Genomic DNA, 72,089 nt, shown 5'->3' on the forward strand with positions numbered 1-72,089 from the left:
AACAACATAATGATTACAAATGATTTGGTTTTTGTGGACTACTGATGGCTAGATGGCCTCCTTCAATTCAAATAATATATATTGGAGTGAAGGGAGACCTATCTGACAATTCAAAGCCCTTGGTTTGGAAACCTGATTGGCAAAAAAAGAAAACCCAAGTTAGATTTAAAAAGTGAGTTCTTAGAGAACCATCAAAGGTTATCCTTTTAGTAATCAGTGACTTATCAGGATCTAAAATAGAAAGTGTTTATGAGATAGAATGTGTTTATGTATCTATTAGGCTTATTTTAGACATTATAATTTGTGCACTGAATTAATGGAAAATTGGTTTATAGATCCCACTTTTGATGTTAAAAGACATTTGATTATTCTATTTAAGAATTAAGAATTAGCTAAAATTTAAAACAGAATCTGGTTGTGTCTAAATAGTTGTAGATTGATAAACGTAGGCTGTGGTACTGTCAGTAACATGTGAAACAGACAATGTTTATTAGGTAGAACAGCTACTCAGCCACTGTGTACATGTTAGATGCTATAGTTTTTGCTGTAATGAAATAAGGGAAATTTGGGTTGTGAATATTATTTGGGATGTTAAAGGCTAAATTTGAATAATATAATTAAAATTAAAAGTAGGTAAACTTTAATAACAGGACATAGATATATTTCAATGAAATTGAATTGATAATTTTTTCAACTGACTATGCTATTTCTAGAAATTTACTAGTTTAAACTGGTTGTATGAAATGTTAAGGGAAATTAAGAAGGGTGTTTTGATAATGTAACCTGAATTATGTACTGAAAACTGTTACTGAATCTCTGATTACCCAGTCATCATGATACTTTCTAAATATGTAGATTTTAACTGAAAAACCAATAAAACTTGTGTTTTTTTTTTAAAAAAAATGACATGACCAGGTTTTTAAGGCCCTACAAAAGGCCAGCTGTATCAGGAATTAGTCTGATCTCCAGGGGAATGATGTTACCAAGGGTGGGTGCCATAAGGGAAAAGGCCATCCTCCATAGACCTGCCAGATGACACTTCCTATGATGGGATCTGGGCCATGGATTTATTTTATTTATTTATTTTATTAAATTTATATACCACCCTATTCCCATAGGACTCAGGGCAGTTTACAGGGGAGATTAAAACATAACATACAAAAATTAAAATCAGATTAAAACAATTAATTAAATCAAGTCCCTGAAATTTAAAACTAAAACCCAATAAAACATTAAAAACCCCTCAGCCTGGGCCAGGCAGCTCAAACAGCCAAGTTTTCAGGTCCCGGCGAAATGAGTGAAGGTCGGGGGCGGTCCTAAGTTCCATGGGGAGTTGGTTCCATAGGGCCAGCGTGCCCACAGAGGGGACTCCAACTGGATGTAATAGGTTTGGGAGATACAATCAGGGAGACACAGCTGTACAAGCAATCCAGCCACAAGCCATAAAGAACTTTAAAGGTAACTACTAACACTTTGTATGAAAACAAAACTAGATAGGGGAGAAATTGAGTTGTTTATGCTGTGGTGTTGGAGAAGGCTCCTGCACACTTCTTCGACAGCACAAGTGACTCACAAGCAAATATTGGAGTGTATAAAACCAGACATAGCACTAGAAAGCACAAATCACAAAATTCTGTCCTACACACAGTATCTCTTCTGATGAGTCTTCATTAAAGAAGGAGAAAAAGCAGATTAGAAAATACATTTGGGTTATTGTTTTTTTTTCCCTCCTGAAATGCTTGAGTTTAACATGGAGTTAAGGGTGGAGCTGGATCCCTCTCCGCTTTATATTTTTTTTTTACTCTGGGTATTCTAAAATAACCTTACAAGTTATAAATCCATGGTAGTGTTGTTGCTGTTCGATTGACAACCATAAAACCAAACTACATGGTGGTAGAGGTTTTTTGGGGGATTAATTTTGAAAATATCTGAGTTCCATTGTTTGTGCCAAGGTATTCCAAGCAACTGTTGCTACTAAATGCACATAGATTTTCTTTGGGAAGCTAAACAGCGTTAAACCTGCTAAATTTTGATGGAAGATCATCAGGAATGTCCAGGAAGTAAATTACATTGAAAAATATATACTGTACATACATACATAATTCTGGAATAAGACAATGGAAACCCCTTCAGGAACTGAACTGAACTTAACTTGAATAATCTTTATCAATGAACACTCAACAAGAAATAAGTAAAAGAAAGCCTCCTTTGCTAATTTATTGAAATTTCAACCTAGCTAACTCCCATAGTCATTGAACCTTGTCCTGGCTTCTTTCTATGATTTATCATCTGGACTTATGTTTGACTGGAATACTGTTGCCACAAGTTTTATTGGCTTTGCTTTTTTTTCTAAATGAGTTGTATATTTCAACTTTGATATGAAGTCCATTCTCAGTTGCTTGCATCTTCTTGACTAGGTTACACTTGCACTCTTACCTGAAAGATAATAAGTTCTCTTATGACAGTACCTGACTTACATTAGTTGGTCTGTGAAGTTAGGTAAAGTCAAAACTCAAGAGGAAAAATAAGGGATAGGATTATGGGGTTGACCAGGAATTCAAGAAACATCTCAGAAGAAAACAACAGCAAAACACTTACGTATAGTTGTCACAGAAACTCCATGAGCATATCCATGAAATTAGCATGACTTCACATACACTTAAAAAAGACTTGTCTGGCTTCTGTTGTAGTATCATCTTTTCTATTTTCAACCTTTATTTTTTATGCACAAATATCTCAGCTGCTTAGGGTAATCAAATTAGCCTGGGATAAACTTCCATGAGAAATCCATGAGCTTTTGCTTAACTGCAGGGCTTCAAAAACTAATTAAATTTGATGAAGTTTTAAAAAGTTACATAATCTCTTGGAATACATAGACTTCACTCAAAACAACAACAACTAACCCTCCTTATTAAAAAAAAAAAACTTTGACTAACTTTAACAAAACAGTTTCCAGTATTTTTCTTTCTCACTCAACTACATCTAAGACATTGATGGGCTTATAATTTCTTGGTTTAGCCAGAGAAAGAACTATTTTAAAAAAGTTAAATCAGAGCAACCGGACCAAAGTATTTTAATCTCAAATTTTTCACTCCCCATCCTGGAAGCTTAATCAGTCATAATAATAATAATAATAATAATAATAATAATAATAATAATAATAATAATAATAATAATAATAATAATAATAATAATAATAATAATAATAATAATAATAATAATAATAATGTTAGGCAGAGAGTCAGAGAATCAGTGGAATGAACCAACTCTTGCCATACCAATAGCAGGGTTTTTTCCCCAAAACGTATTGTAATATGCCAATGAATATTTTTGGTCTGGGTGATTGAGTGTTCATTGACATACAGAGAAAGATCTATCATTTTTTCTTGCCCTTTTTAGTTACCGACCATTTTCAGCACCTTTTGTCACAAGTTTTATCTTACATCTTTTAGCCCTCAGATGTTTTGCTCTAATATATATATATTTATTCTTCCAATACCTGGGAGGTGATAGGTGGGTGGACTCTAGAGGTGATTAATGCTTCTCTACAGGAGATGGTAGTGCCCCAGTACTTTAAGGAGGCTGTGGTCTGCCCTCTTCTCAAAAATCCACCACTGGTTTCCACCCTGTTGGATAATTTCCAACCTGTCTCCAATCTTCCCTTTCGGGGGAAGGTTGTTGAGAAGGTAATTGTGTAGCAGTTCCAGAGGTTTCTGGATGAAACGGATTATCTAGAACCCTACCAGTGAGGATTAAGGCCTGGATATGGGACAGAAACAACATTGGTTGTGCTTTTTGATGATGTCTGGTGGGAGTGGGATGGGGTAGTGCATCCATCCTTGCTCTACTTGACATCTTGGGGGCTTTTGATACCATTGACCATGGTATCCTTCTGAAGCAGCTTCGGGGGTTGGGAGTGGGGGGCTTTATGCTATCCTAGTTCACTTCCTTCCTCTGAGGCCTCTCTCAGTCAGTGTTGATAGGAGGTGAGAGATCCAGTCCTCACTCACTGCTTTGTGGGGTTCCACAGGGCCCTATTTAACATTTACATGCAGCCATTGGGTGAGATCATCCATCACCATGGACTGAAATATCATCAGTATGCTGATGATACTCAGCTGTAGGTCTCAGCCCATGGTGAGTTAAGTGATGCTGTGACCTTCCTTTCACACTGCCAAAAGGCTGTTAGGGCTGGATGGGGAGAAAAGGGTTGAAACTGAACTCTGGAAGGACCAAGTGTCTCAGGGTTTGGAGTTCTATGACCCATGGATAATTGCCATCTTTGGTTTTGGAAGGGGTGGCACTTCCCCAAACAGATCCTGTGCATAATCTGGGGGTACTACTGGACTTGCAGCTCCTGCTTGAAGAGCAAGTGGCAGCCATGGCCAGGAGGGCCTTTGCACAACTGAGATTGTGCACCAGTTATGCCCTTTCCTAGACCAACAATCCCTACTCACAGTCACTCATGCCTTAGTCACCTCCCGTCTTGACTATTGCAGCACGCTCTACATGGTCTGCCCCTGAAGAGCATCCAAAAGCTCCAGTTGGTACAAAATGCAGCAGCCTGCATGGTTTTGTGCAGACATTTTATTTATTTTATTTTTATTTTAATTCCATCAGGGTGCACATGTGACACCTCTCCTGCAGGAGCTGTATTGGCTGCCAATTTGCTTCCAGATGCAATTCAAGGTATTGGTTGTCACCTTTAAAGCCCTTCATGGCTTGGGACTAGGTTATCTGGGGGACCGTGTCTTGTCAGTCACATCTACCCAACTCACTAGACAGGGAGGCAAGGAATGTTGTGGATCTCATCCCCTAAGGAGATGCATTTGATGGGACCCCGAAGAAGGGCCTTCTCAGTGGTGGCTCCCTCTCTCTGGAACATCATTCCCTCAGAGATTAGACTGGCCCCCACTCTCACACTCTTCTGGAAGGCTCTGAAGACTTGGTTCTTCCAGCAGGCTTGTGGAACCCAGAGCAGGATAGAGCCCAGCAAATGGCTTGTTTAATGTGTGTTGTCACTGGGGGGGGGCATTATTATATTATTTTATTGTTCCTTTTGCTATTTTAGTTTTTTATAAGATTTTTTTTATTATTTATGTAAGCCACCTTGAGTTGCCATGTGTGAGCAGGTGGCAATAAAAATCTTTTAAATAAATAATTTCTGCCAAGTTACATTCTACCATTGCTGATGTTATGCATACATGAACAAGCGATTGTGCCTTTTTAACTTTTGTTCTCATGTCCCTGGTGTAACAAATTCATATTTCATGCTTTTAAAACAATTGTTCTGTCATTGCTTGAATAAATGAATAAGAAAAAAAATGGATAAATGAATGAATGTATGCATCAAACTATGCCCACAGGACCAGACACACTCTAAAACTATAAAGGAAAATTGAAATTTAAAACAATAATCACATACTTGTATTTCCTGACTGATACATATGATAGCATTGCAATTATGCTAAGCTTATGATAGCCTCTCATCTCAGGATATATGGGATTCAGTGCTGTAAAGAGGCTGATGCATTTTTAAACTTCATTAAATGCTCTTACCTATCTTAAGCTATCATATCAGGAATAAACATATATTATGGAATATTACAATATGTTCAGAATGTTCATTGCTTCTACTCTTTTCTAGCATGTGGGGGTTAATATAAATCAGAGTTTTCTGTTAAACTTTAAGCCCAATGGAGAATGAAAGAAGCTGATTCTCCACATGACAATTTGTTCAGCCAAAAACATAGGAATTTTTATCCTTCATTTTATATTCTTAATTGATCTCAGTGCTCAGATATTGATTTGAGAATACAAAAATGCAATCAAGATTGAGGAGGCATTGCTTAGTTTGTCTATGAGATGTATGTTATCTCCAGAGAGCAATGATCTCTGATAAGATCCAAAACTCATAAAAAGATGGCAAGCAAAGCTAATTCATGCTTTGAAAGATGTGTTTACCAGAATTAGAGTTTTCCTTTTTCCTTGGAACAGTATTGTATGGAAAAACCATTGTAAATTATTGGCCATGTCCATTGGATGTTGTGTTCAAGTTATGGTGCACAAATTAGGCTAGTTTTTCTGTTCTCAAGCCAGAGAAAATGCTTCATTTATGTTTCTACCTGATGGCGAGAGACCATAATAAGGAACTGCTCAGAGTTGCCTTCAGCCATGAGATGGGCAGCAAATAAATTTGATAATAAAATAAAGTAAGTATTTACTTGATATCTTTCTGTGTTATATGACAATAACATAACTTCCCATATCACCCTTTGCTGTGTGATTTCTGCACTAGTTAGCATTGTCTCTGGAAGAAATATTTTAAAGTGTGTTCTGCCAGTCCAGCAATTCCCCAATTGACCTCTCAATTTCACAGATCAGAATTCATATCCAAAAGTATTTCTGTAACTTAATATATTCAGAAAACTCATTTCTCTATGCAGCTATATTTGCTGTGTTTAGATTTTGTTTCAAAGCTGTGACAAATCCTAATGAAATGAAACTTGTTTTCTTGATTTTCTTCCTTAAAATACATTTTTTTCTCTTCATTTCCCCCTTTCTTTCTATCAGCTAAACTGTAAATTACCCAGAACAAAGATATGGAAAGTGGAAAAGGAGTACATGCTATGATGGGTAGGTACACTTGGAGAGCAGAAAGTTATTTAGTTTGCCCTAGGGACATACCATGTTTCCCTGAAAATAAGACTGGGTCTTTTATTATTTTTTGTTCCAAAAAACACATTAGGGCTTATTTTCCAGTTAGGGCTTATATTTGGAGAAATATGGTACTAAATGCATCCATCTGGCTGACAATTCTGATTGGGGCTTATTTTTAAGGTGGGGCTTATATTACAAGTGTCCTCAAAAGTCATGCTAGGGCTTATTTTCTGGTTGGGTCTTATTTTTGGGAAAACACGATAGCATTTAATGTACTAAATAGTGTTTAATATATTAAATATATTTACATTGCATTGCATTGCATTAAATACATAGTTTTTAATATACTGAAATAGAATACCAGCAAATAGCCTGAATCTGCAGGGATGGAGTCAGGAATGCTAAAGCTCAAAATGAACTAAGACTTGCAATGGATAGCAAAAAATAACAACCAAAAAAAGGTTCTTTGAATATATAAGGAACAAGAACAAAGTCAAACAAATGATTAGTTCGCTAATGAAACAAGATGGCAAGAAGATCAAAAGGCAGCAGGGACAAAGAATTGCTTAATTCCTTCTTTGCATCTGTTTTCACACAAAATTGAAAAAAAAAATAAGCACAACATATAAAAAGCAGCACCATGGGAAACAGTACAGTATAGCAGGTCAAAATAACTAAGTAATTGGTAAAAGAACACCTATCCACTTCAGATGAGTTCAAATTGCTAAGACCAGATAGTTTATATCCCAGGGAGCTAATAGATTGATCTTGGAACCATTGAACAATTTTTTTCAGAGCTCCTGGAGCATGGGGGAACTGCCAGAGGACTGGAAAAGAGCTGATGTGATTCCAGTCTTTAAGAACGGGAAAAAATGAGTTCAGTAAGACCTCCAAGATAGCATCCAATGCTATGATATTATGTGAAGCCCCAAAATGCTTCTTCCCATCTGTATTAATTTCACCAAAAGAATGAACTATCTATTAACAAATTCACTGGAAAGAATTTCCTTGTTTTTGTTTTTCTATGTTTGTCTCCATCCTCAATGACTAAACAGAGGTTGATAGAATATTGCTTCTTGTGTCATGTAACAGTGTCTGAAGCATGTTATTATGTTTCTATTTGAGATTTTCTTTTTGGCTTTGGGTTCTCTTCTCAGCAATTTTCACAGTTTGTTTTTTTTTCTCTTCTTTAATTTGCAGCATTTTCCCCCAAATTCACCTTTAATGACTTCTTTCACTCTATAATTTTTCTGATTCAGGACTTCAAAGCAGTTCTTGATGTTCACCTTGAAAATGGTGGGTATAAGTTAAGGATCACATCATGGAAACTGATTAGCTTTCTTGCTTAACTTGGAACTTGTACAGGAGCATTTCATGATCTGTTCTACAATCAGCACCTGGGCCATGTCTTTCATGCTATAATTGAACTCCTCTACTGCCTGTTTAAAAGGGACGCGGTGGCTCAGTGGGTTAGGACACTGAGCTTGTCGATCAGAAGGTCGGCAGTTTGGCAGGTCGAATCCCGAGTGCCACGTAGCAGAGTGAGCGCCTGTTACTCGTCCCAGCTTCTGCCAACCTAGCAGTTTGAAAGCACGTAAAAATGCAAGTAGAAAAATAGGGAACAGTACGGTGGGAAGGTAACAGCGCTCCGTGCACCTTTGGCGTCTAGTCATGCCGGCCACATGACCACGTAGACGTCCTCGGACAAGCTCTGGCTCTTCGGCTTTGAAACAGAGATGAGCACCGGCCCCTAGAGTTAGAAACGACTAGCACACATGTGCGGGGGAAGCTTTACCTTTACCTTACTGCCTGTTTAGCAATATTATAGTTAATTCAATTTCTATGGATTCCATCTGTTGATATCTACATATACAGGAGTAATTTTGGTATGTTGAAGACAGTGCTAGCCAATAAGTCATTGGAGTGGCAAAAATTAATAAGTCAGTCTGCTTTATTTTGGTTTTCCTAAGCCATACAATTCAACTATTTTCTGCTTTCATGTTTTCAACTTTGGTGTTTCAGTCACCAAGCACAACCTGCGCATCTTGCTTGCATGTTGATTTCAAATTGAACTTGGTAATAAAACTTTTCAACTGTCTCTTCTTTTTCATAATAGTTAGAGAATATTTTATTTTTGTTTTATTTTATTTAATTTAATTTCTATACCGCCCTTCTCCCGAAGGACTCAGGGCGGTGTACAGGGCAATACAATAAAATACAATATATAAAAATTTTTAAAAAATATTAAATACAACAGCCCAATTCAATAAATTAATACAAAGCGTTAAAATACTCCTAAACCCATCAGACCAGGCCGGCTTGTTCAAATAAGTATGTTTTTAGGTCACGTCGGAAGGAGCGAAGGTTGGGAGCCATCCGGAGCTCAACCAGTAAACGGTTCCAAAGATCTGGCACACCCACAGAGAATGCCCTCCCCCTGGGGGCCACCAGTCGACACTCTTTGACCGACAGCACCCTAAGGAGGCCCTCTCTGTGGGAGCGCACTGGACGACAGGAAGTTGATGCTGGCAGCAGGTGCTCCCGTAAGTAACCCGGACCCATGCCATTTAGGGCTTTATAGGTCATTACCAGCACCTTGAATCTTACCCGGAGGGCAACCAGAAGCCAATGCAGCTCGCAGAGTAGAGGTGTTACATGGGAGTATCGGGAAACCCCCACCACCACTCGCACGGCTGCATACTGCACCAGCTGAAGCCTCCGAGTGGTCCTCAAGGGCAGCCCCATGTACAGAGCATTGCAGTAGTCCAAACAGGAGGTCACGAGCGCATGAGTGACTGTGCGCAAGGCATCTCGGTGCAGATAGGGCCGCAACTGGCGCACCAGATGAACCTGGGCGAAGGCCCCCCTAGTCACAGCTCCTATATGATCTTCCAAAGAGAGCTGTGAGTCTAGGAGGACGCCCAAGTTGCGAGCCCTATCTATGGGGGGTAATATCTCACCCCCCATGGTTAACGATGGAATGATCTGAATTTCCAGAGACGCCGGCACACACAGCCACTCAGTCTTGTCAGGGTTGAGCCAAAGCCTGTTCCTCCCCATCCAGACCCGAACCGCCTCCAGGCAACGGGACATCACGTCGAGGGTATCACTGGGGTGGTTTGGGGTAGAAATAAAAAGTTGGGTATCATCAGCATATTGATGATACCCAACCCCAAAACCACGAATGATCTCACCCAGCGGCTTCATATAGATGTTGAACAGGAGAGGCGAGAGGACCGACCCCTGAGGAACTCCACAAATGAGAATAAATAATCTGCATATTAAAAGTTGTCCATGAACTCTGAACTTTGGTCACTGATTGCATTGTAGCCAGGTACCATTCTTACTATACCCTTCCTAACTATAAAAACATTGTTTTACATGTTCTGAATAAAAATAGTGCACTCCTCTAACTGAGAATGTCCAATCCCAGTCAGTCTCAATTTGCTGATTCCTAAGATTTCAATTCATACCTGTCTCATTTCATTGGGTGGTGGGGTTTCTGTTTTGTTTTGTTTTGTTTTGTTTTTGGCTGCATCTATGTGCATGCTTCTTACATTCCATGTTCCAACAGTCATTCTGTCTTTGCAGATTCAGATTTTCTTTGCCTGTAGGGCAACTTCAGCAACCAGGCAGCAATTTAACCATGTCATGAACTATTAAAAGTTCAAAATATCTGCAGTATTTTCTCAATAGCATATTTCATCTGATTTCTAAAATCATCCAGCATTGTGTCATTGATTGTTTATATTTTCTACATGGGTGGTTTTCTTGGGAGAAACAGGAGTGCTTTACCATTTCCTTTTTCCTGTACAAGACAAATCAATGTATTTTTCATTGGCACTAAATTGATATTCTGCCTTCAGTATCTTCTTATATAACTGTTGCCCAATATCAGTGCCTAAGCAGCTGGGAAGTTGCTTTGACTGAGGTAGGTAAAACTCTTTGCATATATTTCTGATATTTTTTGCTTTCCCAGGAACACTCCCCACCATGATGAGGAAGCACAGAAGGATATGGGGAGGGGTGGGGATTCAGCAATTGAACATTTTGAAGTTGCTGTCTGAGTTAATGCCACCAGCTCTATATTCTCTTCTAGTACCTACTTCTTCTCAAGAGGGCTAGTCTAGGGGAGGTTTGACACCCATACAGCATTCTTTCATTCCTCCTACATAAAAACACAAATTTATTCAATGGAACATGTTGCCATGCTCAGACTGTGAAAGGCACATGAAGGGAAAAATGCCAGCATCTCTCCATTACATGAGTTCTACAAAAAAGGGTATAGAAAGCCATTGAGACATGACACCATGGCAACTGAAAAGCTTCAAAAGCTTTGTTTTCATTCATACAGATTTTTTTCCTACCAGCCACATTTTAAAGGACATTATAATATAAATTTGCAAACAAACATAAAACATGGAATTCATTATATTCACCTTAAACTATTAAAACTATTAAAATATTTTAAAATATTTACTTTTCAAAGATTTTTGCTAATTCTCAATGGTAGAAGCTTGGAGAATTAGGTATTTTGCAGTTGACCAGTTTGGAATCAGTGAGCATAAAAAGGAGAGGAGTTGTTGGCTGTGAATGCTAGACCCCAAAATATATAGTAGATAAGCCTGGCCTAACTACATTTACATTTCCATTATATACTTTTAAGATGAAGGTGAATGGAAGAAAGCCAATTTTGATTTAAACTCAGTTGTGAAACCTTGGTAAATTGAGGGTGTCGTGATCTGGTAATGCCCAGAATATCTTTGAAAATGAACAAATGAGAATGTCCACATGCACTCTGATAACAAGGATACAGTATGTCATAGTTTTCTCAAGGACAAATTTATTTCACTTTTTAGCAGAGGATAAAGAGATGGTGTAGTGTCTCAGCTCTTAAAACACTGGGCTTGCTGGCTGGAAAGCACAGGTTTGAGACCTAAGCGCCACATGACCAGGTAAGCTCCTGTTCTCACCCCAGGTCCTGCCGACCTATCAGTTCAAAAACATGCAAATGCAAGTAGATAAATAGGTACCATGTCAAAGTGAAGGTAACGGCACTCCATGATGTTATGCTGGCAATATGACCATGGAAATGTCTTCAGACAGTGCTGGCTCAATGACCTTGAAATGGAGATAAGCATCACCCCCGGTAGTCAGCAAAGAGTACTGAAGTAAAATCCACAGGGGCTCCATTTTATTTTTATTATTATTATTAGCTGAGGAATTTTAAAGACTGAGAAATTTATTTCCTATAAACAGATGGGAGCTTCCAAAGACGTGAGGGGATCAATTTGTATTACATTTTATTGCCAAATTTACTTCACTTTTCAGTCCAAATTATCAGTATTGTTCCAGTATTGAGAAGCTACCTTTTTGCCAATAACCTATCCAATAATAGTCTCATTCAGAATCAAGGCATCTATTTTAAAAAAATCACTACTTCCTTAAGTCAGAGTCTATATGTCACTTAGAGGCCCAATAATTCTGGTGAAGATATAAGTAGTTAAGATATAACCAGTAACTCCAGTGGTAGCTAATATACATATTTAGGAATGATATGTTTGGTTTGGTTTTCCTATTGTCCTTTGTTTTTTAAATGTTTTAGCAATCATAAACTGCCCAGAATTGCTGGCAGCATATATATTTAATAAATTATTATTATTGTTATTTTATTATCTCTGCTTAAATGTCTGAAATGAAATAATTGAGTCTTAAAGGTAAAGGTAAAGGTTCCCCCGCACATGCATGCTAGTCGTTTCCGACTCTAGGGGCCGGTGCTCATCTCCGTTTCAAAGCCGAAGAGCCAGTGCTTGTCTGAGGACGTCTCCGTGGTCATGTGGCCGGCATGACTAGACGCCAAAGGCGCACGGAACGCTGTTACCTTCCCACCGTAGTGGTCCCTATTTTTCTACTTGCCTTTTTACGTGCTTTCTAACTGCTAGGTTGGCAGAAGCTGGGACGAGTAACAGGCGCTCACTCTGCTACACGGCACTCAGGATTCGACCCGCCAAACTGCCGACCTTCCGATCGACAAGCTCAGCGTCCTAACCCACTGAGCCACCGCGTCCCTTAATTGAGTCTTAACAGTTTACAATTATCCCACTGGACTAAGTAGCAACTGCAGATTTGTACAAAAAGGAGAGGGAAATGAAGAACTTATTAACTGAATTGAATTAAAATGTTCAGATACTGATGGATCAAATCCCAAATTACTGAAGGAATTAGTGCAGGTGATCCCACACAGAATCAATCTTAGTTTTGGATGCCTGGTAAAAGAATTGAGGATCTCTATGGTCCCTTCCAATCCTATTATTCTATGTTCTAACTGTCTTCCAAGAGATAGGCGAGAAACTATTGACCTGCCAGCTTGATATTTATATTTAGCAAGGTCTAAACTTGGACTAGATGATTTGAACATAGAAGTAAGAATTTAGTGGTGGCGCAGTGGCTAGAATGCAGTATTGCAGGTTAAATCTGCTGACTGCTGGCTGCCAGCATTTGGAAGTTCAAGTCTCACCAGCTCAAGGTTGACTCAGCCTTCCATCATCTAATGGGGGCAACATGCTGACTCTGTAAACTGCTTAGAAAGGGCTGTAAAGCACTGTGAAGCAGCATTCAAGTCTAAGTGCTAAGTGTTATTTAAAAAAAACGATTGGAGCCGAGTATAAAGCACTAACAACTCCTGTATGAAGAAATTGAGAACATGCAGGTTCAAATGCTGTGCAATTTTCCCCCTCTCACAGAAGAACGAAACATTATAAATGAAAATAAAAATATATCCAAAGAACTGCACAGTTTGTTCTAGACCTTTAAGACACTTTGGTCTTTCTTCCTTAATACAAAAATTCTACACTAAGACCTATATGTACCACGAGTCATGAAATAGTCCATAGCATGAAGCTTGGAAGATTAATACTTAAAGTAGAAGGGGGAGAAATGCAATAGTTTTGGCATTCCTAATCTCATACATATTTATTGTTAGGAAAGAAATTGGGGGGCATGTTTTGGTTAACATACAATATATGAGAATTACTGAAGAACAGTCTTTGCACAATTCTAAGTGACATTGGGATGGTAATAATTGTGATACTGGATCAGAACAATTTTCTAAGGAAGTGATCTCTTTCTGTTGAAACAATCTTGCTAGCAGTTTTAACAAATTGTTTTATCTTACATAATTTAAGCTTTTATCAGTAAGATCTAAGGATACTTTGAAAATATGGTTGTTTAAAAAGTACAAGCCAGAAATACTGAGAAAGAATACCTTTAAATAGGATTTCTGTATTCTAATAATTAACACATGGCCATCTGATTATAATATGACTCCCACAATATAGGATTAACTGACTGACATTTTAGAGGCTGCATCCATATACAGTAACTTAATGTCTAACATGGGACAATTTCCAGTGATAATCCAGAAAGACAGCTGCCATAAAGGAAGACAGTGAGATCACTATTGATGTAGTATGTTGAAGTAACCTCAAAATTCAGAAGACTGGTTTAGCTATAGAGTGCAATTGTCTGGCTTTCCTTATAATTAGAGCTGAGAGGCAACCAAATTCTTGATTGGGATTCTATCTTAAGCACCCTTTAAAAAAGAAAAGAAAACAACATCTGTCACTCCTGTTTCTTTTCTCAGATTTATTTATTTATTTATTTATTTATTTATTTATTTATTTATTTATTTATTTATTTATTAAATTTTTATACCGCCCTTCTCCCAAAGGACTCAGGGCGGTGTACAGGGCAATAAATATCAAAAGTGTAAATACAAAAGTTAAAAAAGAGATTAAAAATAAATAAATAATTATGCCCAAGAATACAATACTAAAAATGTGTTAAGAACATATTTAAATCCAACCCCAGACCCATCAGACCAGGCCAGATTGTTCAAATAGATAGGTTTTTAAATCACGCCGGAAGGAGCGAAGGTCGGGGGCCATCCAGAGCTCAACCGGAAGGCGGTTCCACAGGTCTGGCGCGCCCACAGAGAACGCCCTCCCCCTGGGGGCCACCAATCAACATTCTTTGATCGGAGGCACCCTGAGGAGGCCCTCTCTGTGGGAGCGCACTGGACGGAGGGAAGTTGATGCCGGCAGCAGGTGCTGCCGTAGGTAAAGCTTAAGTTTGTTGCAGAAGTCATGGGTGGACTTTCCTTATCAATTATAAAAGATTAGAGTTCGATTAGTCAGCTGAAATATTGGTTTTAGGTTCTAAGTTGGTTTTTTTTAATCCCATTTATATCCCGCCCTTCTCCGAAGACTCAGGGCAGCTTACAATTTAAAGCACAAATCAATGTGCTTAGCAATAGCCTTCATTCTATGTATATGCCTGCTTATTAGGGCTTTTAGTCCCCCCCCAAGCGGCATTATTACAAAGTCAGCTTATTGCCCCCAACAATCTGGGTCCTCATTTTACCTACCTCGGAAGGATGGAAGGCTGAGTCAACCTTGAGCCTGGTGGGATGCGAACCTGCATTAATTGCAGGCAGCTGGTGTTACTTAAGGAGGCATTAGCCCACTGCTCCACCAAGTTGTGGAATTTTTATACTGTACAGTATATAACAACAATGACAATGAATTTGTAGCTCTGTACTGATGATGTTACCTACTTTGGTGATGCAGTGTCCGCAAGAAATCCACCAAGCTCAGCACTAGAATATTATACCTACATGTATATACTTGATGCTAATCTCCACAGAAGTTCTAAATATATATTTCATTGGAAAAAAAAGAGTTTGAGATCTTGATTGCATGGTAACCTACACAAATATTCTCATAGGCAGGAAGCTTTCCTCTTAAAGATTTATGCATGAATGTCTTGTGGAGACTGACATCACTTGATTTACACTGCAAAGAATGGGACTTTCTAATAGTGATTCAATCTAGTTCATGAATAATTATATTCTCAATCTAAAACATAGAAATTGGATTGCTTCTATTTCATTATAACTATGCCTCAGATGCACAGTTCTTAGATTTTTCTCTTTCCCAACTTTTCCTTCTCTTCAGAGTAAAGATTTCATTGCAGGTAAATTATATTTCTGTTGTGAAATGTGTTATTAAAAGTTGTGTAGATCCACAACTTTTAAACTCACAGTTGTAGATGGTTGAATGCCAGTTCATTCTGAGAAAATTCATATCCCAAGAAAATTTCACAAATTCTTCTAATGCTATTTAGGAAGAAATGGCTCAGAGTTAATGTAAATGTTAAAAAAAGATGTTGAGACTCTAGAAAGAGTATAGAGAAGAGCAAGAAAGATGATTAGGGGACTGGATATTAAAGCATATGAAGAACAGTTGCTGGAATTGGGTAAGTCTAAAGAAGGACTAGGGGTGCCATGATAGCAGTCTTCCAATATCTCAGGGACTGCCAAAAAAACAGGGAGTCAACCTATTCTCCAGGGCATCTGAAGGCAAGACAAGAATCAATGGATAGAAACTAATCAAGGAGAGAAGCAAGGAGAGAAATTTCCTGACAGAACAATTAATCAGTGGAACTTCAGAAGTTGTGAACACTGGAGGTTTTTTTTAAAAAGAGATTGGACAACCATTTGTCTGAAATGGTATAGGGTTTCCTGCCTGAGCAGGGGGTTAGACTAGAACAGGGGTTCCCAAGCCCTGGTCCATGGACTAGTACTGGGCTGCAGCATGCCAGCAACTGGTCTGCACAAACAAGCAAAGCTGCATCCATGAGATCCAGGCAGCACTCAAAACCACGCACCCTCCGGTCTGGGGAAAAATCTCTCTCCACAGAACTGGTCCCTGGTGCCCAAAATGTTGGGGGCCTCTGGACTAGAAGACTTCCAAGATCCTTTCCAGATCTGTTATTCTGTTAAAAAAATCTAAATTGTTAGTACTTGGTGCAGATAGGTTGTCACAATCAAGCTTATAACAATAAGTAGAGTCTTTATATCACATGGAGCTGAAAATAAAGTATGAAAAATTATATCAATAAAAACACAATAAGTTCAGACTTGTACAAAAAAAAAATACTACCTGGGAAAGCTCAACTTATTTTTCTATGTTTACAAGGAGACAGAACAAAGTGCAAAGAGAATTTCAGAGTCATTAATTTGATTAAAAAGTTAAATGCAGTGTCATGAATTTATCAAGATAACTATAAAATGGATTTACTCAGTATTTCCATGAGTTATACATACATCAATAAAATTAAAAATCAAGAGGCATACATGGAAATGTACCATGCCTGTAACCAATGTGCTCTGGCTCATTGCATGCCAGATACAAATCCATATTTATGTCAGATATTAATTCTTAGCCTAGTCAGTCAAGATCTCTGAGTTATGTTGAGCTGTGTATCTCAAATGTTTTCAGCAGAGAATTCACAAGCAACAGTGGACTATTTAGTGCCAGCTGTTTAGTTTCCCCAGCCTGAAGATAATGTAGCTTCTGCCTTTTTAGTCGTTTCCTCTCGCGAGAGTCATTTAAAAAAGCTTGATTTCTTATATTAATTTAAATGTTAAGTTTTATAGTACATATGTAAATCTTTGGAATTAATTATGGTTTTTCTCATTTTAGCTGGTTTGTTTTACTATGCACCATCCAGAGTCACATCTGTGAAATAGACAACTATGTAAATTGGATAAGTAAGTAAGTAAGTAAGTAAGTAAGTAAGTAAGTAAGTAAGTAAGTAAGTAAATAAATAAATAACAAAAGTTTGAAAAACCATAAGAAATGGAATTATATTGATCACATAGGTTCTACTGCAATATGATCTACTAAATGTTGATGCTTTGCCCTTCCACAGTCTTAACTTTTTCTTAATCAGGTTTCCTGAGTATGTATTTAAGAATACAATGCCATGGAGTGTTTTAAATCCCAACCATTATGTTGTGGACTGTCAAGTCAGTAAATTTGCGGAAGCATGTTATTTTAACATATGGTATTAGAAGCTCTCTTGTCTAGCTGGTATTTTTTTTAAAAAAAACCAACCCCACAATTTAACACCTGTGGAAGCTGCCATTTCAGTTTTAGTACTTACACTTTTACATCTAATCCAGTTGATGGGATTTCAAGTTTCCTTGCTAAGTACACTTTCTGTACTGACTATAATTTGTATTGCTGCAATTGATCAGACTTTTACCCCTTTTACTGAATGTTTGCCTTGCACCTGAAAATGATGAGAAATACCATGCTTGCTAAGGATATGAGAAAAAAATGTCTTTGATATGTCTAATTTCATTTATATGGAACATTCTAAGGCAGGAATTCCATGCTGAGGGACATAGTGCCCTTGGTATGGGTGAAGACATTCCAAAGGGGTTTTAAGAATCTGACTGGCAATCATGTTGTAGGACAATGATCTCCAACCTTTCTGGCTTTGCAGACCAGCCCAGGGGGGAGGGGGGAATGGTTCCATGTATCTGCAGCTTACGCAAATGAAGCTGTGCCTGGTTCTGAATGGGCCATGGCCAAGAACTGGGCTGCAGTCTGGGGGTTGGGGACCCCTATTGTAGGACTTTTGTACTGGGAAGGCAGCAGGTTACAGAAGGAGGGGATTGGAGATCTGTTGCATGTCCTAATTAGTGAATGACTTCAACAGACATTTGGATCTACAAAATATCAAAAAGGGGGGCATGATATAAAAAAACAATAGAAATCACTCATCTAGGGCAACCAAATTACATGTCTATCACAGTTTATTTATTTAGTAAGTCAGTGTCCATTATTACATTCATTCATTTATTAAGTCGGGAGCAAATTAAAATGCATTATTTATGCATTGTTTAAATGTTATCTTGATTTGATAAGAAAAGTTCCCATTTCAATAGAAGAGATACTTAACATATCAAACAGCATATCAAAGATCTGAAAAACCAACAAGATCAGGCTGCTCTTTCCAAGAATGTTCCTTTTTTTTGAACAATCAATTTCCCCCTTTTAAAGCAGTGAGATATGTATATTGAATAACTCTCTCAAAACTCTGAAGGGCAGTTTTGGAAGGCTGATATAAAAAAGATACCATATGAGCTGTGACTTTGCTCCTGTAGACTGTGTCCCTTTGAAGCTACAGTTCATGTCCTGCTATGCTGCATCTTCTATAAGGACTCACTAATTCAATTTATAACACCTCATCTAATAAAATACCTGAGAAATACTGGTTTCTTTTATGTATAACTACTGTTGTCAGTTCAGCATAAAATAGTTTCTCTGAATGTGGCCCAATTTTGTTATATTGTATGCAGAATTAGGCAGACTCAAAATACCCACTGATAATCCATCACTAATCGTAATTTGTTTGTTCCTTCATTTTCATTTTCATTTTTTGTTATTATTGTATCTTTGTATTTGCAATCCTTGTCTGTGACCATATTAAAAACCAATAGATTGATATAACTAGACTCAAATGTTTTGCCCAGAGAACAGTGTAGAATTTAAAGTGTTTGATTCTGGAGTCCAGGTTCAAATTTTCAATTGGTCATGAGGTTTATGGTTGAATTAGGATCAGTGTCCGACCTATGTGATATCAGGAGACCTATAGATACACCTCCTTGAGCTCCCAGATTAAAAGTGGATTATGAATGTAGCAATACAGAACATAGAAGAAATACTAAGAAGATTCTAACATCTCTAACTGATTTCAGTTAGTCTGTTTTAAGTACAATTGAATCTGAATCCCATCCAAACAGGTAGTCATAGTAATAGTAATAATACAAATAATATAGAAGAAGAAGAAGAAAGAGGAGGAGGAGGAGGAGGAGGAGGAGGAGGAATTAGAAAATAGGAAATAGGAGACTAGTGAAAGTTGTTGAAGAGGAGAAGAAGAAGAAGATAGAAATGGAGTATCAGAACATTCATAAGCACATAAGCTTTTTGTAAAGCATTCTGCTTTGTTTCTGGGTTGTCTTTGTCTGTACAAAAATGTACTTTTAAATAAATTTTCAATTAAGGTTTCAGTATACTTCTTTTCACTATAATATGAAAACATGTATCACAAAATAATTGTAAAAATCCACTAATTCCATCTCCAGGGGCTTGAATACTCAGTGGTTAAAGACACTGAGCTTCTCTGGAAAGCTGACAGCCCAGGATTGCTACAGGATGAGCTCCTGTTACATGTCCCAGCTCTTGCCAGGCTAGCAGTTTAAAAGCATGCAAATGCAAGTAGGTAAATAGGTACCACTTTGGTGGGAAGGTAACATTATGCTGTGTTGCATAGTCATGCTGGCACATGATCATGGAATTGTCTTCAGATAAGGCTGGCTCCCTTGGCTAAGAAAGAGAGATGAACACTGCCCACTAGAGTCAGAAATGACCGGACAGGGGAAACCATTACCTTTAAATTTTTCTCCACCCCCATTCCATCATATAAAATAATGAAATGGAGTATGTTAAATGACTTTGTCTTGGTCCTAATGGGTATTATTTTCAGCACTTTTGTGCTCTAGTGAATTCCTTTTACCTTGTGGAGATTAAGATGGAAATTAAACAAATGCCTTTTGTGAACCTAAAATAACTAAAAAAAATACATATTCCATAATGTTGTTGATATTGTTGTTCTCAGAACAAGCTCTTTTGCATTTCTGCAACTGGAATAATATTTTATGGCATTTTTATACTGCTCACCCTAATGACTTTGGATGGTGTACTTGTAAAGTAATGCTTTATTGATTAGCCATTAGGCCATATCAGAGTAAGGTTGGTGTACAAAATGAAACAAGAAGTCAAAATGCTCACAACAAGCAGCCCACTGAACTCTTAAAAACAAATTTCAGTAAAGTGGCTCTCCAGCCAGCATCATGTTTTGGCATAATAAATTGGAGACAGCAAGGACAAGACAAAAATAATGACTCCAACCTTTTAAAGTAGTTACTCCTGGATGTGATATTGGACTATAAAGCTGAGGATTCCACTCTTAAACCACTTGCCTTTCTGCATATCAAAATGTCTTCCTGAACTTGATTATCGGGATAGCTTTCTTTTGTTCATATATTTTTTCATATATTGATTAGATTCCTATCTAGTTTTTTTTCCCTGTGTGCTCAAGAAGGTTACAAATAGAATTCACTCTTCCGCAAGACACCTGAGACATTGAACTGAGTCATCCAGTGACCAAGTCATCTAGTGATCTTCCCGAGATGAGGGTGGATCTCAACTACTTGTTGAGTAGTTTCATACCTTAATTACTGTAGTATACTGCCATCCTAAATACACTCCATTTAACATGTATGCACAGAGACATTAAAATGCCAATGACAAATTGCTGAATTATGACAAGAAAATTGCACGGACACATCCATATAAATTACATCAAACTGAGCTCAGTTCAACAGGTTATTTTATTTGTTGTTGCTTTTTCTCAAAAATCCATTTTTAAAAATTTATTATGCAGAGGTATTTAAATATATGTTAAACCCCTAGAATCCTATCTTCTTACTTCCTACTTTCCAAACTTGGTCTAAATCACGGAGTAAACAGTGACAATACATCAAACTTATATTCATCACTGGATAAAATTTGAGGGCATTCCAAAGAGACATACTTTTCTTACATTTTAGTGAACTTCATATTTTAAAGCAAAATGTAATCATTTTTTTTAAAAAAAAACAAAGGTTATTTTTCCCCACCTTTAATGCTACTTGACATCTATCACTTATAAAGCCTGTGTAGTAACAGATTATCTACCGAAATGCATGTGTTCTTGAAGGACATTTTTCCCCTTTATTTTAGGTTGTAGAAGAAACTTTTCTAAAGTACATTATTCTTGAAGGACACATTCTTGTTAGTACATAAAAAGTAGAAGAGGATTAGCATTAACAATTTGATATGCTCAAGGGTTAAAAATCTATTAAACCTTAATAGTTTTATTAAGGCAGGCACAGCCACCCTTCTCTGTGCATAAATGATTCACCTGTGGAGATGGTTACCAGCATCAAATTCCTGGGTGTGCAGCTAACAAGTAGGCTGGCTTGGTTGCTCAACAGTGAGAAACTGGTAAAGCGGGCACAGCAGCACTTGCACTTTCCACATCGCATGAGAAAAGCTCATCTTCCTTCCCCTGTTCTGACCACTTTCTACAGGGGGACAATTGAGAGCATCCTGTCATACAGCATCACAGTCTGGTTTGGAAGCATCACTGCTTCAGACAGGAAGGTGGTGCAGAGAGTGGTGAGGATGGCCAAAAAGATCATTGGCAGTTCTCTCCCTCCCATCCAGGACACAGCACAGAAGCATTGTTTGAACAGGGTCCGTAAGATTATCTGAGACACTACTCATCCTCTTTACAACCTGTTTTCCTTGTTACCTTCTGGGAGAAGGAGGCTTCATGGTATCTGTAGCAGAACATCCAGATTCAGCCATAGTTTCATTCCATAAAGCATTAACCTTGTGAACTCTCAGGCTTCCTCCTTCCATTATATATTCAAGATGGACAGTACTTAATATTTTATTGTTATGTATATGTAGGGGTGTGGGTCTATACATATGTTGTATGTAGTATGTTTTAGGTGTGTGTCTTATGTATTTCACTTTGAGAGCGAGCAACTAAATTTCATTTTTGATGTGTGCCGTTGTTCCCACAGTAAAAAAAAAAGACAATAAAGATTATCTTATATGAAGTAGTCCTCAACTTACGATCTTAATGGAGCCTGCCTTACTTTTACTGGTTAATCAATAACATGAAAGTCAATACATTAAAAAGGAAAGAAAAAGAAAACAAAAAAAATATTCCTTCAAATGAACATGTGGTAGCCCTGAGATAGTATCAGCAAATAAAACAAAGGCCCAAACCTTGCTGCCAGCAGATTGGATGCCAGCGCCAGATGGAGGCAAGTAAGAGGGTACAACCTTCTTATTTTTCCTTGTGCAATGAACCTATGGGTTTTTGGGAAGTGTAGTTGGAAAGCACAATAGCATGATTACTACTTAATCATGGTGATGCTGTAGCTGCCACAACTTTGCAAATACAATGTGAAGCTCCTTGAAATTTCAGTTACATGGAGTAATAGTTTATGGATTGGGGTAGATGCTTCAGGTTACCTTGATTCAAAAATTGTTGCTCTGTGATGCACTGTTTTGCTTTATTGAAGGTGATAAGCAGAAGTCAGGAGAGTTTTAGTAGAATGAATGAATATATATGTATATATGTATATTTATGTGTATACATGTATGTGTAAACACACCGTATTTGGAAAAGTCTTATGGGTCAGACAGGCTTCTTGTGCATAAGAAAAGTATTTATGGATTCATTAAATCATTTTGCTTTTTCATAGCTTTTGAGTATTTCAATGTAATCTATCTATCTATAGCAAAACAATGTTCTGTGTTCTATGATTCTTCCTCCTGTTATGGATCTACTTCTCAAGCTGTTTAATTCAATACAAGGAGTTCAAATTTACATTTAAAATATAAGCAACTAACAATAGTTTTAACCACCTCCTCCTTCTCCTCCTCTACTGATCTTTTCTCTTATTTCATATATATTATCTATCTATCTATCTATCTATCTATCTATCTATCTATCTATCTATCTATCTATCTGTTCTATACACATACACATATATACTGTACAGTATATATATACAGTATATATATATATATATATATATATATATATATATATATATATATATATATATATATATATATATATATATATATACAGTATATATATATATATATATATATATATATATATATATATATATGTACATATATATATACATATACATATACATATACATATACTGTACATATACATATACATATACATATACATATACATATACATATACATATACATATACATATACATATACATATACATATACATATACATATACATATACATATACATATACATATACATATATATATATATATATATATATATATATATATATATATATATATATATATATATATGTAGGTCTAGAGTCTCGGGTTTCTTCCCGTGTTCCTTTCATCTTCAGAAAGTTGTGGCGACGTTTCGACGAAATCCCATCCGTCATCATCAGGCCGGAGTATTCCTCCTGCTGCTTTCAGGAGCAATGCGTGGTCTGTCTGTTCCTTTCCTTCCAACTGCCGGTGGGGCTGTGTTCCGACTGGGTGGAGGCGTGGCTGCTTTCTGATTGGGTGGGGGTGTCATCCGACTGGGTGGAGGCGTGGTTGTCTTCTGATTGAGTGGAGGCGTGGCTGTCTTCTGATTGGGTGGATGTGTGGTTGTCTTCCGATTGGTTGGAGGCGTGGCTGTCTTCTGATTGGGTGGGGTGTGTTCTGAATGGATGGGGTTTTTTGTTGTGTCGTAATATCCTGAGTGTTGTGATTTGGTGTCTTGAGGAGTGGGCTGTGTAGTGGCCTCCAGAGCTTTGGCTTGGCTCCGAGTTCGAGGACCCGCCATGCATCTCTGGTATGGGTCAGTCAGGTTCGTGTGTGCGTTCTTCTGCTTGGGTGATAGCACTTTTGCTTGACTTGTTCTATCTTCTGTGTGGGAGAGTTTTTGTTCTGGGTGTGGATGAGTCTTGCTGGGGCTGGTGGCATTTGGGGTTTTTTGTTGGTTTTTTAAATCCTTGTTTGCTGAAATTCGTTTGTCTATCAATGCTGGTTTCCAAATGGCATGTAGGCGGGAGGTGTCGTCTCGCTTGTTCATACTGTCTGGGTGTTTTTCTATTTCAATGGCTTCTCTGATTATTCTGCTATTGAGATGTTCTATTTTGGCGATTGTTTTTGTACCTTCAAAATTGATGTTGTGTCCCGTAGTGTTTATGTGTTGTACTAGTGAAGATGTTCGATTTTTCTTCTGTACTGAGTTCTTATGTTCTTCTACACGTACCTCTATTCTTCTGTTAGTCTGTCCGATGTATGTTGCTGGACAGGAGGCGCATGGGATTTGGTATATGCCCTGGTTTTCCAGTTCTATTTTGTCTTTGGGATTTCTCAGGATGGTTGATATCTTTCTGTCAGTGTTAAATGCGGTTTTGATGTTATGTTTGCGTAGTACTTTACTGATTTTGTTGGTTGTTCCTTTTATGTAGGGCAAGATGGCTCGTCCGTTGTTCTGTTCTTCCTCTTGGATGTTTTTCTGTTTCGGAGTCCGCTGCTGAATTATATTGGTGATTTTGTTTTTTTGGAACTTGTTTGCTGTCAATATGTCTGTCAGGGTGTGTAGTTCTGTTTGTATATGTGTTTCATCTGCAAGGCTTCTGGTTCTTGTTATTAGTGTTTTGGCTACTGAATTTATTTGTGCTAGGTGATGATGTGATTGCGCATTGAGGTAATGGTTGGTGTGTGTTTTCTTTCGGTAGACTGTGTGTCCTAGAGTTCTGTTTTGTTTTTTGTATATAAGTACATCCAGGAAAGGTAACTGGTTGTTTGTTTCAATCTCCATGGTGAATTTTATTTTGGGATGTAGGCTATTCAGGTGTGTTAGGAAGTTTTCTAGCTCTTTTCTTCCGTGGGGCCAGATCACGAAGGTGTCATCCACATATCTGAGCCACAGTTTTGGTTTGTTTGTAGTCTTTTCTAGAGCGTTAGTTTCAAATTCTTCCATGAAAAGGTTGGCGATAACTGGTGATAGAGGGGATCCCATTGGTGCGCCTTCTATTTGTTTGTATCTCTGGCCTCTGTGTATGAAGTATGTGTTTGATAAGCAGTGTTCTGCTAAGTATATATACACACACACAATATATATATACATACACAGAGAGAGAGAGAGAGAGAGGGAGGGAGGGAGGGAGGATATATATGTGTGTGTGTGTGTGTGTGTGTGTGTTTGTGTGTGTCTATCTGTGTATACATAGATATAGATACTGTAAATAGATATACACAGATATAAATATAATAGAGATGATATATATACACACATACATACATATGCACATATGTGTGTGTGTGTGTATCTCACACATCACAATTATTGAAAAAAAGATTGTTAACAAAGGGAGAAGGTTATGTAAGCACAGGAATAAAAGTATTTTAATTCATTTTTGTACCGAGTCAAAGGTAAATCTTAAGTGGTGGATACCTTCCATCCCCACCCCCTTTCATTGGCAAGATCAATTTTACTCCTTGGCAGTTTCTAAATTGTGTTTGCCAATTGCTGGTGAAATTACAGAGACAGATGATCTCTAAGCCTGACCTTTCATTATTTCAAGGTCACCCGGATTCAGTTTTTAAGCTCTTTGGCTTTGTTCCATTTTAATAGGATCTCTGTTTTTATTTTATTTTTTTAAATAAATGAGAGACAATCTGAAATCCTATGAAAATTAAGAAACAGACCTTACATTTGTCCTTTCATGCTCTGTTCATCACTATATTCAGTATAGTAACGCATTAGATGAGGAAGGTGTGGTCTCCAGTGTTACTGGATAGCCATACTCAGTTATCTCAGTTTAATGTTGTGTCCCAAAATTAAAACTATATTTAAGCAGCAGCTACAGTTCACATTTCTCATCCCCAACCCTAGCAACCCTACTGAAAAATTAAAGGTTAGACAAATCTTGCTATTTTCCACGTCATTATTAATTAACGTTACTTGCATTATGGCTTGTACTAATAACAGAGACAAAGCAGCTCACACAGTCCAAATGTATAAACCAGAAGAAATAGAACAATTAAATCTACAACTATAAACTTAATGTCTTTAAGAAAATAAAGGTTTTCTTTCTCAATAAAATGGTACATTCATGCTGTCTCTCCCTCCGTCTCTCTCCCTCCATATTTTTCCCAACCCTTCTCAATTTGATAAAAAAGAAATTGCTTGAGAAATTATTTACAAAACAGAGAGAAAAAAAATAAAGAAAACAATTCTTGTGGATGGAGAAAGTGAATCTTGAGTTTTTTCTGAGGTAAACGTTAATCAAGATGAGTTGATTGCATAAACGTCTTTTCAGGCATTTGCTCTCTTAATCACTTAAATATGAGCCAGGAATGTGTGGTGGTGGCCAAAAAAGCCAACACAATTAATTAATTAATTAATGCACTAACAGAATTTTAATGTAAATTACTAATAACAGCCACCCAGAGTTACCCTGTGGTGATATGGGCACGCAATACATTTGGTAAATAAACAAACAAACAAATAATAACCCAATACATTTGGTAAATAAATAAATAAATAAATAAATAAATACATAAATAAATAAATAAAAATAAATAAGTAAATAAGTAAATAAATAAATAACATTGAATATACTCAAAAGCTATGAAAAAGCAAACTATGCTTCCTCTATGGGATAAAGAAATGACAACAGAAGGACAGTTAGTGCATAGAGTACAACATTATTATGAATAGAAATGGGGGCTGGAAGCATTTATTATTCTGTCAATAGCAAGGGAACTTGCAAATGATATGTCATTTCTTAATTATTTCACCTGAGACATTTCTGAATGATTTTAAGAGTCAAATCAGAAAGGTATTTTTACTGAGTAGCTGATTGTGTTTCTCCATTAAGAAAGCTTTCTGGCACAGTGGGAGATGAAAGAGTCATTGCTCAATTCTAAATACATCTCTACTGCTTTAGTTGTTTTTCTATGAAAATAAGACAGAGGTGCATTTGTTTACTCTATATGGACATGTGTAATATTGTACAAAGTGTACTATAGAGTCACAGCAGCTTGAATTGACAGAATTTGTCCTACTCCCAATGTTGATATCCAGTTTCTGATTTCATGATATGTCACTGAAATAAGGCATGAGTATTGGGACAGCTTGGTCTTATAGCAGCACAAAACTATATCACTGTGCTTCTAGCCTAGTAGATCCAATGGTAGCTCTGAGCAATTTGTGCTGAGAGGGGAAGGGTATTTGAGAAGATGGGAACAATCCTTTATTCTCTATACATACAGCATGGGGAACAATCCTATGGCAACCTGACAGAGATTTTCAATTAATGGAATTAAACCAGACATTCAGCAGGCTGAACTAGTCACCCAGTGAAATGAATAGAACAACCAATGGAGCAAGATCAATTTCCAGGGAAGATCAAAAACAGAACATCACTGTTTTTCATCTACAGCTTACTGCTCAAGCCATTCAAACACATTATTAATAAGCCAAAGCCCATACTGGACATTAAAACTGACTTTTCAGACACTGGGTGGTTGGTCTATACCTGTATACAGAACCCTCTAGCCTGAAGCAGAATTTCACAAACAGCAAGAAACATGACAGTGAAGTTAACCTGGACACTACAACTAGAACCAATATCTACTGTGTATCCATATCTATATCATCAGCATTATCATAGGTCCAACACATTCACACAGCAAATTAGAAATTTTTACATGAAATTCCTCTAACATGACACAAGACATCACATGCCACCATGTCCCTCTAAGATTCTAAGTCAAATGAAACAAAATAAATAAGTAGGTAAGTAAATAGTAAGTAAGTAAGTAAGTAAATGACACATTTGATTTCAGTACTCAAAGCAAGGACAAAATAATGTCAGAGTATTTCATCCTCCTAGGATATCCAAGTTTTTTTTGGAAAACCAAGACTTTAACAATATGAAGGTGTGGGAGATTGCTGAACTCATATAGAACATAGAATAATAAGAGTTGTAAGAGACCTTGAAGGTCCTGTAGTCTAGAGTAACCACCTGTTCAACCAGGAGACCCTATACCAGAGGTCCCCAACCTTTCTTGGTTGGTGGACCGGAAGAAAAGGCAGAGGAAAGCATTTTACTCATGAGTGTGTGCGTAAATGGGACCACGAGACATGCACGATGCAAATGGGGCAGTGCTAGTGCTGATGCAACACAAATGGGGTGGGGCTAGCACCCACATACTTGCTAGCACTGCCCAATTTTCGCTGCACGGTGCCTAGTTTTCACCATAAGATGCCCCATTTAGGCCACACAGCACCCCATTTAGGCTGTGCCGCACCCCACTGGTGCCCCATTTTCTCCATGTGGTGCCCTGTTTAGGCTGCGCAGCACCCCGTTTAGGCTGCATGATACCCTGTTTAGGCGTGAGTGGTGGTGACTGTGCAGACCTACTTGTGTGCACTGGCCAGCCTGTCCTGCTAGTGGGCCACAGCCCATAGGTTGGGAACCCCTGCCCTATACCATGCCAGAAAAATTGCTGTCCAATCTCTTCTTGAAAACCTTCAATGATGAAGTACTCATAACTTCTGGATTAATTGGTGATTAATTGCTCTCATTGTGAGGAAATTTTTCCTTAGTTCTAGGTTGGATCTCTCTTTAGTGATCTTCCACTCATGACTTCTTGTCCTGTCCTCAGGTGTTTTGAAGAATAGGTCAATCTCTTCTTCTCTGTGATGGGCCCCTCAAATACTGGAAGATTGCTTTCATATCACACCTAGTTCTTCTCTTCATTAGATTAGACATGCCTAGTTCCCTCACTCATTCATCACTCATTCATCATTTAGCCTCTTTGTTGCCCTTCTTTGCACTGTTTCTAGGGTTTCAATATTTTTTTTAGTATCGAGGTGACCAAAACTGGATGAGTATTCCAAGTGAGGTCTTTACAAAGTAGTACTAAAACTTCATGTGATCTTGATACTATCCCTCTGTTGATACAATCTAGAACTGCATTAGGTTGCATATAATCTCAGGAGGCCTCAACAAACACAATAGAGTTTTAACGTTACAATTGCTAATTGATAAGGTATCTATAATCTTACATGTAACCTGCTTTTGGATAACTAACTTGTCTTCTCCTCTCTTGTCCATATTCCATATTTTCCTAAAACCTACATTTTCCAAGCTATACTATGGGTCAAAGAGTGTCAAGAGGATAACATACTACAATTAAAGTAGAAAGAAAGAAATGTATTCCCATATTTTTGTATTGTAACTAATTACTAAAGTAGGCCTTCAATTTTGTTCGTTTTTATATTTTTGTTTATATGTATCCAAATTTCAAAAATCATACTTTGATAATTAGTGTAATCTACAATGACAAAATTAATTTCCACAGTCAGTTAGTAAACCAGTTAGGTTTTTTTTTTTCATTTTAAGGTACCATTTTAGTTGCTTATTCTGAAGGGAAATCATATTATGCAAATTATGGTAGGATATGAAGACCTTCAAGTTGAGGAATTATTAATGTAATGAAGAAGGTAAAGCATGACTTTAAATCTGTGAAAAGCACCTGGTACCAGATCATTTTTATTATTGTTATTTCAAAATGTTTATTTTCTAAAACATTTGAATACTCAGCTCTTTGCAACATTAAAGAACACTAGAATTGATCCCATCACTAAATTATGACTGAATGAAATTTGCCAAGCACTCTTTTTGCAGGCTTATAGATCTCAAAAATAGTACTTTTGAGATATCCTTTTTCCTCCCTCCCTCCCTCCCTCCCTTCTTCCTTTCCTTCCTTAAAATTGTACCAATGTTTAAACTTATTACCGAAAAGTGTTCAGTAAACACAAACAACATACTGTATATGCAAAGCCCATCCCCAGATTCTCTCTTAGAACTACAAACTTGCGAACACTTTTAATTTGATATCAGTTTCTATGAAATTTGGTTTATTTTTATGTTGTCCCTTTGCCACACTTTAATGTGCCTATAAAATTCATACCATTACAAAGTATTATAACTGTATATATTCTTCCTTTGTGTGAATACCAAAACGTGAAACTCTGTTCCTCTGAATTGAGATCCAGACATCAAATTGGATAAGATTCTGAATTGAATTAAAGGGATCACATTGCTTGGATGGGTCGATATGAACTGGATCGATTAGACAGTAAGCTCAATTACAAGTAAGTTATTATTTCACCTGCTATTTATCACAGAAGTATTTAAATTGTAGCCTCTGGATAGTTATCAGTCCTAATGATGGTTTTCAAGGCTTGTATTAACAAATATACAACCCTGAATTTGAACATATGTACAAATGGAAGGAAGCATAATGCGCTAAATGAAACATTGATTATCTGTCAATATCATGTTTAACATTTGGTAGCCTGGGGTATTAGTATGCATTCCTGTAGTCCATACTTATAATTGATGAACATGGGCAGATGGCATTTGAGTTCTTTCACAAGATATGATGATGAAGTTGTAGAGAGATTGGGTATTGAAAAGAGCTCGGATTCTACTACAAAAACCAAGCTCTTTCTGAACTCTTGAAGCGAGACAGCTTTTTTGACTGAACCAGGCTAGATCTTGTGGCTTCTATGTCCCTTTCTACAATTTTTGTAAAGCCAAGCTGATTCATGTCTGTCTCAATGGAACACAGAGGGAAATAGTAGGAGGACTGCTCCACAGAATTGACTCCTGAGTCATAGGGAAGCCATTGTCCTATTCTTGTTCTTCCTAGCTTCTCAGATTCCTCCCTTCCTTGCTGAATCCAAGCACCATAACATCTTGCCATCACTGACATATTGGGAGTCTTTTAAATTTCTGAAATGAAATCTAGGTACCCTGGTGCCCTTCCCCCATTGTACAGGCCTAAACTGAATCTGTCTGTCTCTCTCTCTGCCTGCCTGCCTGCCTATCAGTCAATCCATGTATCATCCATTCATCCATCCATGTATTATCCATTGGCCAGTTGGAAGACTCTGGGGGAATCACAGAGAATTATAAAGCGAATGACAATGGTAAAAAACATTCATAGGGCAACACATAAATAGCAGAAGAGCTGCAGACTGTGCAAAAGTACACCAGATCAAATATTATTTTCCTCCTATCCCATAAAATGTTTTATTTTTAATTAAATTAATTAATAATTAAACCTTCACGATTAAATATTCTGACACAGAATTGGAAGATGCATCCCTATGTAGAAGAAAAAAAAATATTGTTCTCATGTGAGTATTGCACTTCTTAACATTCTGGTTTTCTTGCTGGCAAGCTAGGCAGAAAGATAGAAATGTTATTTTGGTCATTAGCAAAAATAAAAATAATTTTGGTCATCAGCCAAAACAAAAACAACAACTATCCCCTAATGTCAAGAACCGTAGGCAACCAGTTGTGAATGAAGCTTACACACGATGTAAATTTTGCTACTTGTAGAGAAATAAATTTAATAGCCAGCCATCAAAGTCCATATCAACAATTAAAAAGCCACAAGCAGCAGGTACCATATAAATACTGTACACAGAATAGCCTAAAGCACACACTCTGCTACATGGAAGTTCTCTAGCAGTTCCCTGCTAGAAACAAGTAGAAGATGGACTCCAGCACAAGTCCAAAAGCTCAGTGACCAACTCCGATTGGATCCCACAGAAATAAATGTATTTCTATTTTTTAGCTATCAGGCTATACTTTCCATTCCATTTTCTTCTGTTTTCTTTGGGCCGGCAAGGTGTTCAAAACACTCAAGACATATCTCCCCTGCCTCTTTCCTCCCCGATGCAGCAGCTGACAAAGTGAAAAAGAGCCTGTGACCTAGAGGTTAAAACAACTGCCTAATGTGCAATCAGCCCAGGTTCGAATCTCAGAAGGGTGGGGCTGACTGATGAGAACAAATAAGTGTGAAATGGCTATATCAGTCTCTCTTTAATTCATTGTTAGCAATCCAAAGATTTATGCAAAATAATGATTGTCACAGTTGCGACTACCGTCAGTGGACAGCCTGAGTTTTATATATATATATATATATATATATATATATATATATATATATATATATATATATATATATATATATATATATATATATATATATATATATGGATCTTTGGTCATTCGGGGTTTTTCCCGCGTAGAACTAAAGGTGTAGGAGCAACGTTTCGACGGAATCCCATCCGTCATCATCAGGCTGGTGGCGAAGCTGAAGCCACCAGCCTGATGATGACGGATGGGATTCCGTTGAAACGTTGCTCCTACACCTTTAGTTCTACGTGGGGAAAAACCCGAATGACCAAAGATCCACATACAAACACCCGCGAAAACCTCAGAAAACATATATATATTAGGCAAGGGGTAGATGGTGGATGACTGCAAAGACATTCATGCTCCAATAGAGAGAATAAAGTATTTCTGAATTTAGAGTCATGGTGATGAGTTATTTTCTGCTTTTAAATATAATTTCACTGAACCTATTTCCAATGCAGAGGGGGAGGGGAGAGAAGGAGGGAAGGAGGGAGGGAGAGCGAGAGCGAAAGAGCAAGAGAGAGAGAGCAGGTGAACAGAATTTCTATTTTGCCTTGGATTTTGACTACCAGAGGTAGATGGTCTTTTGGACAGGATGCCTAAAACCAATGGATTGTTGGGTGGGATACCTAGTCTACGAGATGAAATTCTGATGAATTAGGTCTATTCCTTTTTTTATAAATGATTTCCATGACATCTGCTAACATGATCACATAGTTGAATTACGATTTAGCTTTTTTCATCTAATCAAATTTTAGAAACGCAACTTAGGTGAATCTTAATAGTGTCGCTACAGTTGTCAGTTCAGTTAGCCTTTGCAGAAATGCTTTCATAACTTGGGAAATGAGAACCCAATGATAGAGAAGGAGGGGAATTTTGGAAAAATGAATGAGGCAAAAAATAATATTCACAAACTATGTTCCTGCTGCCAGTTCATAATTTAATCGTCTACTCTTTACATTCCTCTTGATATCACAATCAGAATTTGACTAAAAATAAACCCAAAGAAACAAATACGTAGCTGTTTTACTGACAGGCTTTGTCAATTAAATAAGACTTACACATCAGAAAGAAAACTTGTGATGTTTTCTATAAGCAGGCATAGAAGTGTACAATGAATTTAAATATGATAAAATCAGCCTCTTGATACATAGAGTTGTTTTTAAGCTATTAATATGCTACAGAATGTGGGAAGGAGGGAAAGAAGTACTGAATTTCAATTTTTACAAATAAATTAATGGGGATATTACTGAAATATCACTGCCAGATATAGTAGGAAATTTGATATGTAGGAAATAGAGGACATCTTGTTTACTGACAGGAATTGAAAGCTAACTTTCAGGTGGTGGAGAGCAAAGCAAAGGATGCTACTTTCGTTATAATGCTAGCATTGAAAATTTAGAAGCCCCACCTGGTGCATTTGTTGAATATTTGATTGAAAGGACAATTAAAGCATCCTGTTATATTGTATCATTGTTTGGCTCAGAGGTATTACTGTTTTGGACAGGAAGGCTATGCAAAGAGTGGTGAGGATAATGGAAAAGATTAATGGAAGTTTATTTCTATCTCACTGCAAGGCGACTCTGAGTGACACACAGCATGAATTCCAAGTGAGCTGCACTCAATTTGATCATCTGATAAAATACTGGTTTCCTATAATAGCTAGCAGCTTTGAAATATTTAGCTAAAATATAACTTTACTGATTTGTAATCAGAGATGTATTTACCTGAAGATCATCAGAAATTGAGTATTTGAATTTCTGAATGTAGAACAATTGCTCTTTTAGTGAGCTCTCATCCTTTGTTACAGAGATATACAGTAATATATGATTCAATTTGTATGTCAATTTGTTTTGGTGCAAACAAATTGACAAACTAAGTAAGCTGAAAAGGACATCACATAAGAGTAGGTCTTCAGCCTTTTCCACAGTAATTTCTCCTTTCACTCATGTGGAAAAGATTGTGATGTCTAGAGTTACAGAAAACATGATTTGATAATTACTACATTTGTTTACACATTTGCATTTACACATTTTTTTTAAAAAAATGAATTTTCTAGCTATATATCTAAAATAAATAATGCCTATTAATATGAGCAGAAAGATCATAATGTAAATATCAATATTAGAGGATACTTGAGATTAGAATGTTTTTTTTTTATTGTTAATGGGTAATAATCATCCCTCAGGATGGAATCAATATGGCACTTCATACATAAACGATTCCTTTGTGACCCTGAATTGAAGTTATTTCAAAGTCCTTATATATGTTTATATTCATGTGTCATATGAATGTATCTTCAGCTGTGACATAAAAAAAGGTAAAGGTAAAGTTTCCCCCGCACATGCATGCTAGTCGTTTCCAACTCTAGGGGCCGGTGCTCATCTCCGTTTCAAAGCCGAAGAGCCAGCGCTTGTCCGAGGACGTCTCCGTGGTCATGTGGCCGGCATGACTAGACGCCAAAGGCGCACGGAAAGCTGTTACCTTCCCACCGTAGTGGTCCCTATTTTTCTACTTGCATTTTTACGTGATTTCGAACTGCTAGGTTGGCAGAAGCTGGGACGAGTAACAGGTGCTGTATCTTAATAATCTGTTACAAAGTGGGTTAAAAATACCAACAGTAACCAGGCTCTCATCCAGTTTACATTTTCTACGAACTTCATAAAATAAAATCCATGATTCCTGTTTACAGAGCTTTCATATGCAGTTAATTTGGATCCAAGTCAGACTATGGCTTATATAACACTTGACAATTGAATTTTGACCTTGCTGATCATTTGCTGAAAACTGTCTGTGGAGGTCTCACTGAAAACAGAAGGGAAGTGTTGTTTTACATAATTTTGTCACTTCACATAAGATTCTGCTGGCCTTTTGCAGTTCACCTGAGGACCGATTTAAAAACAAATGTGCATCGCTCAGTATATCTTCAGAGATTTTTTTTTTCTCAGAAACTCATGGCATATTCACAGCACACCTTTGAATTACTAAAAGATTTGTTCCATTTCATCTCGAACCCTAGGAAATATAGTTGCCGGTGGCCACTGTTACCTTCTTACCGCCCTCAGCCAAAAGAGATATTTCATATCCAGAGTAGCCACTGAATGCCTTCCAAAGCAAAATTCAAGCAAAGGAACAAGCTTTTGAACCATTTGTAGAATGTCGAAGAAATGTCAGAGAGACTGACGGAGTTTCTTTGGAATAGGTAATGGACACAACCTTTCCAGTCCTTCTAGCAAGCAAGAAATCAGTCATGGACAGAAATCTCAGCTCTTAGTCACTGAGTGTTTCTCTGTTTCTCAATCAAAGATAGATTTCAGCACTCTGTTCCCTGTTCTGTGGTGGGCTTTATTAGCCAGTTCACTTTAGTAGCCAGTTCACTGATCTAAGCATTGCTCACTCAATTGCCACATTGTGGGATATCTCACTATGGTTACTGCTGTTTCCAAATTTTCTCTTGCCTTTGGGCTCTTTATAGTAGCCTGTGGCTGCTATCACTATACCCTACATCATTCCAGTATTGTAACCATAAATCAGTAGTGCGTATTATACCATACACTTATCAGTAAATAATAATTAGTGCTTTATTGGCCATATTGGCCTCTTTCTTTCTCTTTTTTAAACCCACATTTAGTCAAGGGGAATCATTTTAAGATTTATAATTCTAAACTGGCTTAATTTTACAATATTTGTTAAAACTCTCATGGCTGCAGACACTTCCATTATAGTATTGTTGGCTAATATGAGTTTTCCAAAATGTTTATGAGGCATTAACAGTCAGATAAATTGAAATGTCCAAACAAAGGAAACACTATTATTACTGTCCGGTCTGTTTAAAAACATGGATTTTTTAATAAATGCCTTGTTAGAGAAATCATAATATTAGTAAGTTATTGAATTAAAAAGAGGAAAGGAGGAGGAGGAGGATAAATTACATACTGTATGGTGTTTCCTAGCAACCAAAGTTGTAACAGCCTATAGAGAAATTCAATGCTATATAGCTCCTGATAAAATGCATACCTATTTGATTTTCTGAAGAGACTAACCATATTATTATGTTACATTATGTTATGTTACATTACATTACATTTTATATTATATCTAAAAATTAAGTCTCACTCTTAGCAAAAGTCATACAAATAAATGCCACTATAGCCAATAGGAAATAAAGCTGATCTATGAAACTGACAGGTGAAAAGCCTGCAGTTTTCAAAACAGAAGAAGGCTACACATACCAGTGAAATATTTTGAATTGTATCTTTCACGATCCCTTGCCATTGGTATAATAGTTGGGAGATGAAGCTCAGAATATCTGGAGGCCCCAGTTTCAAAAAGAGACTGGACAACCCTTTGTCTGAAATGGTATAGGGTCTCCTGCTCAAGCAGGGCTTTGGACTAGAAGACCTCCAAGGTCTTTTTCAACTTTATTATTCTATGTCTATATTATTCTTCATTAGTTTTCTTAGCCATTCATTCTATGATTTAGCCTTATCGCCTTTGTTGCTCTTCTCTGCACTCTTTCTAGAGTCTCAGCATCTTTTTTGCATTGTGGTAACCAGAACTGGGCACAGTATTTCAAATGTGGACTCACTAGCACCATGTAAAGCAGAGGTGTCAAACTGCTGGCCCACAGACCAGACATATCACACAGAAGCCATGCCCACCCCATTGCTGGCAATGGCAAAACTGTCACGATACATTGTGCGATGTCACGTGACATCACGAAGTTTGACTTGTCTGATGTAGACAATGATCCTATGATCTTGGTACTATCCCTCTATTGATGCAGCCTAGCCCTCTGTTTGCTTTTTTAGCAGCTGCAGCACCCTGCTGGGTCAAACATAGGCAATGGTCCACCAAGATCCCTTTCACAGGGTCTACTGTTGAGCCAGATACTATTCTTTACCTGTGCATCTGTTTATTTTCTGCCTGGATGCCAAACCTTATTTTTCTCACCACTGAACTGCATCTTGTTGGATAGGGCCCAATGCCCAAGTCTGTCAAGATCCCTCTGAATCTTGAGTCTATCCTCTTAGGAATTCACACTAGCTTAGTGTCATCTACAAATTTGATGAGTATCCCTTCTATCTTCTCATCTAAGTAATTTATGAAGATGTTGAAGAGTACTGGTCCTACGTCAGCACTGTTTGCTTCCCTTCAAGTAGATGTAGGACTACACATTGACCATGGTTGGTCAGCCAACTGCAAATTCATCTGGTGATGATTGGTTTAAGTCCACGGGGGCGAACCTATGGCACGCATGCCACAGGTCGCATGCAGAGCCCTTTCTGTGGGCACGTGTGCCATCGCCCCAGTCCTAGGCCTTCAACTGGGTTTTATAAAACCTTTTTGCTTTAGGCCTCCGCCACCGTGTGCAAAAAAAAGGTTCAATCAATCAATCAATTTCAACTTCTCACGGGAAAAAAAAAGATCTTATAGAGTTGTAATTGATTGATTGAACTTTTTAATTCCACCCAGTCTGCCGTTACCACTGCAGCCACGCCCATCCAATAGGCCACACCACACCCATCCAATAGACCATCCCACCAGGCTCAAGGTCGACTCAGCCTTCCATCCTTCGGAGGTAGGTAAAATGAGGACCCAGATTGTTGGGGGCAATTAAGCTGACTTTGTAATAATGCCGCTGTGGTGTGTGTGAAAGCCCTAATAAGCAGGCATATACATAGAATGAAGGCTACTGCTAAGCTTGTAAGCCGCCCTGAGTCTTTGGAGAAGGGCGGGATATAAAATGGAATAAAAATAAAAATAAAATAAATAAATTGGCCACACCCACCCAACATCCGATGATACATAACTGGGTTTTGGGTTGCAGTTTGGGCACTCGGTCTCTAAAAGGTTCACCATATCTAAAAGGTTCACCATCACTGCTTTGGACTCTGACCAAGGCATGTTCCCAAATAGATCCATTCCAACTATTATTATTATTTACTTCATATACCTTGAAAGTGTTTTAGAAGTATTCCAGAACTAAGATGAACATAGCTGCTTTCTGCTATGCATTGGAAGTGTTGATTCCTGAAAGCATCCATATGAGGCAGTCTGTCATGAAGTCTCAAAGAGGAATTGATACTCTAATTAATATTAAAGAAGTGCTGTGTTTGTACTACTGATTCATATTCAGAATATATATACTTTATCCCTATTACTTACTGCCCTCTGCTTAATCCACACCTACAAGGAATGTGGGGAGAGAAAGGGGAGGGAAGAAAAGAGATTTGAATTTTAATGCAATGTATTTAATTCCATTCTTTGGAGCCAACCTGTAAATCAAATTCCCATTAGCGCCCCCCATAATAATAATAATAATAATAATAATAATAATAATAATAATAATAATAATAATAATAATAAACATATGTATGAATCAGTTGATCCATTGATCAAGAAACTTTGTTGCCAGTGCTGCTTTTCAAACCATAATGTTCATCTAAATGAACCATTATATACATATACATATACATATACATATACATATACATATACATACATACACACACACACACACACACACACACACACACACACACACACACACATATATATATATATATATATATATATATATATATATATATATATATATATATATATATATATATATACTGTATATATATATCTTGACATCTTTGGGTTGTTTCAATTTTTGGCAGGCATTAACAGTCAACTGTCAAATTGCATAATTATGCAAAGTTGTCAAATATGTGTGCCAACTTTTAGGGCAAAGACGGAAAACTTGCAGCCTAATTGGAAAGTATCACATATTTGAAATCTGGATGCAACATAAAGACCAAAGTCTGCATTCTCAAGCAATAATGTTATTTATTATTATTATTTTATATAGATAAAAATTTACTACTTTCATGTACTAATCGAAACATAGCCATTTTGTGTAATTAACAGCAAATATAAATTTGAAAAACACCAATATAAATGTTAAAATTAAACTTCTGTTTACTTTTACATATTAGACACACAATTTGATGAATGACCCATTACCCACAAATATAATTAGAAAATGAATAAATATGATTTTTACAGATAATTTATGATTCATGATTGTGTTCAGAAAGTTACTTTGAGCAGGACATGATGTGCTTCTAGAATCTTTATTTCATCATCTAGAACCTTTGTGATACCTCATCTTCACTTGATGAGATTAGTCAGAGTTTATAAGATTTATATAGGTAGGGCTGGCTTGAATCATAGTTGTTTTTTTTTAAATGAAGTGCTAAGGGTACAGCTAGCCCTTAGTTATCACCTTAACTGGACTGATGGAATAAGAGTGATGATTAACTTTTTTTTCCCAGTGGCTCATTGCATATTGGATGCCTTTGTGTATTGAATTAATGAAACAAGCACCATCTTTAGTGTTTTTTGTTCATTCTCGCTCCCTTTATCTATCAGCAGGACACACAAGAGACACATATATCTTTTCAAGGCAAAGATAATCAAAAATTCAGAAAATCCAATGGGGGCAAATTCTTTTTCATAGAACTATGACTTGCAGAGATCTGCTTTGCTTCTGAAATTTAGGATAGGGGAAGTAGTTGAGGTTCTAAAATTATCCATCCGGTGGGGGGAAATACTAAGAAAAAAATATTCAAACTAAAGGTCACTTTACAAAGAAGTGTTAACCAAACAGAAGCTTTAATGATCGTATGAACAATTGTCAAAATACAGTAATTTTTGGAAGTACAGACAGTTCTCTTCGTTTAGCTACGTTCCTTCTTGCACTAATTTTCCATGCAATAATGTCTGATTTCTTCTAACAGTAGGGAAAAGCAAGAAGTTTTATGCCTTTTGAGTTTATTTTTACTTCTATATTCTTCCTAGCCGTTAGTAGAATGCCCAAATCAGTAATGGCAGACAACAGCAGAAGAGCTTTCCAAGGCTTTCCATAAAAATGTTCAAAGCTTCTAAATTTGACAGCTCCTGCTATAGAAATGCAGAAACACTTAAATATATGCTGGCTGGCTCATCAGTTCTTATGTGATCTGGATTTAAACCTGATATTCCAAGGTAGTCTATATATAATGATATGCCTGGTTCCATCTGACACTGTGGAAGAATACATAAATTTTTGAAATACATCAGAGACCACTACAATATTTTACTGAACTGAGCTCAGTGAGTTGACTAGATTAGAAATTATAATCTATTGCCATGGTTTCTAAGATTGGAGGATGATTTAGCCTTCCCTGAGCTACCACATTATCGGGAGTGAAATAAATAGACATTGAGACAGAATCCATACATAATCTTGGGCTTTGTACATTTTTAAAAATGTATTGAATGTTCAGAGATGGTTCTATTTTGTTTGAAAATGTGTATTTTAAGATTCAAAAAAAAAAATAACTTCCACAAAAACAAAAGGATATTTTGCTTAAACATTACAGGACACATGCATGCACACTGAATGTGGATCAATTCAGCCATTTGTATAAAGATCGGTTTTGTATATCCTATGACAACTGTACCTATCATTAAGCTTAGGTAAGAGAAACTGTATTAGTGTATTCACTGAACGTGTATTAGATGTGATGTCTTGATATCCCTTTTGCTACATATGAAGTACAAATCTTATCCAATATTTTTGAGACACCTACCATTTTTGAATCTGGATAACGATCAGATTGAAAGTGAATCCATACAGCCACATTAGGGGGGGGGAACATTCTCATACAGTATTTCACCATAAACTATACAAATTCTCTCTTGAAACTGAAACCGAGGTCTGATCATCATGACTAGCTTAATTAACCCTGTCAAAATTCAGACCACTCACCATTTCTTGAAGGCATAAAGCATAACATTGTCCTCCCTATGTTCTCAGCCCATCAGAAAGATAATTTCCACCTATTTTTTTCCCTGTCGTGTGTTAAAAGCAGTGTTTTGAATTGTGTGTCAAAAGCAGTTACTCCTTACAGTTATAGGTTATTATGATCCATGACCAGTTTTCATAAATTCTCAAGTAGAATGGTGAAAAAAAATGTGTTTCTCTCTCTGTCTCTACAAATTCACTGATGAAATGGTCAACTTATCCTTTTGTAGAAATTCACTGATGATACAGGCACAGTGAAAGGATGGGCTTAATGTTGTTGTTGCTGATAACTGACAAGAAGAAAGATGAGGGGGGGGGGAACTATTTTCTAAAGTGCCAGAAGGCAAGAGAGAAACCAACAGATAGAAACTAAACAAGGTGAGAAGCAACCTAGAACTAAGAAGAAATTTCCTGGCAGTCAGAACAATCAACCAGTGGAATGCCTTGCATTCAGAAGTTGTGGGTGTTTCATCACTGGACTTTCAAGAAGAGACTGGACAGCCACATTTAAAATGGTAGACTCTCCTGCTTGAGAGTTGGAGTAGAAAATCTCCAAGGGCCGTTCCAACTCTATGTTCTATGTTATACTTGCCCCTTTGAGTTCAAGGCCGAAGAAAAATGTTAAAATTGAAAAATTTTCTTTTTTTTCTGTGGCAAATGCAATTCGTAGACAACATGTAATAGCCAAAGTGGAGGAAGAGGCTGAAGTGCAAACATTGGTTTCATTTCTAACCTGTTTATACACAAGACTCCTACAGGCAAAGCCTGCGGTGCAGAAAAACCGAAAACTGAAGAGAAGATTGTGATATGGCACAGAGGGCTTTTCTTTCACTGAATGCATATCAAACTGTGCTTTGAGTAAAATAGACTTTGGAATTAAGTATTTAGTTCAATGAACAGGTCAATGAGCAGAATCCAATGCCAGTGTTAATGATTTAGGAATCAGTGTTTAAATTTCTCCCCATCGAGCAGTTATGTGAATAAATTTTAGGCTTTCTGAATAAGTAAAAGAGTTTAAAATATACACATTGCATTTGGAGAGTGTTGTGGCACAGTTCACATCTCAGAAATGTATAAAAATAAATCTATAATTGTCTGCAGAATGGTACAAAATCCAGCTTGCAGGAAAAGAAAAATGTGCCCACTCAGAAAATAATGTATACAAGAAGAAATATGCATGAACATATATACAAATATTAACTGCAATATGCCCTTATATATTTTTTCTGTGTTTGGAGTCTTGATAAAGGTAATAAATTAAAAGAAAAGGGGGAAAGAGGAAGATTTGAACCTAATGCATTCAGGTTTTGTAATTCTTGAAGCCACCAACTGTCAAGGTTCCAGTAGACAAGACCAAACTGATTGCATAGCATTGGAGTGGGAAGTTCAATTTTGTAATATTGTCTCCCTTTGAAGGGGATTTTCAGACTTGGTTTAATGTCAAGATTCCAATAGGCAAGATCAAACAAATCAGAACTCTGAGGCTTGAAATTTCCTCAAAGAACAAGTTTATTGGTTACATAGTATCAAAAGTGAAACTGAATCTGAAATCCCCTTCAAAGAGAGACAAAGTCGGACTTCCCACCCCAATGCTATGCAATCAGCTACGTTCCCCAATAGAACAGTTTGGCAGGCTTTCTAACCAAATGCTCACGCCACTCGCCACCCCCCAACCCCAATCTAACAGACAGAAATGACCTTGGTTCCCATGGGACAGTAAAATGTTTAGACTAGTAGAAATCCTCCACACTTCCTCCCATTCTTTTGGCAACCTAGAACAAGCAAAACGACTGCAGTCAGGTTCGTTGTAGTTGACATCAACATGTAGTCATTTCATTGAAAGAGGGATTTGTACTAGCCTTCTTTTCCTAGTTCTTTGTCACATTTTTTTTCCTTTTCATTTGTTTTTAAATTTACTGGCAGAATTCGAGCAGAGCTATGAAATGTTTTCCTGACCAAGGGATCTGATAGAGCAGGTAAACATTTACATTATTTAAATACCTGACATTGAAAACATGCATATTCCCTGTATCACTTATTAAAGCCAAGTGACCTCAAATATAAATAACGCATTTGCTTATCTGGGTTTTTTCCCCCTGCCGTTAATAAGACATAGGAAGTAACTCAATGAGACTATTAGATAAGTGATTCACATCTTTCCCTTTGGGGACATAAAGTATACAATTTTTCAATACAGAACTGCAGAAACCTGAAAACAAAAATAAACATGACAGAAAATGTAGCGTTTTTGAAAAAAAATCCTTTATTATACTAGAAGAAATGTATAATTAAAATTTTAGCACATACACACACCAGGAATTGGTATGATTTTATTAGTGGAACTGACACTCACAACATTTGAAGAATAAAAAAGAAAAATCTCTCTTCCTATGCTAGAACAACTGATTTTCAGCATACAGGTCCCACAGTTACAAAATAACATTGATTCACTATGTAATACAATTTTTGTTCATGGCTCCTAAGTGTTATATTTCAACTGTTTATGTCTAAAGCCTATGCAAAATGGCTATATTCATCACAAACTTTGATTTTGTGACCACAGCCTATAAAAGTTTTATATTTATAGACACAAAACAGGTGAATTTTTATCTTTTTGAGCAGTTAAAGAACTATACCTATACAACAAGTACACAAAGACAGTCAAAACCACTCAAAAGGATTCAGAAATGATTAGATTTTCTAGATTTTTGGCTATACTGCAAATCACTTTCTCATGTTTTCATTACAATGTCCTTGGTAGTGATGTTCAAAGTCTAGTATTTCCTGGTGAAAGCTCGTCTTGCTCCTTTAAGTAAGCACCCATGTTCTTCTTGAGCGTTAAGGATACAGACTTTAAGGGACATTCTGCATCCCATTTTGGCATAGTTCTTTATGAGAGTCTGAACTAGTGGCTCATAGTTTTCAGCCTTGTGATTGCCCAGAAAGCTGTGAACCACTGTAAGAAACCTATTCCAAGCTGTTTTCTCTCTTCTGTTTAGCTTTTTGGTGAATTCTTCACACTCTATGATCTTCTTTAACTGAGGTCCAACAAAGATATCAGCTTTAACCTTTGCCTCCGACAGCTATGGAAAGAGATCTTGGAGGTACTTGAAAGTTGCTGACACCTTGTCTAGAGCCATGACAAATTGCTTGATGAGGAGTAACTTGATGTGCAGAGGTGACATCAGCACCTTCCAAGGGTCTACCAGCAGCTCCCACTTTATGTGGCTCTTCCCTAAAGAGAACTCAGTATGCTATGGCCTGTCCCTTCTGTGATAGTGCATCTTAGTGTCCCAGCTGTCCCAGAGGCAAAGAAAACAAGGAAACTTCATGAAACTGCATTGGAGGTTCATCAGGAATGATTCATTTTAAAGTCTCCAATGACCTCCCAGCCATAGTCATCATACTTCAAGGCACTCAGCAACATCTTGACACTCATTTAGTCACCTTTGAGGTGTACAGAGTGAGCCATAAGGAGAGATGGGTTCTTGTTCACATTATGAAGCAACACAGCTTTGAGGCTCCTGGATGAACTGTCTTTGAATAGGAAGCAATCACTTGGGTTAGTGGTGATTCCTATAGTCTCGAATAGACTGGCCACTATGTTGCAGAAGCACAGCCCATATTGCCGACTGAAGAAGTTGGAAAAATGTTGGCAGCACTTTCTCTGATCTGTGACTTGTATGCTTTCATCCAATAAGTTCCACTCCTTGAGCATAGATGTCAGAGGTTCAGATGATAAGATGAAAGTCTCTGATCAGATCATTGAGGTCTTTATGCTTGGGAAAGTATGGTTTTCTCTCCTCAGCCACATCTGTGAAATTGTAATCTGTGTCTGCAATATCTTCCTTGATGTCTGACTTACTTCTCTCTCCTGAATATGCAGATCTTTCTGTCTGGAGGGTGGGAACAGGGCAATGGATGAAGGAATGTCTGGATACATGATAAGAGGCACACTCTTGCCATTTCAACATTTGGAAGGGTCTACCATGCAGAAGTAGCAGTTGCTTGAGTGATCAGTCAGTTCCCGCTAAATTCCTAGAATAGGAAACTTCATGGTTCTCTTTTCTCCCCTGTACCAGCCTGTAAATATAGTAAATATAGTCAAATTATATAAATATAACAATATATATAACTATATATATATAACTATATATATATATATAACTATATATATATAACTATATATATATAACTATATATATATATATATATATATATATATATATATATATATATATATATACATACAGTATATATATATATATAAATATTGTTGTCTGTATTTTCTTAGAACGCTGAAAATAGTGTTTTTTTCTTAATTGCAACTCTTTTAAACTGTAATAAATCACTGAAATTCCATCTAGCAAGCAGCATTCATTCACCTTAACTTCGAGTTTTGTCACAGTGTTCACATGTGAAATGATGTGGCCAAGGCTTGTCTTCATCCCTGACAGGTATGTTGAAGTATGTTTTGTAGGCCTCACACATCTTTCACGGAGTACTTTTTCACTCTTGTCTTGATAAATTGTCCACACACATAGCAAAATGCATCTGCTGGGAGAAAGCAACCACGTGATGCTATCTAACTCAAACACTGCTATTCATTATTCTCTTACTCAGCAATTAGACAAAGTAAAATGTCAGTTTAAGGCAGTTGTACTTTTATAGTTCTATGGACACTACAGGATAGTTCCGGAAAGTGCTAGAAAGTTGTGAAAGATTTCAGAAAGATCTAGCAAATGCTGGCCAATTCTAGAAATTTCTGGACAGTTTTCAGTTCCAGAAAATTGTGGAAGTTCAGTTCCAGAAAATTCTGGAAGTCTACTAAGCATTGAATGTGAATTGACAATGTTCTCAAAAACAGATAATTTCCAAAGTATCACTGTTCTGACCACAGAAGCAAAGTTTTTGTGGAACAATAGCTGTTTTCTATTTATTTCAGGCATAAGGTGTTAAAAAAAACACACTTTGCACCCAGGAACAAAAACTAAATTGAAATTTGTTACACAGTGCTGGGATCATATATTTATGTCAGAATTCACAGTAATATTTTATTCATGCTCAAAATAAATTATATTAAGAAGAATTTAATAAATGTCCTTATTGATTAATTGTGCTTCCAATATTCTTTCTCCTGCAAGAAATGATGATCTAGTTTACAAGAGCAGTGAAAACCAGATTAAAAAAAAATAATTCAAAAAAATTCAAAACACAAACAAAAACTCTATAATAATAAAATATAGGAAAAGGTGAGACATGAAATCTACATCCTTTCCTTTCTCTTCTTTTCCCTGTCATTCCCTTCCCTTATTCCTTACATTTATCCCTAAATATTGTTACATCTCTATCTTTATTGACCTGAATTCTCTAGAAGTATTTCCTGAGTACGTGGGGAAGGGGGATGTTGATAGGTCAGTCCTTAGCATTCAGCTTAAAATTTCTACTCACATTTGCTTCAATAACAATAGAAATCTGTGTGCAGCTGGAGATTTTGCTTTATTAGCATCTCACTACATTTAGAGAAGGAAGACTAGTGCAGTCCTCTTTCAGGCTACCAAACCTGACCCAACTTACTCAGCCACCTGTCGTGCATAAGGCAGGAGTAGAACTCATCATTCCTATTGCAGAAATAGAAGTCATGATCTCTTGGTTATTGTCTAAAAGTCAACCAGTCAACTTTCATGCATATTGCAGGACTGCAACTCACCGTTTATCGGAGATCTGACCAAAGTGACTTAGAAGCCTGTTGTCTGTATGGCAGGATTAGAACTCAACATCTATTGCTTATTGATACAAAGACATTCAGCTTTCTGTCATGCATATTGAAGGATTGGCACTCAATGTCTACTGGTGATCTGTCCAAACTCACCCAGCCATCGTTTTTGTGTATTGCAGAAATAGAATTCATGTCTCCTAGTGATTGGCCCAAAGTCACTAAGCTGCCAGTCATGCTAATTACAGGACTACAACATAAAGTCAACAGCTTATTGGTTCAAAGCCACTCAGTGAGCACCTGTCCAGCCTAGACGAGTTCAAATCACCAGGACCAGATGGATTACACCCCAAGGTTCTCAAGGAACTGGCAGACATGATCTCAGAACCACTGAACTATATTTTTCAAAGATCCTGGAGCACTGGGGAACTAACAGAGGACTGGAAGAGAGCTGATGTAGTTCCCATATTCAAAAAAGGGAAAAAAATAGATCCAGGAAATTACAGACCTATCAGCCTGACCTCAATACCTGGGAAGACGCTGGAAAGGATAATAAAACAAAAAATCAGCAAACACCTTGATGCGAACAAAGTTATCAGGAGGATCTGGACAGACTCGAAAACTGGGCACTATCAAACAAAATGAAATTCAATTGTGAAAAAAGTAAGGTTCTACATTTAGGCAGGAAAAATCAAATGCACAGCTATAGTGTAGGTGGTACCTTGCTCAATAGTAGCAACTGTGAGAGAGATCTCGGAGTCCTAGTGGAAAATCACTTAAATATGAGCCAGCAGTGTGCTGCAGCTGCCAAAAAAGCCAACACAGTGCTAGGCTGCATTAACAGAGGGATAGAATCAAGATCACGTGAAGTACTAATACCACTTTATACAATGCCTTGGTAAGGCCACACCTGGAATACTGCATCCAGTTTTGGTCACCACGATGTAAAAAAAGATGTCGAGACTCTAGAAAGAGTACAGAGAAGAGCAACAAAGATGATTGGGGGGGCTGAAGGCTAAAACATATAGTGAACGGTTGCTGGAATTGGGTATGTGTAGTTTAATGAAGAGAAGGGTGAGGGGTGACATGATAGCAGTGTTCCAATATCTCAGGGGATGCCACAAAGAAGAGGGAGTCAAGCTATTCTCCAAAGCACCTGAAAGCAGGAGAAGAAGCAACGGATGGAAACTAGTCAAGGAGAGAAGCAACCTAGAACTAAGGAGAAACTTCCTGACAGTTAGAACAACTAAACAGTGGAACAACCTGCCTCGAGAAGTGGTGAATGCTCCAACACTGGAGGTTTTTAAGAAGAGACTGGCCAGCCATTTGTCAGAAATGGTATAGGGTTTCCTGCCTTAGCAGGGGGTTGGACTAGATGACCTCCAATTTCCCTTCCAAAATTATTATTATTATATTAGTGAGAATTTCAAGAGCAGAACTCACCTTATTTTGTTGAATAACACAGTCGGTGATCTGCTAGTTGTGCAGTTGTAGATATCGCAATGCCTAATGTAAGAATAAAAATGACAATCTCTTGGTTATTGCCCCAAAAGTATTCAACCAACTTATTTTGTGGTCTGAAGAAACAATACTCACCTTTTCCTTGTGCTCTGGCCAAAGTCATTCACCTTTAATGCCTGTTGTAAAGGACCACTTACCTTCTCCTTTTGATTTACTCAGTAACCTATTCAACATTTATGCATTTTGCAACAGTAGAACTCACCAAAGTCACTAAAACAACTATTTTCTGGTCCGAAGCAACAATACACACCTTTTCCTTGTGATCTGGCCAAAGCCTTTAACTTTTCATACATACTGCAGAGTACCACTCAACTTCTCATGTTGATTTACTCAGTCACTTACCCAGCATTCACGTTTCTTACTCTGCTTATTTTAGTGAGAATTTCAAAAGCAGAACTCACCTTATTTTGTTGAATAACACAGTCAATGATCTGCTAGTTGAACAGTTGTAGATATCTCAATGCTTAAAGTAAGATTAAAAATGACAATCTCTTGGTTATTGGCCCAAAAGTACTCAACCAACTATATTGTGGTCCAAAGGAACAATACTCACCTTTTCCTTGTGATCTGGCAAGTCATTGAGCTTTAATGCCTGTTGTACATGGCAACTCATCTTCTCCTTTTGATTTATTCAGTCACTTATCCAATTTCATGCATTCTGCAAATGTAGAACTCACCATGCCTATAGCAGGAATAGAAATAACAATCCCTTGGTTATTGATCAAAAGATACTCTGCTTACTTTAGTGAGAATTCTAAGAGTTGAACTACCCTTATTTTGTTCATTAGAACAGTCACTAATCTGCTAGTTCTGCATCTGTAGATATCGGAATGGCTATTGTAGGAATAAAAATTATAATCAATTGGTTATTGGACAAAAATAACTAAACCAACTATTGTGTGGTCCAAAGGATTAATACTCACCTTCTCCTAGTGAACTCCCCAAAGTCCTTGACCTTTCATATGTATTGCAGAGTACCAATCACCTTCTCCTGTTGATTTATGCAGTCACTTACCCAGCATTCACGCTTCTGGCAAGTGTAGAACTTACCATGCTTGTAGCAGGAATAGAAACAAAAATAACTGTTATAGATCCTAAGGTACTCTCCTTATTTTAGTGAGAATTGTAAGAGCTGAACTCACCTTATTTGGTTGATTAGCACAGTCACTGATCTCCTAGTTGTGCAGTTGTAGATATCTCAATGCCTACTGTAAGAATAAAAATAACCATCTCTTGCTTCTTGGTCAAAAGTCACTAAAGCAACTATTTTGTGGTCCGAAGGAGCAATACTCACCTTTTCCTTGTGATCTATCCAAAGTCATTGAGCTTTAATGCGTATTGCAAAGTACCACTCACCCTCTCCTGTTGGTTTACTCAGCCACTTATCCACTTATCTACATGCAACTGTAGAACTCACCATACCTATATCAGGAATAAAAATAACAATATATTGGTTATTCATCCATAGTTACTCTGCTTATTTTAGTGAGAATTGTAAGAGCTGAACTTACCTTATTTGGTTGATTAGCACAGTCACTGATCTCCTAGTTTTGCATTTGTAGATATCTGAATGCCTATTATAGGAATAAAAATTATAATCTCTTGGTTATTGGCCCAAAATAAAAATAAAAACCTATTTTGTGGTCTGAAGGAACAATACTCACCTTTTCCTTGTGATCTGGCCAAAGTCATTGAGGCTTAATGCATAATGCAAAGTACTATTCACCTTCTCCCATTGACTTACTCAGCCACTTATCCACCATTCATGCTACTTGCAACTACAGAACTCACCATACCTATAGCAGGAATAGAAATAACAATATCTTGGTTATTGATCCAAAGATACACTCCTTATTTTAGTGAGAATTGTAAGAGCTGAACTCACCTTATTTGGTTGATTAGCAGGGTCCCTGATCTCCTAGTTGTGCATTTGTAGATATCTGAATGCCTGCTGTAGGAATAAAAATAACAATCTATTACTCTTTGTCCCAAAGTCACTAAACCATTTTCTGGTCCGAAGGAACAATACTCACCTCTTCCTTGTCCTCTGGCCAAAGTCTTTAACCTTTCATATGTATTGCAGAGTACCACTCGCCTTATCCTGTTGATTTAATCAGTCACTTACTGTTGTGGCCCCGACCCCCGCGCCTGTCCTAACCGAGGAACAGGACTCTGAGGATGATGGGGAGGAACTGGCAAGGCCACCCTCTCCGGGACCCTCCTCTCTAGCAAGGCCTCCATCTCCATCTGAAGGCCGAGAGGAGCAGCCTGGGATTAGCCAGGCTGGGACGGAGCTCAGGCAGCTGCAGCAAATACAGTCTAGTGAAAATGACTCATAGCTAGACCCTCGAGAAAGATGCAGAGCCAAGCATTTGCAGCAATGTAGGATGAGTAAGAGGGCCAGCAAGTAATTGAGTCATTGAGCCACACCCCACAAGGTACAAAATGGGGTGTGGCTGCACTCAGAACTTTGTGACTAACAATTAATTCACCATAGCTTTTGGTCACGTCTGTCAGATTTCTCTGTGTGAACCCTAGTCTGGATTTCGTGACTACACTTCTTCATCTCTGCTTTTGGGTTTGTTTGTCTGGACTTTCTTGGAATTACTTGTTGGCAGTTATCTCATGTCAGCGAACGTTTGAAATAACTAGCTTATTTTGGCTGACTGTGGGTAGCTTGGTGCCAAGACTTTATCGGACAGCAATTATATTGTAGCATAAAGAATTAACCCTTTTTTTCGTACCTGCTTGTCCGGCTGTTTGTACTTTGAGGGAGGGGGAAGAGAACAACTTGTTCATCACCCTAACAAAAAGACCATCTTTTATCCAAGACGGACCAACAACAGCAGCAGCAGTAGCAGCTGCAGCAGCAGCAACTACAGCAGCAGCTGCAGGCAGACAATCAACTTCTACAACAGCTAGTAGCCCAATTGACTGCACAACTCGCTCTTCTGAATGCTCCTTCAATTCCTCCTCCCCGTTGGAAATGCCCGGTAGCAGTGCCGGATAAGTTTTCTGGACAGCCTGAGATGTTCTTGGCCTTCATGGGACAACCTACTACTTGATAAGATAGAAAAATGTGGGTTAGATAGCATCACCACCAGATGGATTCATAGCAGGCTGACAGGCCGTACTCAGCGTGTGGTCCTCAATGGAACTGCATCTACATCGAAGGAAGTGTGTAGGGGGTTCCCCAGGGCTCTGTTCTGGGCCCAGTGCTCTTCAACACCTTCATCAATGATTTGGATGAGGGGATAGATGGGGAACTCGTCAAATTTGCAGACGACACCAAGCTGGCAGGAATAGCCAATACTCCAGAAGATAGGCTTAAGATACAGGAGGATCTAGACAGACTCGAATACTGGGCACTATCTAACTAAATGAAATTCAATGGTGAAAAAAGTAAGGTTCTACATTTAGGCAGGAAAAATCAAATGCACAGGTATAGTATAAGTGGTACCTTGCTCGATAGTAGTAACTGTGAGAGAGATCTCGGAGTCCTAGTGGAAAATCACTTAAATATGAGCCAGCAGTGTGCTGCAGCTGCCAAAAAAGCCAACACAGTGCTAGGCTGCATTAACAGAGGGATAGAATCAAGATCACGTGAAGTACTAATACCACTTTACAATGCCTTAGTAAGGCCACACCTGGAATACTGCATCCAGTTTTGGTCACCATGATGTAAAAAAGATGTCGAGACTCTAGAAAGAGTACAGAGAAGAGCAACAGAGATGATTGGGGGACTGGAGGCTAAAACATATAGGGAACGGTTGCTGGAATTGGGTATGTGTAGTTTAATGAAGAGAAGGGTGAGGGGTGACATGATAGCAGTGTTCCAATATCTCAGGGGCTGCCACAAAGAAGAGGGAGCCAAGCTATTCTCCAAAGCACCTGAAAGCAGGACAAGAAGCAATGGATGGAAACTAGTCAAGGAGAGAAGCAACCTAGAACTAAGGAGAAACTTCCTGACAGTTAGAACAACTATCCAGTGGAACAACCTGCCTCGAGAAGTGGTGAATGCTCCAACACTGGAAGTTTTTAAGAGACTGGCCAGCCATTTGTCAGAAATGGTATAGGGTTTCCTGCCTTAGCAGGGGGTTGGACTAGATGACCTCCAAGATCCCTTCCAACTTATTATTATTGTTATTGTTGTTGTTGTTGTTGTTGTTGTTGTTGTTGTTGTTGTTGTTATTATTATTATTATTATTATTATTATTATTATTATTATTATTATTATTATTATTATTATTATTGCCAATTGTTTATGTCTATGAGGCCGGAGGATTTCCCTGATGACCGGGCTAGGGTGGGGTTTATAATTAGCCTTCTTTCTGGCTCTGCCGCCCGATGGGCCACATCGTTAACTCAGAACAGCCCCTTATTAACTGATTACCAGGGCTTCTGGCAACACCTGAAGCTCATGTATTAGGACCCCATCCGCACCCAGACTGTAGCCAGACCTATCAAAGACCTCCGGCAAGGAAAACGCCCCCTGCAGGATTATATCTCTGACTTCCGGCTGTAGTCCCAGGACTCAGCTTGGAATGAGGTGGCATTACTGGATGCTTTCCAAGGCGAGCTTTCAGACGAGCTTCAGGACGAACTGGTCAGTGTAGAGGCTTCCGACCCTCGACGCCCTGGTAGTCCAGTGCCCTTGCATTGATGCTCGCCACCAACGTTGAAAGACCCGTCGGACCGTCCAAGAGTTGCCCATGCCATCTGCACCTGTACATCCGCGTCCTGCAGCAACCGCATCCCGGGATGCCCCACATTTCGTGGCAGCTGCTGAGGAGCCAATGGAGCTGGGAGCGACCATGCCCCACCTGACAGCCAGAGACAGGAGTCGGAGACGTCAAGTGGGGTTGTGTTTGTATTGTGGGGAGCCTGGACATTTCACTGCCTCCTGTCCCAGGAAGCAAGTTGGGGCACCAAAGTCTGGCCCTGGGTCTCGGGCTTTGACTGACCAGCTGGGAAATAGGGCAGATATAGGGGAAACCCTAGGCCAGGCACGCACCACTCTGGACCCCCTCAACATCTGATTTTGGACACTCAGGTCTTTTTGTTTGACTGACCGGGGGGATCCAGGCACATGCACTGGTGGATTCGGGGGCCATGACCAATTTTATGGACCAGGCCTTTGTGGCCCATTTTGGCATTCCCTTGACTACGGTCGACCCTCTGTTGAGGGTAGAGACCATTGATGGGCGGAATTTGTCTCGGGCCCCATTAAGTCTGCCACCCAGCCTTTGCACCTAGCCATTGGAGCACATGAGGAGGCGATACAGTTTTATATCACAGCGGACCTCCACCTCCCTTTGGTCCTGGGTATGGCATTGCTTCGGACCCATGATCCTCAGGTGGCGTGGTCGTGGAACACCATCTCTTTTCCAAGCCTGCAGTGTGTAGACCATGTCCGCCACACGTGTGCTGGCCAGGAAGTCTCTGCCCCTGCCATCTCCTTGCCTCTTGACCTAGTGGACTTCACGGATGTGTTCAGTGAGGAGGAGGTGGACTGTTTGCCCCCGCACTGGTTCTACGATTGCCCCGTGGACCTTTTGCCCAATGCGCCACTGCCAGTGGGATGACTATACCCCATGTCGCAGCCCAAGTTGACTGCTTGGTGGGACTTTTTGGACAAGAACCTGGCCAGGGGGTTCATTCGACCTTCATTCTCCCCTCGGCCCCAGTTCTCTTCATCAAGAAAAAGATGGGGGATCTATGCTTGTGTTGTGATTACCGCCAACGGAACGCCATCACGGTGCAGAATCAGTACCCCCTGCCACTCATCCTGGAGCTAATGGAGAGGCTGCGTGAGGCAACCATCTTCACCAAGCCCGATCTCTGAGGGGCCTACAACCTGGTACGGATGCGAAAGGGGGATGAATGGAAGACGGTGTTTGGCACCCAATACGGTTATTTCGAATACACCGTTATGCCGTTTGGGCTGACCAACGCCCCCGCAGTCTTCCAACACCTGATGAACAATGTTTTTCAGGACATGTTGGACAGGTTCGTGGTGGTCTACCTGGATGATATCCTGATATACTCCTGGTCCAGGGAAAGCCATTTGCAGCACATCCGCCTCGTCTTGCAGCGCCTTCGGAAGCATCAACTCTATGTGAAGCTGGAGAAATGCCTCTTCTTCCAGACTTCCATTGAGTTCCTTGGCCACATCATCTCTCCCGAAGGCATCGCGATGGACCCACGCAAGGTGGAGGCCTTGTGTAGTTGTGAACCCCCCTGTTGAGTGAAGGATATCCAGCGCCTTCTGGGGTTTGCCAACTATTACCGGACCTTCATCCCGAGCTTCGCTACATTGACAGTTCTGCTAACCCAACTCCTTAAGAAGAAGGTCCCATTCCTGTGGGGTTCCCCGCAGCAACAGGTTTTCAAGGCCCTCAAGAAGGCCTTCATCACGGAACCCATCCTGACGCACCCCAATCTGAACTGTCCCTTTGTCGTGGAGATGGACACGTCCAACGTGGCTGTTGGGGCGGTGTTATTGCAGCCCCCGGTGGATGGCGGCACTCTTTTTCACTGCACTTACTATTTGCGGAAACTCAATCCTTACGAGCGCAATTACACCATCTGGGAAAAAGAGTTGCTGGCTATCAACGCCACATTCGAAGCTTGGCAGCATCATCTCGAGGGGGCCCGACACCAGGTGGAGGTCCGGACAGACCATAGGAACCTAGAACACCTGAAGACGGCCAGGAAGTTAAACCAGTGGCAGATCCGGTGGTCTTTGTTTTTCACCCGGTTCAACTTTTGTGTGACCTACATCTCCAGCGGTCACAACCAGATGGCAGATTCCCTGTCCTGCAAGCCAGAGTACCTCCGCACCAAGGACCCTCTGCCCCTGCGGACGGTGCTGCCCATGGAAGCCTTGGCCACAGTCCATGAGCCGGTGGACTTGCGGGCTCAGGTGCGTGAGGCACAGCGCCTGGACTGGTCACAGCAGAGAAGGCCGAGTTTGATCCTGTGTCCCCGTGGACTTTGGAGGAGGGTTTGCTGAAACATCGGGGGCGACTATATGTACCCACGGGGCCGTTCCATACCCTCATGATGACACAATGTCATGACAACCCTGTGGCAGGGCACTTTGGGTTTTTTAAGACCCTCAATTTAGTGACGCGGACCTTTTGGTGGCCTCGGGTATGGCACGACGTACATGCGTATGTGACGACCTGCGTGCCGTGCCGAGAAGCAAAGGCCACCACGGGCGCACCTTCTGGCTCCCTCCAACCCCTGCCGATGCCAAACAGACCATGGGGAGCAATCTCCATGGACTTCTTAACAGACTTGCCACCGTCCTCAGGGTTTACCACCGTCCTAGTGGTGGACAAGTTAACTAAAATGGCACACTTTATTCTGTGTCGTGGGCTGCCAACAGCCCAGACAACTGCCCAGTTGTTCCTGCAGCACGTTTTCCATCTCCACGGGTTGCCAGACAGGGTAGTGTTGAATCGCAGCGTGCATTTCACAGCACAATTTTGGAAAATCCTGATGGCCGCGTTGGAGGTGCAGGTGTGTTTGTCGTCGGCATGCCATCCCGAGACCGATGGGGGGACAGAGAAGGTAATTGACATCCTGGAGCAGTACCTGCGCTGTTTTGTGAACCAGCAGCAGGACAACTGGGCCGATTATCTCTCCCTAGCAGAGCTTGCCTTTAACAACTTCCAACACACCTCCACCCAGGCCACCCTGTTCTATGCCAACATGGGGTATCATCCGTGGCTCTTCCCACAGAATCTCCGGTTCCCAAGACCCAGGACTTCCTGTTAGAGTTGCAGGCAGTCCAACAATAGGTACGTTGCCAATTGATCCGGGCCAAGGACTATAAACGGTTCGCCGACCACTCCCGGCGGGCAATGCCACAGCTGGCGATTGGAGATCGAGTGTGGTTATCCACGAAGCATCTCCCTACCAACCACCCAGTCAAAAAGCTGGACCATCGATACATCGGCCCATTACCGATCAAAGCGGTCATCAACCCAGTGGCCTACCGGTTGACTCTGCCGTGCTCCATGCGGATCCACCCAGTCTTCCACAGATCCCTGCTGGTCCCTGAAGTCCCCTCTTGTTCCCTGTGATGCCTGATGGCCCCTGCTCCACTGACCATACTTGACCAGGACGGCTCAGCAGAGTATGAGGTGGCCAGTATTCGGGACTCCCATTGGCTTAACGGGCATTTTCAATATTTGGTCGAGTGGAAGGGGTATGGGCCTGAGGACTTCTCCTGGAATGACGCTTCCACAGTGCACGTCCCTGACCTTGTGCGGGTGTTCCACAAACAATTTCCATCTCACCCGCATCCCGACCGTCCGATCCGAGGGAAGGGCCCTGCGGTGGGGGATAGTGTTGTGGCACAACCCCCACGCCTGTCCTAACCGAGGAAGAGGACACTGAGGATGATGGGGAGGAACAAGCAAGGTTTTCCTCTCCGGGACCCTCCTCTCTGGCAAGGCCTCCGTCTCCATCTGAAGGCCGAAAGGAGTAGCCTGGGAGTAGCCAGCCTGGGAGCCAGGCTGGGGCGGAGCTCAGGCAGCTGCAGCAAATACAGTCTAGTGAAGATGACTCATGGCTAGAACCTCAAGACGCAGGGCCAAGCATTTGCAGCAACGAAGGATGAGTAGGAGGGCAAGGGAGTAGCTGAGTCATTGAGCCACACCCCAGAAGGTACAAAAGGGGGTGTGGCTGCTCTCAGAACTTTGTGACCAACAATTAATTCACCACAGCTTCTGGTCACGTCTGTCAGATTTCTCTACCTTTGTGAACCCTGGTCTGGATTTCGTGACTATGCTTCTTCATCTCTGCTTTTGGGTTTGTTTGTCTGGACTTTCTTAGAATTACTTGTTGGCAGTTATCTCATGTCAATGAACATTTGAGATAACTAGCTTATTTTGGCTGACTGTGAGTAGCTTGCTGCCAAGACTTTATCGGACAGCAATTATATTGTAGTATGAAGAATTAACCCTTTTGTTTTGTACCTGCTTGTCTCGCTGTTTGTACCTTGAAAAAGGGAGAACAGAACACTTACCCAGCATTCATGTTTCTGGCAAGTGTAGAAGTGTAGCAGGAATAGAAAAAAAAATACTTTGTTATTGATCGTAAGATACTCTCCTTATTTTAGTGAGAATTGTAAGAGCTGAACTCACCTTATTTGGTTGATTAACACAGCCACTGATTTCCTAGTTGTTCATTTGAAGATATCTGAATGCCTACTGTAGGAATGAAAATAACAATCTCTTACACTTTGTCCCAAAGTTGCTAAACCGACTATTTTGTGGTCCGAAGGAACAATCCTCACCTCTTCCTTGTGATTGATCCAATTGACTCTTCTTATTTTAGTGAGAATTGTAAGAGCTGAACTCACCTTATTTGATTGATTAGCACAGTTCCTGATCTGCTACTCATGCAGTTGTAGATATCTCAATGCCTACTGTAGAAATAAAAATAACAATCTCTTGATTCTTGGCCCAAAGTCATTAAAGCAACTATTTTGTGGTCTGAAGGAACAATACTCACCTTTTCCTTGTGATCTGGCAAAAGTCATTGAGTTTTAATGCACATTGCAAAGTACCACTCACCCTCTCCTGTTGGTTTACTCAGCCACATATCCACCATGCATGCTACTTGCAACTCACCATACCTATAGCAGGAAAACAAATATCAATATCTTGGTTATTAATACAAAGATACACTCCTTATTTTAGTGAGAATTGTAAGAGCTGAACTCACCTTATTTGGTTTATTAGCAGAGTCCCTGATCTGCCACTATTGCAGTTGTAGATATCTCAATGCCTAATATAGAAATAAAAATAACAATCTCTTGCTTCTTGGCCCAAAGTTACTAACTATTTTGTGGTCCGAAGGAACAATACTCACCACTTCCTTGTCATCTGGCCAAAGTCTTCAACTTTCATACATATTACAGAGTACCACTCACCTTCTCCTGTTGATTTACTCAGTCATTTACTTAGCATTCATGCTTTTTGCAAGTGTAGAACATACCATGCCTGTAGCAGGAATAGAAATAAAAAAAATTGTTATTGATCCAATTTACTCTTCTTATTTTAGTGAGAATTGTAAGAGCTGAACTCACCTTATTTGGTTGATTAGCAGTGTCCCTGATCTGCCACTAGTGCAGTTGTAGATATCTCAATGCCTAATGTAGAAATAAAAATAACAATCTCTTGCTTCTTGGCCCAAAGTCACTAAACCGACTATTTTGTGGTCCGAAGGAACAATACTCACCTTTTCCTTGTGATCTGGCCAAAATCATTGAGTTTTAATGCAGATTACAAAGTACCACTCACCGTCTCCTGTTGGTTTACTCAGCCACTTATCCACCATGCATGCTACTTGCAACTATAGAACTCACCATAACTATAGCAGGAATAGAAAAAACAATATCTTGGTTATTGATCTAAAGATACACTCCTTGTTTTACTGAGAATTGTAAGAGCTTAACTCACCTTATTTGGTTTATTAGCACAGTCACTGATCTCCTAGTTGTGCATTTGTAGATATCTGAATGCCTGCTGTAGGAATAAAAATAACAGTCGCTTACTCTTTGTCCCAAAGTCACTAAACTGACTATTTTGTGGTCTGAAGGAACAATACTCACCTCTTTCTTGTGATCTGGCCAAGGTTTTAACCTTTCAGACGTATTGCAGAGTACCACTCGCCTTATCCTGTTGATTTAATCAGTCACTTACCCAGCATTTACGTTTCTGGCAAGTGTAGAAGTTACCATGCCTGTAGCGGGAATAGAAGAAAAAATACTTTGTTACTGATGCTAAGGTGCTCTCCTTATTTTAGTGAGAATTGTAAGAGCTGAACTCACCTTATTTGGTTGATTAGCACAGTCACTGATCTCCTAGTTGTGCATTTGTAGATATCTGAATGCCTGCTGTAGGAATAAAAATAACAATCGCTTACTCTTTTTCCCAAAATCAATAAACCGACTATTTTGTGGTCCGAAGGAACAATACTCACCTGTTTCTTGTCATCTGGCCAAGGTTTTAACCTTTCAGACATATTGCAGAATACCACTTGCCTTATCCAGTTGATTTAATCAGTCACTTACCTAGCATTCACGTTAATCAGTCACTTACCTAGCATTCATGTTTCTGGCAAGTGTAGAACTTACCATGTCTGTAGCAGGAATAGAAAAAAAAAACTTTGTTATTGATCGTAAGGTACTCTCCTTATTTTAGTGACAATTGTAAGAGCTGAACTCACCTTATTTGGTTGATCTCGTAGTTTTGCATTTGTAGATATCTGAATGCCTATCATAGGAATGAAAATTATAATCTCTTGATTATTGGCCCAAAGTCACTAAACCGACTATTTTGTGGTCCGAAGGAACAATACTCACCTTTTCCTTGTGATCTGGCCAAAGTCATTGAGTTTTAATGCACATTGCAAAGTACCACTCACCCTCTCCTGTTGGTTTACTCAGCCACTTATCCACCATGCATGCTACTTGCAACTCACCATACCTATAGCAGGAAAACAAATATCAATATCTTGGTTATTAATACAAAGATATACTCCTTATTTTAGTGAGAATTGTAAGAGCTGAACTCACCTTATTTGGTTTATTAGCAGAGTCCCTGATCTGCCACTATTGCAGTTGTAGATATCTCAATGCCTAATGTAGAAATAAAAATAACAATCTCTTGCTTCTTGGCCCAAAGTTACTAAACTATTTTGTGGTCTGAAGGAACAATACTAACCTTTTTCTTGTGATCTGGCCAAAGTCTTTAACCTTTCATACGAGTTGCAGAGTACCACTCGCCTTATCCTGTTGATTTAATCAGTCATTTACCTAGCATTCATGCTTCTTGCAAGTGTAGAACCTACCATGCCTGTAGCACGAATAGAAATAAAAACAAACTTTGTTATTGATCCGATTTACTCTTCTTATTTTAGTGAGAATTTTAAGAGCTGAACTCACCTTATTTGGGTGATTAGCACAGTTCCTGATCTGCTACTCGTGCAGTTGTAGATATCTCAATGCCTACTGTAGAAATAAAAATAACAATCTCTTGCTTCTTGGCCCAAAGTCACTAAAGCAACTATTTTGTGGTCCGAAGAAACAATACTCACCTTTTCCTTGTGATCTGGCCAAAGTCATTGAGGTTTAATGTGTATTGCAATGTACCACTCACCCTCTCCTGTTGGTTTACTCAGCCACTTATCCACTTGCATGCTACTTGCAACTATAGAACTCACCATAACTATAGCAGGAATAGAAATAACAATATCTTGGTTATTGATCCAAAGATACACTCCTTGTTTTACTGAGAATTGTGAGAGCTTAACTCACCTTATTTGGTTGATTAACAGAGTCCCTGATCTCCTAGTTGTGCATTTGTAGATATCTGAATGCCTGCTGTAGGAATAAAAATAACAATTGCTTACTCTTTGTCCCAAAGTCACTAAACTGACTATTTTGTGGTCCGAAGGAACAATACTCACCTCTTTCTTGTGATCTGGCCAAGGTTTTAACCTTTCAGACGTATTGCAGAGTACCACTCACCTTATCCTGTTGATTTAATCAGTCACTTACCCAGCATTTACGTTTCTGGCAAGTGTAGAAGTTACCATGCCTGTAGCGGGAATAGAAGAAAAAATACTTTGTTACTGATGCTAAGGTGCTCTCCTTATTTTAGTGAGAATTGTAAGAGCTGAACTCACCTTATTTGGTTGATTAGCACAGTCACTGATCTCCTAGTTGTGCATTTGTAGATATCTGAATGCCTGCTGTAGGAATAAAAATAACAATCGCTTACTCTTTTTCCCAAAATCACTAAACCGACTATTTTGTGGTCCGAAGGAACAATACTCACCTCTTTCTTGTGATCTGGCCAAGGTTTTAACCTTTCAGACGTATTGCAGAGTACCACTCGCCTTATCCTGTTGATTTAATCAGTCACTTACCCAGCATTTACGTTTCTGGCAAGTGTAGAACTTACCATGCCTGTAGCAGGAATCGAAAAAAAAAATACTTTATTATTGATCCTAAGGTGCTCTCTTTATTTTAGTGACAATTGTAAGAGCTGAACTCACCTTAATTGGTTGATCTCCTAGTTTTGCATTTGTAGATATCTGAATGCCTATCGTAGGAATGAAAATTATAATCTCTTGATTATTGGCCCAAAGTCAAAAAACAAACTATTTTGTGGTCCAAAGGAACAATATTCACCTTTTCCTTGTGATCTGGCCAAAGTCATTGAGGTTTAATACGTATTGCAGAGTACCACTCACCTTCTCCTGTTGGCTTACTCAGCCACTTATCCACCATGCATGCTACTTGCAACAATGGAACTCACCATACCTATAGCAGGAATAGAAATAACAATATCTTGGTTATTGATCCAAAGATACACTCCTTATTTTACTGAGAATTGTAAGAGCTGAACTCACCTTATTTGGTTGATTAGCAGAGTCCCTGATCTCCTAGTTGTGCATTTGTAGATATCTGAATGCCTGCTGTAGGAATAAAAATAACAGTCTCTTGCTTCTTGGTCCAAAGTTACTAAACCTACTATTTTGTGGTCTGAAAAAAAATACTCACCTTTTCGTTGTGATCTGGAAAAAGTCTTTAACCTTTCATATGTATTGCAGAATACCACTCACCTTCTCCTGTTGATTTACTCAGCCATTTACCTAGCATTCATGCTTCTTGCAAGTGTAGAACATACCATGCCTGTAGTAGGAATAGAAATAATAAAAAAACTTTGCTATTGATCCAATTTACTCTTCTTATTTTAGTGAGAATTGTAAGAGCTGAACTCACCTTATTTGGGTGATTAGCACAGTTCCTGATCTGCTACTCGTGCAGTTGTAGATATCTCAATGCCTACTGTAGAAATAAAAATAACAATCTCTTGCTTCTTGGCCCAAAGTCACTAAAGCAACTATTTTGTGGTCCGAAGGAACAATACTCACCTTTTCCTTGTGATCTGGCCAAAGTCATTGAGGTTTAATGTGTATTGCAGAGTACCACTCACCCTCTCCTGTTGGTTTAATCAGCCACGTATCTACCATGCATGCTACTTGCAACTATAGAACTCACCATACCTATAGCAGGAAAACAAATATCAATATCTTGGTTATTAATACAAAGATACACTCCTTATTTTAGTGAGAATTGCAAGAGCTGAACTCACCTTATTTGGTTTATTAGCAGAGTCCCTGATCTGCCACTAGTGCAGTTGTAGATATCTCAATGCCTAATGTAGAAATAAAAATAACAATCTCTTGCTTCTTGGCCCAAAGTCACTAAAGCAACTATTTTGTGGTCCGAAGGAACAATACTCACCTTTTCCTTGTAATCTGGCCAAAGTCATTGAGGTTTAATACGTGTTGCAGAGTACCACTCGCCTTATCCTGTTGATTTAATCAGTCACTTACCTAGTATTCATGCTTCTTGCAAGTGTAGAACTTACACATGCCTGTAGCAGGAATAGAAAAAAAAATACTTTGTTATTGATCGTAAGGTACTCTCCTTATTTTAGTGAGAATTGTAAGAGCTGAATTCACCTTATTTGGTTGATTAGCACAGTCACTGATCTCCTAGTTGTGCATTTGTAGATATCTGAATGCCTGCTGTAGGAATGAAAATAACAATCTCTTACTCTTTGTCCCAAATTCACTAAACCGACTATTTTGTGGTCCGAAGGAACAATCCTCACCTCTTCCTTGTGATTGATCCAATTGACTCTTCTTATTTTAGTGAGAATTGTAAGAGCTGAACTCACCTTATTTGATTGATTAGCACAGTTCCTGATCTGCTACTCGTGCAGTTGTAGATATCTCAATGCCTACTGTAGAAATAAAAATAACAATCTCTTGATTCTTGGCCCAAAGTCACTAAAGCAAGTATTTTGTGGTCCGAAGGAACAATACTCACCTTTTCCTTGTGATCTGGCCAAAGTCATTGAGTTTTAATGCACATTGCAAAGTACCACTCACCCTCTCCTGTTGGTTTACTCAGCCACTTATCCACCATGCATGCTACTTGCAACTCACCATACCTATAGCAAGAAAACAAATATCAATATCTTGGTTATTAATACAAAGATACACTCCTTATTTTAGTGAGAATTGTAATAGCTGAACTCACCTTATTTGGTTGATTAGCAGAGTCCCTGATCTGACACTATTGCAGTTGTAGATATCTCAATGCCTAATATAGAAATAAAAATAACAATCTCTTGCTTCTTGGCCCAAAGTTACTAAACTAACTATTTTGTGGTCCGAAGGAACAATACTCACCTCTTCCTTGTCATCTGGCCAAAGTCTTCAACTTTCATACATATTACAGAGTACCACTCACCTTCTCCTGTTGATTTACTCAGTCATTTACCTAGCATTCATGCTTTTTGCAAGTGTAGAACATACCATGCCTGTAGCAGGAATAGAAATAAAAAACTTTGTTATTGATCCAATTTACTCTTCTTATTTTAGTGAGAATTGTAAGAGCTGAACTCACCTTATTTGGTTGATTAGCAGAGTCCCTGTTCTGCCACTAGTGCAGTTGTAGATATCTCAATGCCTAATGTAGAAATAAAAATAACAATCTCTTGCTTCTTGGCCCAAAGTTACTAAACCAACTATTTTGTGGTCCGAAAGAACAATACTAACCTTTTTCTTGTGATCTGGCCAAAGTCTTTAACCTTTCATACGAGTTGCAGAGTACCACTCGCCTTATCCTGTTGATTTAATCAGTCATTTACCTAGCAACTATTTTGTGGTCCGAAGAAACAATACTCACCTTTTCCTTGTGATCTGGCCAAAGTCATTGAGGTTTAATGTGTATTGCAGAGTACCACTTACCCTCTCCTGTTGGTTTAATCAGCCACTTATCCACCATGCATGCTACTTGCAACTATAGAACTCACCATACCTATAGCAGGAATACAAATAACAATATCTTGGTTATTGATCCAAAGATACACTCCTTATTTTACTGAGAATTGTAACAGCTGAACTCACCTTATTTGGTTTATTAGCTTAGTCCCTGATCTGCCACTAGTGCACTTGTAGATATCTCAATGCCTAATGCAGAAATAAAAATAAAAATCTCTTGCTTCTTGGCCTAAAGTAAATAAACTATTTTGTGGTCCGAAGGAACAATACTCACCTTTTCCTTGTGATCTGGCCAAAGTCATTGAGTTTTAATGCATATTACAAAGTACCACTCACCCTCTCCTGTTGGTTTACTCAGCCACTTATCCACCATGCATGCTACTTGCAACTATAGAACTCACCATAACTATAGCAGGAATAGAAATAACAATAACAAGTTGTGCCTTTGTAGATATCTGAATGCCTGCTGTAGGAATAAAAATAACAATCTCTTACTCTTTGTCCCAAAGTCACAAAACTGACTATTTTGTGGTCCGAAGGAACAATACTCACCTCTTTCTTGTGATCTAGCCAAGGTTTTAACCTTTCAGACGTATTGCAGAGTACCACTCACCTTATCCTTTTGATTTAATCAGTCACTTACCTAGTATTCTTGCTTTTTGTGCAGTTGTAAATATCTCAATGCGTACTGTAGTAATAAAAATGACAATCTCTTGGTTATTCGCCCCATGTCACTAAACCAACTATTGTGCGGTCTGAAGGAACAATACTCACATTTTCCTTTATCCTTTCATATGTATTGCAGAGTACCACTCTTCTTCTCCCGCTGATTTAATCAGTCACCTACCCAGCATTCATGCATTTTGCAACTGTAGAACTCACCATGCTTATAGCAGGAATAGAAATAACAATATCTTGTTTATTCATCCAAAGTTACTGTACTTATCTTAGTGAGAATTCTAGGAGTTATACTCACCTTATTTTGTTGATTAGAACAGTCACTAATCTGCTAGTTCTGCATTTGTAGATATCTGAATGCCTATTGTTGGAATACAAATTATAATCAATTGGTTATTGGCCCAAAATAACGAAACTAACTATTGTGTAGTCCAAAGGATTAATACTCACCTTCTCCTTGTGAACTGTGTAAAGTCCTTGACCTTTCATATGTATTTCAGAGTATGTATTCAGCATTCATCCTTCTTGTATGTGTAGAACTTACCATGCCTGTAGCAGGAATAGAAATAAAAATCACTTGGTTATTGATCCTAGGTAACTCTCCTTATTTTAGTGAGAATTGTAAGAGCTGAAGGAACAATACTCATCTTTTCCTTGTGATCTGGCCAAAGTCATTGAGCTTTAATGCCTGTTGTACAAGAACACTCACCTTCTCCTTTTGATTTACTCTATCAATTATCCACCATTCATATCTTGGTTATTGATCCCCAGTTACTCTGCTTATTTTAGTGAGAATTGTAAGAACTGAACTCACCTTATTTGGTTGATTAGAACAGTCACTGATTTGCTAGTTGTGTCGTTTTAGATATCTCAATGCCTATTGTTGGAAGAAAAATTATAATTGCTTGGTTTTTGGCCCAAAATAACTAAACCAACTATTGTGTGGTCCAAAGGCTTAATACTCACCTTCTGCTTGTGAACTGTCCAAAGTCTTTAACCTTTCATATGTATTGCAGAGTACCACTCATCTTCTCCTTTTGATTTACTCAGCCACCTATCCACCATTCATACTACTTGCAACTGTAGAACTCACCATGTCTATAGTAGGAATAGAAATAACAATATCTTGGTTATTGATCCAAAGATACGTTTCTTATTTTAGTGAGAATTGTAAGAGCTGAACTCACCTTATTTGGTTGATTAGCACAGTCACTGATCCCCTAGTTGTGCATCCTACTTGCAACTGTAGAACTCACCATTCCTATAGTAGGAATATAGATAGTAATATCTTGGTTATTGATTCAAAGTTACTCTGATTATTATAGTGAGGATTTCAAGTGTTGAATTCCCCTTATTTTGTTGATTAGCAGTCACTGATCTGCCAGTTTTGCAGTTGTAGTTATCTCAATGCCTATTGTAGTACTAAAATTGACAATCTATTTGTTATTGGCCCAAAGTCACTAAACCAACTATTGTGCGGTCCAAAGGAACAATACTCACCTTCTCCTTGATTACTCCTTGATTAAATTCATTTACCTTTCATGCCTACTGGTCTGCACAAAGCTATTCATCCAACTTTTATGTATATTGCACAGTAGAACTCATGTTGTCCTGGTAATTGATCCAAGGTCTCTCAGCTACCTTTTGAGCATATTGCAGGACAAAAACTCATCATGTCTATTTCAGGAATTGGAGTCACTTTCTTTTGATTATTATGACAAAGTTTTTCAGCTGGCTCTGGTTTGTATTGCAGGAGAAAAAGTCATGTTCTCCTTGTGATCTCCCAAAGTCAGTCAGCCACTTGTAGTGCACATTGCAGGAATAGAACTCCTGAAATTGGTCCAAAGTGACTCAGCTAAGCTATGCTGTTGTACGTATTGGCAAGTAGAACTCACTTTTTCCTGGTGGTGATCATGGACCCAAACTCACTGTCATGCATACTGAAGGGCCTATTGCGGGACCACAGGTCACCAGCTTGTTATGCTTATTACAGGTGTAGAACTCATCATGCGTATTGCGAGAATAAAAGTCACCATCTCTTGGTTATTGATCCAAATGTACTCAGCCAGCTGTCATTCATATTGCAGGCCTAAAACTCATCTTCTGCTAGTGATCTGCCCAAAGTCACTCAGCTGCCTGTTAAATGTATTGAAGGAGTAGAACTTATCTTCTCCTAGAGATTTGCCCAAAATCTCTCAGCTACCTGTCATGATTATTACAGGACTAGAATTTACCTTCTACAGCTTATTGGTCCAAAATCGCTCAACAGTCTATTGCCTGTACTGTATGATTAGAACTTAGCATGCCTAATGCAGGACTATAAATCACTGTCTCCTGGTGATGCCTCCAATGTCAAGCAGCAAGCTTTCTTGCCTAAGGTTTAACTCATCTACTCATGATCTGCCCAAAGTTATCAACTGTTGGATATATTGCAGGAGTAAACTATCATCTCCTGATGATTGGCTCAAAGGCACTCAGCTGGCTATCTTCTGAATTGCAGGGGAAGAATTCACCATGCCTATTGCAGGAATAGAAGTTACCTGTCAACCATCAATGAGGATGATAGGTGGAGCTATGGCTCTGGAAGAGGCCTAACAAGCTCAGGAATTCACACCAAAACTTTGATGTGAATTGCACTCCCCAATCTGAAATTATGTGTTTGGAATCCCATGCAGCTGGTACACGTGCTGCACGAACAGTTTATCCAGGGACCAAGCAGAGGGAATCCCAGGGCATGCCACCAAGTGGGCTTGCTTGGAAAAATAAATATGTAATGACCCAGATCACAGTATTCCCAGAACTATTTGGCAGCTCCACAATAAAGTCCATAGATATCTCCCTCCAGGGAGCAGTGGGGCTGGCCACCATCTGCAACAATCCTGAAGGCTTTCTGGGCAGGTTCTTCGCCAAAGCACACCCATGGCAGTTGGCTGTATAGGTCTCTGTCATCAGCTGCCACGAAAACTGCTTGTTTACAAGGTGAAGGATTTTTACGAATCCAAAATGCCCCATCACCTTTGTATCATGGCTTCATTACAATACTAAGTTCCTCTGGCTTAATGGGATATATAGTTTATTCCTCATTCATGCAAGTCTGTCCCTTAAGGACAACTTGCCTTTGTGTTGTTGGAACCACTCATCTCCAGCCAAGGCTTCTTTTAGGGGTTTCATTAACTCTTCAGACAGCTGTAATGGTAATGTTTCCTGCTGTCTCATGTGAGCCAGTGCTGCTACTTGCTTGGAGAGAATGGTGGAGTTCACAACATCCTCTCGAGCACTGTTGTATTTTGGCATTCGGGACAGGGTGTTTGCCAAGAAATTTCACCCTTCTGGTCAATAATGGAGAGTGAAATTGAAGCAACTGAAGTATTGGACCCATTGGACATGCTTGGGAGACAGCTTTTGGGGAGTCTTCAGTGCTTCTAAGTTCTTGTGTTCCATCCACACTTTGAAAGGAATCTTACTATCTTCCAGGAATTGCCTCCAAGTTAGGAGAGCCCAGCAAACCACATAGGCTTCCTTTTCCCAGATAGCTCATCACCGCTCAGTTTCAGAAAGCTTGTGGGATGTATAGGTGCATGCTGCAACTCCCCTTTTTTTCATTCTGGAGCAGCACCACCCCATGGCCATATCAGTGGTGTATGCTTGTATGACAAAGGGTTCATCTGGGTCAGCGTGCTTTAGGACCAGTTTGGTGGCAAAAAGATTCTTTAGCATCTTGAATACAGCTTGGCATTCAAGTGACCAATTCAGGGGTTGGTTGGGCTTGGGTTTGGCCTCCACCTTGTCTTCAACAAATTTGTGATCAGTAGGACTGTTGTGTACTGGGTTCTTTGCTTGAGTGAAGAGATGAGGCGAGTGAGTTTGGGCAGGAACATGCTTTTATTGAAGAGCAGGAACTGAACTGAGAAAACAGGGCTGCGATGCAGCTATTTATACACTAGCCTCTAGGTGGCAGCCAATAGGTTTAAAGCAACCTATTGCCGCCTTAGAGGCAGCCAATGGCAGCCCCAGAGATGGGTTGTCTGAGGAGCTGGGAGCCGTTAGCCAGCTACTTGCTTAAGCAACCTTCCAGCAATCAAAACCCATGTGTTACACTCAGTAAAGAAGGCCAAATACATTACAAGGATTATCTAAGCGAATATGGAGTTGAATTGGCAATAGAAGTTCACAAAACCAAGAAAACTTTACAATTGTCTCGTTCGAGTGGGCTCTCACTCTAATATTGCTCGGACCTTCCCGGATCCTTCTCTATGCCATCTTTTAAGATCCAGTATCCTAGATAGTCTAAGCTGGTCTTATGGAAATCACATTTGCATAGCTTCATATAAAATTGAGCCCTCCAGTTTCTCAAGCACTGCTTTGACCAATTTCACATGTTCCTCCTTGGTTTTGATATAGATTAACATAACATCCAAGTATACCAGGACCCCTTTGTACAGGTATTCATGCAGGACCATTTATCAACTGCATTTACTCTGCTGGGCCCCTATGTAGTCCAAAAAGCATCACTTGGACCTGGAAGCAGCCCAGACGATAGTTGAATGCCATTGTCCATTCATCCTCTTCCTTAATTCTCACTGGGTAGTATGCCTCCCTCAAGTCCAGTTTCGTGAATATCCTCCTTTTTGTGAGGTGCCTCAACCTGTCTTTCATCAATGGGGGTGGATACATATTTTCCACACATATACTGTTTAGCCATCTATAGTCGACACACAGCCTAATGAGCCCATCCTTCTTTTCTTTAAGACACAGGGTCTGCCATCCTTGATTTGTCCAGCTGAATGAAGCCCCTGGCCAAATTTTTGTCTATGAACATGAGGAGTTCTTCCATCTCTCTGGGTGCCATTGAATATAGCTTTGGCTTTGGTAACTTGGCCCCTGGTATGATCTCAATTACACAATCCATAGGGCAGTGGGGTGGAAGTGTGTTAGACTAATTTTTTGCTAAAAACCTCAGCCAGGTCACAATACTGTTTAGAAATCAATGGCTCTGAGCTATCATCTCCCTCTAGTTTATTGGTGGGTTCTGCTTTTGCTTTCTTAACCATAGATACAGGGTGGCTTCTTATCACTTTCCCTAACTCTTGCCGGTTTGATATTTTTCTTCGCATCTGCCACTTGTATCTATCCCAATCGATAGATGGGCTCCATTTTTTCCATCACACCAGGCCTGGGACCATGGCCTCTGTGATCCTGAGGGCGACAATAAATCAAATTGTCTCTTTGTGGGTCCCGGCTTTAGCTTCACAAGCTCGGTTAGGCAGTTCACCCATGCTGCCTGTTATTAAACCATATAGCTGGGGAAATGCTATAGGCTTCCTTAGCTTCCCTAGCCTCATCCATAGCTTCTCTACCACCTGGGGACTGACCAGGTTTCTGATGCACCCTGAGTCCCACAGGGCCATAAGAATCCCCTCTACAGCTGAGGAGGACACTGAAATCTCCACCCTAGCAGGCATAGGGATGACGGTACCACTTACCATTGGGTCATCTTCTCTTTCACTGTCATCCTCATAGAAGACTGGCCACATCTTGGCAAAGCTTAAAGTTCCCTCCCTCTCACTGGGTGGAGGGGAGAACTCTACAACTTGCTGCCCTGCATGAGTTTTCTCTCTTGGTTTCAATGGAGCTTTTTGAGGCTAGGGAGCAGTCATCAGATGTAGTGCAAGATACTGGGCAGCTCAGTGCCTCTCTTTTTTACTGCAAAAACAGCCACCAAGGCTCTGGTGCGGTTTCCCCCCCTCTGGCTGGAGGTGAACCCCATTTTCCTCCTCTGGGAGCTGCTCACTTCTCCGGTGGGCTGTGGGGCCGAGTCTTCTGCCCAGTGTGTTTGTGGAACTCCATCAGATCAATCTCTACCTCAGTGGCCACACGGTACCATATTTGCAGGTTGCGTAGCACCCCTCAGGGAAGCCAATTCTGGTACAGTTCCTTGTTCAGTCCCTCTCAGAAATGGTAGACCAGAAAGCATTCAGGCCAGTCTTCCATGTGGTTGGCCAGGTGGAAGAAGTCTTGAATGTACTCTAATACCAATCACTTCCTTTGCTTCAAAGCACGGATCCGGGCCACCACAGGGCCCTCAAACCACTCTCTCAGGGCTTACATAAAGGCATTGAGATTGTCCAGCTATGTAGCCTCTTCATCATGCAATGACACCAACCAATCAGACACGCTCTCTTCCAGGTTGATCACAATGATTTGGACCTGAGCCATATTGTCTGGGTACATTGTTCCATAATACTTCATGTGGTGCCAGGCATGAGCCAAGAAATGGGCTAGGTGGTTTGGGGTTCCATCGAAATGGAGGGGTGGCTGCTGCTTTTTCTGCACTACAACAAACCCATGGGGCAGGATATCAGCTGCTGCCACTGGTGCTGATGCTGGAGACCCAAATGTAGCCACTTGTGATGGGGCTCTGATTGTGGATGGGGCCACCAGCATTGTTGACAGCAATGGAGGAGAGGGAGTGGGGTAGCCCCCTTGCCATTGCCACTGGCTGAAGAACAGAAGGAGAAGGAGTAGCCAGGGACATCAGAGTTTTCACAACTCCTAGCCCAGTGGTGGTGGCTGTGCCCCACTGGCATTGCCATTGCATGGTTCTGTATCCCTCTCAGTTTCTCTCTCATCTGTTCCATGGATGGCTTTGGCCAATGATCAGGAGCTTTCACTTGGCAGTGTCATCCCATTTGGCTAGCCATTTCACTCTCCATCTGCTGTCTTGGACCATGTTGATTTCAGAAGGGAGAAGAGGGTCAACCTCTGCTGCCTTGCCCACATTTATGACCCAGTGGGTCTTCAGCCCCTAGTGCTGTCCCTTGTTCACTCCTTTGTGCCTGAAGGTGGTTGCTCAGATTTCTCAGTCTTTGGGTTTGGATACATGCCAGCAAGTTGTGCTCCTGTTCCAGCTTGAAGTAGTGCCAGATCTCCTGGTTTCTTCTTCTCTTTTGAGTCTTTGCCCATAGCTGACATCTCGGGGTTGACCTTCTGGTGGTATCCAGGTAAGCTATTTCTTAGACAACTGACTTAATGTCAACAATCCTACCAGTGTCATCAGCAAAAGAAACTCCTGGGACATTCTTTTAAAGAAGAGTATAATTTTACTGAAAATTCCACATGGGCACAGAAGTAGAAAAGCCCAGTTCTGACCCTTTTGTGCAAAATCAGCATAGGAAAACTTTCCCTTTTCCCCCTGGACCTCCCGTTGTTTGTTGTTCACCAATCATTTGAACTCTGTTTTGGGAATGATC

This window comes from Vipera berus (genome assembly GCF_964194415.1).
Source record: "Vipera berus genome assembly, chromosome: 4".
NCBI lineage: Eukaryota > Metazoa > Chordata > Lepidosauria > Squamata > Viperidae > Vipera > Vipera berus.